This window comes from Hydra vulgaris, chromosome 02 (genome assembly GCF_038396675.1).
Source record: "Hydra vulgaris chromosome 02, alternate assembly HydraT2T_AEP".
NCBI classification, from domain to species: domain Eukaryota; kingdom Metazoa; phylum Cnidaria; class Hydrozoa; order Anthoathecata; family Hydridae; genus Hydra; species Hydra vulgaris.
The window spans coordinates 36,936,996-37,009,084 of record NC_088921.1 but is presented as its reverse complement, the minus strand read 5'-3'; the positions used below and the strand labels follow the sequence as shown (position 1 = coordinate 37,009,084).

At 28.9% G+C, this 72,089-nt stretch overlaps 3 protein-coding genes across 3 annotated transcripts; 1 reads left to right on the top strand and 2 right to left on the bottom strand.

Moving 5' to 3' along the window:
• Positions 1-27,850: 27,850 nt before the first annotated feature.
• LOC136076041 (uncharacterized) lies at positions 27,851-28,922 on the bottom strand. The gene is made up of 2 exons (XM_065789505.1): positions 28,866-28,922; positions 27,851-28,810 (listed from the first exon to the last, which is right to left on the bottom strand). The coding sequence occupies exons 1-2, from the start codon at positions 28,920-28,922 to the stop codon at positions 27,851-27,853; spliced, it is 1,017 nt and encodes a 338-aa protein (XP_065645577.1).
• Positions 28,923-33,845: 4,923 nt separating this feature from the next.
• Positions 33,846-34,280, top strand: LOC136076040 (52 kDa repressor of the inhibitor of the protein kinase-like). Its single transcript, XM_065789504.1, has one exon. The coding sequence runs from the start codon at positions 33,846-33,848 to the stop codon at positions 34,278-34,280; it is 435 nt and encodes a 144-aa protein (XP_065645576.1).
• A 10,469-nt stretch (positions 34,281-44,749) lies between these two features.
• LOC105849905 (uncharacterized) lies at positions 44,750-54,882 on the bottom strand. Its single transcript, XM_065790774.1, has 4 exons — positions 54,584-54,882; positions 49,593-49,772; positions 47,958-48,137; positions 44,750-45,394 (listed from the first exon to the last, which is right to left on the bottom strand). Exons 1-4 carry the CDS (start codon positions 54,711-54,713, stop codon positions 45,345-45,347), a joined length of 540 nt encoding a protein of 179 aa, XP_065646846.1. The 5' UTR covers positions 54,714-54,882; the 3' UTR covers positions 44,750-45,344.
• Positions 54,883-72,089: the final 17,207 nt, after the last annotated feature.

The following is a 72,089-nucleotide window of genomic DNA, read 5'->3' as shown; positions in this document are numbered from 1 at the left end:
GTAGCAGAATTGGTACTTATGTGCTGTTAGAATGTGTTATTTTGTAGGGTTTTGAACCAAAGTATATACTTTTAGAAAAGTTGAAAAGTTAGACATTTTTATGTAGTTCTTTTTAGTAGTTACCATCGCTATCATTAAATTTACTGTTCTGAAAAAATTCGTTGTTGATTCAGATGTAAAATTTATATTAAAGGAACTTTTTTAAATCTATTTTTCCCTGTACAGAAACCTATTTTTTATGTGCATGCCAAAATTCATTAAAAAATATTATGTAGCAGACACCTTATTATTTGTTGCAGCATAGGTACTTAAGTTTAACTTTTGCTGGAGAAAAAAGGTAGGCAGAGGGGGGCTAACAACAAACTTTTTCAAAGGTCGTTGTTAGCCCCCCTCCCCCTAAAATTATATAATAATATATAATAACAATAATAGTATATATATATATATATATATATATATATATATATATATATATATATATATATATATATATACATTGCATTTCTTTATCAACAGTTTTACTGATTTTACAGTTGCCTCTGCTAAACCATTCCATTGTGCATAGTGTGGACTACTTGTTATGTGCTTAAATTGCCATTGTTGAGAGAATTGACAAAACACTTTCGAACTATATTGTAGGCAGAGGGGGGCTAACAACAAACTTTTTCAAAGGTCGTTGTTAGCCCCCCTCCCCCTAAAATTATATAATAATATATAATAACAATAATAGTATATATATATATATATATATATATATATATATATATATATATATATATATATATATATATATATATATATATATATATATATATATATATACATTGCATTTCTTTATCAACAGTTTTACTGATTTTACAGTTGCCTCTGCTAAACCATTCCATTGTGCATAGTGTGGACTACTTGTTATGTGCTTAAATTGCCATTGTTGAGAGAATTGACAAAACACTTTCGAACTATATTGTGTACTATTATCTGACACCAACTCCTCAGGGATACCATTTCTAGAAAAAGATTCTTTGCATGCTTGTATAACATTTGCTGATCCAGTACTTGAAAGGAGAAACACCTCAGTCCACAAGCTATAATAATCGACAATAATTAGTTTTTATTAGCCCACTGAAACAAATCAGTTCTAAGTTTTTGCCATGGTCGTGTTGGGACATCAGGATTTAGGAGAGGTTCTTTTGACTTTGAGAGGAGATACTTCATACATGCCTCACATTTTCGAATTAACTGTTCAATTTGGTTATTTAAACCTGGCCAAAAAATACTCTGACGTGCACGTTTGCATTTCTCCATTCCCAAGTGACCTTCATGCAATTTTGAAAGAATTTCTTTTCGCATACTAACTGGGATTATTATTATTTTGATATAATAAGAGTCCATCAATTTTAACTATTTCATCTTTAATATCCCAATAAGGTTGGAGATTCGCCGGACAGTATTTTTTGGAATTTGGCCATCCAGAAATGATACTTTCTTGCAATTGGTTTAAAAGTTCATCTTCTGCAGTTTTTTGCTTAATTTCTTCTAAACAACTCTCTGTAGCAGGCATTTTTTATTATTGAATTTACATACACATTAAGATCATTTTCTGCAATCTCATTTTCTTTTGTAGGATTAGATACAGGTGCACGAGACATTGCATCTGTATCAGTAATATATTTGCCTGCAACATGTTCTGCAGTATATGAAAATCTTAATAACTTCATGCTTAAACGTTGAATTCTTGGAAATATATCAATAAGTGAACGATAATTTAATATTGGAATTAATGGTTTGTGATCTGTTTCTAATATAAAATTTGGCAAACCATACAAATGTTTTGACATGCGTGTACAGGTTTTTTAACATCGTAGTGTGCCAAAATGGGTAGATTGGCTAAACTATTTTTTACCTCATTGAATGCTCTAGTATGATTTTTAGTCCAAAACCATGCTGATCTTGAACTCAAAAGATCTCGCAAGGGTTCAGCTACTTTAGCAAGCGATGGGTTGAATTTTGCTAATTGCTGGGCCATGCCAAGCAAACTACTTAAGACGTGATATGTGTTGGTTTTGGAAAATTTTTTATTGCTTCAACTTTTTTGGTCAATGGTTTTACTCCTTCCGCTGAAATTTTGTGACCTAAAAACTCCACTTCTGTTTGATCAAATAAACATTTCTCTACATTAAGGGTAACTCCATTTTCAGCAAATCTATTTAACAATGCTACAAGGTTTTCGTTATATTCCATTTCTGTATTTCCAAAAACTAAAAAATCATCCAGACTTTTAACCACTCCTTTTAGACCATCAATAACTTTATCCATTTTTATACTTAAAATTTCAGGGAGTGACGTTAATTCAAATGGACCCCTCGTTGGGCAGAATCGCCCAAAAGATGTCGTAAATGTACATTTTAACTGACTTTCAATATCCATTGGTAACTGCCAATATCCTGAGTTAGCATCTAATTTTGCCATATATTTACATCTATTTCCAAGTTGGGCCAATAAATCGTCTACACTTGGCAGTTTATAGAATTCACGCTTGGTGTCTTTGTTTAATTGTGTTTAATCGATACAGATACGAAGTAGTCCATTTGGTTTTTTTACAATTACTATTGGATGACACCAGTCTGTAGGTTGATCTACTATTTTGATAACACCCATCTCTTTCATACGCTCTAGCTCTAGCTTCAACGGCTCTAGTAGTGAAAACGCTACTTGTCGTGGAGCTCCAATGTGGTATGGTGTTGAATTTTCTTGTGTTGTTATATGTTCAGGGTCACCTTTAATAGTTCCTAACCCTTTAAATACTGAAGGAAACTGTTCTACAATGTTACTTTTTGATTTTGAAATCATAACACACATGAATCGTTCAGGAATATCTAATTTAACTAGGTTAAACTTTTGTAAGGCAGGTCTTCCTAATAAAGCAGTTTGCACATTATCACAAACATATATAGTAATTAATTTACTGTTCTGACCGTTTATAGAGAATGATTTTTTAAAGTATATGAGACAATTGAGTTGCTTATAATCAGGACGAATTAGTCGTTTATTAGTAGTGTATAAATGTTCAATTTTAATTCCAAACTTTTTTAAATGTTTAGTTTCTATAACTGTGACCTCAGCACCTTTGTCAATTTTAAATGTTATTTTTCCATATTTTACTTTTAATTGAATTTGCCAAGGTCTGTTTACACAATCTGCTCCAACTCTTCCTAAAAACAACGCACCTAGATGCTGCATAGTTGATGAATTTTTACTTTCATTCTGTTGATCAACATCTCTATCTGGAATATTCAGTTTTGCTTTTAGGCAAACTGAACTATTTGAAAAGTGGTTCATAATGCTACAGTCTCTGCACTTTTTACCCCATACTGGACATGATCACGAATAACTGGATGCTTTTTTAAACAGAATTTACATACCAATGAATTAAATTTAACATCTCTATTATCACTGGTCTGTGTGGGTGAATTAAATTTATTTTTACTGTACAATTGTTTTCCAATACGATCTACACTTTTACTTGTATTATTTCGAAAATCAGATAAACCATCTTGTGCTTTTTTTGAAGAACGACAAATTTCTACTGCTTTATCGAGTGTTAAAGTCTTTTCAAAAAGTAATTTCTCTCGTACTTTGTCACACCGTATTCCATATACAATTTTATCTCTTAATAAACTGCCAAAACAATCTTCAGTATTACAAAAATTGCAATTTTTACTTAATAATTTAACTTCGGTTAAGAAATCATCAAAGCATTCACCATCTTCTTGACAACGTTTAAAATATTTATGTCTTTCCAAAGTCTCATTAATAATACCTTTAGCAAACACTTCCATTTTCTCCAATATAATAGCTGGATCTATTTTTTCATTTTCGGTTAGGTTTAATGATATGTAAATGTTTCAAGTTTCTGAAGAAAACGTATACCTTAACAAAGCAGCTTGATATGCAAGTGGTTTTTTCTCTAAATCCGACAACAAAACATAATCATGCCATTTCTCAATCCAGGAGCAAAATGCAGCATACCTATCTGCAACTAAATCTAACATTGGATGAGAAACACCAACTTAACCACTTTCTGCCATTTTTTATAAATAGGTTCTCAAGATTAAATAAGATAATTAGAAAATACTACAAAACTTTACTTTCGCACGTTTATTTATATACTCGCAGCGCCATGTTGTGTTCATAATATATTCTCTTTAAGACCGGCACCAATATATAAGATAGGGCCGTATATATATAAATATATACATGTATAATAATATGACACACAAATGATATCAATTCAATGTTTTTGCTTAAAACAGATACAAGTAACCAGTTTTCACTTGAAATTCTTTTTTTAGTTTAGAAATAACTCTACTTGTCATTGTATGGTATTATGTGTCCCAAAAAGAATATGTGTGTGATTTGTGGAAAACTATTTAGAATCAAACTTTGCATTGCCTTTGCAGGTAGACAACGATTGTAAAAATGGGCTTATTCTGTTTGTATTCATTAACAATAATGAATCACATCAATTAATTATTGAGCAAGTCAATAAACTTTATGGCTTCAATATTTGTTATAGTCAGATTAAACTTCTTGTTAATGTATCAAAAAAATGGGCTTGCAATTTTTTAAAAGATTCAAACCATTTTGTTGACTTCTGCAATGAGCCTTTCATTTGTCAAGCAACAGCATTGCCAGCAACACAATCATTTCAGTTAACCCCAAATTCATGTAAAATTGTTTCGGCTGAATAAGCTTCAAATTCCAAATTGTCGTTTAAAAAAAGAGCTGTAATCCACCCAAACAAAGCTGTCTGCTAAAGAAGTTATCTTGCGTCAACAACTTGCTGACAAGAATGTAGAGATTAGTGTCCTGCACAATGATATGCTTATTTTACAGGAAAAGATAGAGCAAATGCAGCAGTAAGTACAAAGCACCAGATGTAAAAAAATTTATTCATTTGATATTAGGGCACTAATGCTGGAATGTCAAGTTCCAACTCACAGTATACCCCAACTTCATTATAAAGTAGGAGAATATTTTGGGTATAGATTTAGTGACATTCCGCATCGCAAAACCGTGGAGCAGATGATACGCGAGCTGGGTATTATTTCAGAACTCCAGGATGCTGAGATTTGGGGCTGTTGAGAACAAAAAATTTGACTCTTGGTTTTGATGCCACAACCCAGGAAGGTGTTCATGTTAAAGTCGTGCACTTAACAACTGAATTTTCATGCATGGTTGTAGCCATTGATCAGCTTGCTGGTAGTACAGCTTATGACTAAGAGCCATATTACAAAGTCTGTGGATAATCTTGCTAAGTTTTATAGTGAGTTTTACCAGGAACAATACACTGATGTACGAAGCACCATTATCATCAACATAACTAACACAATGAGGGACAGAACAGCAGTGAACCAAACAACTATAACAAAGTTAAACACTTTTTGGCAGAAATCTCTCAATGAACTGAACTGTACCCTTCACCCATTGGATACAATCACTTCTGCTTGCAAGTCATCACTTAAAGCTTAGGAAACTTTAAAAGGGAAGCTTTTTGGTAGATATTGTCTTGCAGATATTTTTATTGGAAAGTTAGTGACTGTTCCCTGGATGAAAAAATTCTATGTTGCACCAGGACTTGACTACTTGTCTGGCATCCAAGTGATCAAAAATGTTTGCAATGCACTTGTCAAAACCAGCACAAAGGCTCTTTCCTTTATTTACCGAAAAACAGACTTTTTTGGAGGCGATCTCAATGATCCAGTTTTTCAATCACTTATAGACTTTTGCTCAAGGACTGACAAAATGAAAGACGCATTAACCAGCTGTCTAAATGCTGTCATTAGTGTTATGAAGCGTCAGTATGAGCGACAGTTTATTATGACCTTAACTGACCAACTCAAGTCCCAGACATTATCAGCACATCCACATAATACTGACTGTGAAGAACTTGTGGGTATGTTTAGTGCTGCAAAGCAAAAAGCTCCTAATGCCACACTTTGTTATTTGTCATCAATAATTTATGCATGCAAGAATAAGATAACTGATTTTCTTTCTAAAAAACCAACTAATATACAAAATAAATTGATAGCCTGGTCTATCTCCTCCGTCGGTAAAAAGCGCTTAGCAAACATACAATGTCATGAAGAAATAAAGCCAGAATTGATTAAACGCATGGCTAAAAAGATTCAAAATAAGGAAGAAAAAGAAAGAAGAAAAGTGGAGAAAATATTTAACAATGCGTACCTTGGCAGGTAAAACAATTCTTCCCTGATCTGTAAAATAATGAAGCTGCAGGTATTGAAGACATTTTCAATGGTGATGCTGTTGGAAGAAGTATAGCCACATGTGGTAATATGCTGACACTAAAACCCAAAATATGTACTATGGCAGGCTTCTTAGCGTTAAAAAAAAAATATTGCTTTATATAAAGTTTCCTATTGGAAACCAAATGAAAACGAGGATGATAATGCTGTTGAATACGATTTGAGAAATTATCAATTATCTGCATACATCATAAGCGGTGATTTGATGTTATATACAAATTGTGTGCAAATAGGTAGTAAAAAGGTATATCTTATTGTAAATAATAACATAGTTTATATTCTTGCATTAATAGATTTCATTTACATATGTAGATCTTTTTACTAGATCTATTTTACTCTTTCATCCCCCCCTAACTACCCTCAGGTAGTTGGGTAGTTACCAATATCTAATAATGTTGATATGGTTGCAAATTGAGCACTATTTACATGAACACCCTCCTGGAAAACAGGAAAGCTCACTAAAAGTTAAACTTAACTATTTACTTGACTTGTCACAAACATGTTGATGATGATGATGGTGATACATAGATGCTAATGCATTTACAAGACAAAACGTTAGTGTTAAGTCATTTTATTTAACCAACATACCTTATACATATTTAATATTATAACCTATGTTAATGTATTTTGTTTCAAGTATAATGGTGAGTAGTTGCTTAAGAAAACATTATACCTGAAATAAAAAAGATGTGGCATGTAAAAATATAAGTTAAAAAAAAATGATCTTATTATAACCAAACCATAAAGGAATTAATTAAAACAATTAAATCAATATAAGAAGAACAGGTGTTCATTACTTTTTTCAGTTGTTTTTTTTATTAAGTCAATATAAAAAACATAAATTTAGCTAGAACAGGTGTGACTAAAAAAAGTGGAGAGAATTAAATAAAGCAAACATTGAGGGATCAACTTGCTTCTATTGATGTTTCTATTTTAATGGTAAATTATGTTATGCATTTAGTTGTATTGATTTATTTTTACCCTAGTGCATACCAGATATATTTTATTTATCATTGCAAGGTTTAAACTAAGAGCATGTAGAAGGATAGAATTTTGTTTCTATGAATGTTGATGCCTTAATAAGACAAGATAATAGTTAGACTATATTTACAGTTAGATTATTTTTATTAGTGCACTAATAATAGGTATTCATTAATCAGGATATTTGACTTCTTTTGCCTTGGTGATTGTGCATTATATTAACATCTATTTTATTTTAGATACCGTTTAATAGTTTTTATTCTATGGACTAAAGAATCGACTTTTTATATCAATGCTCAATGGTAAAAGGAAAATTTGCACTTTGTTCGCATTATGACGTCAAAATCTTCACACAAAAAATATGGCTATTTTCATAGCCACGATTCTGTTAAAGACATTATTTAGCAAATGGAAAAATAATTCTTTAAGTGTAATTTTTTTGTCTACTAATTATATTTACAAACAAATAACTATTTACATTTGATTGGCGTACTTATTTTATTTGAGTAGAATAGTAATCTATTATAGAAGTGGGGTATACATATTATAGAAGTGGGGTATACATATTATAAAAGTGGGGTATACATATTATAGAAGTGGGGTATACATATTATAGAAGTGGGGTATACATATTATAGAAGTGGGGTATACATATTATAGAAGTGGGGTATACATATTATAGAAGTGTGGTATACATATTATAGAAGTGGGGTATACATATTATAGAAGTGGGGTATACATATTATAGAAGTGGGGTATACATATTATAGAAGTGGGGTATACATATTATAGAAGTGGGGTATACATATTATAGAAGTGGGGTATACATATTATAGAAGTGGGGTATACATATTATAGAAGTGGGGTATACATATTATAGAAGTGGGGTATACATATTATAGAAGTGGGGTATACATATTATAGAAGTGGGGTATACATATTATAGAAGTGGGGTATACATATTATAGAAGTGGGGTATACATATTATAGAAGTGGGGTATACATATTATAGAAGTGGGGTATACATATTATAGAAGTGGGGTATACATATTATAGAAGTGGGGTATACATATTATAGAAGTGGGGTATACATATTATAGAAGTGGGGTATACATATTATAGAAGTGGGGTATACATATTATAGAAGTGGGGTATATATCAGAAGAGATGTGGAAACTACTTATTATACTATTTTATATAAAATATAGAAATAGAAATATCAGTCCAGTGACACTTTTTTGATACTTGATAGGATAAGGCGTTTTACTGGTAAATATTTTTGTTTTCAAAATGTACGCATTTTTATTATATTAGTTTTTATATGATGTTCGCAATATTTGTTATATACCTGTGTAAATTAATTTTTTTTTATTATATAAGAAATATTATTTTAGTTAACAAAATTATTATTACCGCTACTTCAGTGTTTGGCTCAATAAAAATTCAAACCCGAAGAAAAATATTACGCGAGTTAGCAATAAAGTTCTATTACAAAACTACCGTTAGAAACGGTAAATTATGAAGATGGTCGCAGTTTTCTTAATCCTTGTAGTTAAATTTTGATACTTAAACGTGCTTATGCACGTTTAAGTATCAAAATTTTTTATAGAATCATTCTTTTTTTATGAAATTTTTGCCATTTTAATACTAGTTTTTATGAAATTTTTGCCATTTTAATACTTGTATCCCTTTCCAATGATATACTATAGTCTTATATATAAATAGTTTAAAATTTTTATGTACGTACCTACACAAAGCACATTATTTACAAGCGAAAGATCAATGAAAACTCCATACAACAATTTCGCAGCCTTTTAGTTGTCTTCGTTAATTGGGAGCTTGTTCTCCAATCACGTGATGCTAACAATGCTTATGAACTTTTCCAAATATATAAAAACTATAAAAATATATTTGAAAAAATCAAAAAATACTCTAAAAATTATATCATTCGAAATTGCTAGAAAATGCAAATGGAAATACTCAACAAACTTGGAATGCTATTAAAGAAATAATTGGACAAAACAAATATAAAAATAACGCTCTGCCAAAAAAACTTTTAATTGACGGTGAATCAATTTATGATAAAGCACTAATAGCTGAGAATTTAACAGTTTCTTTATTAATGTTAGCTCTAATTTAGCACAAAGTATTCCTTTAACTTCTTCAACATTTGATTCTTATCTAACAAACTCTAATAAAAAAATGAATGAGTCAAAGCTAGATATACGTGAGTTGCGGATTACTAAGCTTAAAAAATAAAAAAAGTGCAGGATCGGATAAAGTTAGTGTTAATTTATTAAAATTAGTTTATGATACAAATGAACCATCTGTGTTTCATATCTTCAATCAGCCATTTAAATCAGGTAAAGTTTCAGATTATTTACAAATTGCTTGAGTAACTCCAGTATTTAAGTCGGGAGATGAGTCAGAACCATCTAACTACAGGCCTATACCTGTTTTATCTTGTTTCTCGAAATTGCTTGAACGTATAGTGTACAATAGGCTGTATAATGATTTAACTGAAAACAACATGTTACACAGTAAGCAATATGGTTTCAAAAAACAACATTCAACAGATCACGCAATAGTAGAGTTAGTTAATCACTTATCTAATGCTTTTACAAAAGACTGTTTTACGTTAGGAGTTTTCATTGATCTGTCGAAAGCTTTTGATACGGTAAATCATTCCATTCTAATAAAAAAACTGGAATATTACGGAATAAAGGAGACAAATTTACTCTGTTTTGAAAACTACCTTTCAAATAGAAAACAATATGTACAATTCGAAAATTTAAAAACGACCAAAAAAACTGTAAATTGTGGAGTCCCACAGGGTTCTATACTTGGACCCTTACTTTTTTTACTATACATAAATGATTTGTCTTCAACATCAAACCTATTAAGTTTTATTTTATTCGCAGATGTCGAATCTTTTTTATTCTCACAAAAATATTGAAACACTTTTTAAAGTAGTTAATGAAAAATTAAATAAAGTAAATGAATGGTTTGTATACAACAAATTGTCTTTGAATGTTCAAAAAACTAAATTTTCTCATTTCCACAAACCAAGCAAAACAAAAGAAATACCACTTATTCTTCCCAATCTTTTGATGAATAAAACTAACATCAAAAGGCAAATATCTATAAATTTTTTAGGTGTGAACTTTGATGAAAATCTCTTGGAAAGTTCGTATAAATTCTATAGAAAAAAAAATCTCAAAAAACATTGGCATGATCTATAGAGTTAAGCCACTCTTAAATTTTAAGTCCTTAAAATGTTTATACTTTTCCTTTATATAGTTACTAAACTTACGGCAACATCATGGGGGCAAGTACTATTCACACTTAGCTAAAAAAAAATTTATAGCAAGCAAAAATATGCTGTTAGAATCATATTTGGAGCTGGAAGAGCAATTCAATGTGAACCTCCTTTATGTATCATTGCTGCCCTGAAGATTTTCAAACTTAATATCCATCTTGTTCTTCAGTTCATGTATAAAACAAAATATGGACTCTCCCCAAAAATATTTGAAACTTATTTTAATGAAATACACCATAAATATGCTACAAAATTTTCTGCAAACAACTTTGTTATACCAAAATCTGATTCTAAACAAAATTTTTATTTAATTCAGCATCGCGGACCACTTTATTATATATAATGACCAAGTCATTATATATTTACTTTTTTATTTTTAGCCGATCTATTTATGATATTATGTATTTAACGATATCTTACTTTATCTTTTATATATTTTTACATAAAGTTTATTAAACTTATATAAAGTTTTATATATTTACTCTTACTTTTGCCCAATCTATTTATGATACTATGTATCGCCGGTGCTCAGCGATAAGGCAAATCAATGCCTTCTTCTTTCTCCGGCCATTAACTTAATTGTAAATTTATGGAAACTGTTATATTTATTAAACGGCAAAATATAATGTTAAATAAATAAAATAATGAAATGTTTGCAGTTGCTACGCTTATGGGTAATGTCAAATATACATAAGTCCTGCTATTAATTTTTAAATGAGAAACTTAAAACATAAAATGTTTTTGTGGTAGGGTAAAAAGCAAAAATACGGAAATTTTAAATGTGTAAAATGCGGGTAAAACGTGCGGACAATTTCGCTTAGCCCTAAGCTTATCGCTGCTCCAACCAAAACACTTAGTCAATGATGGTAGATTCAATATTTTTAGTCTTTTGCAGTATTAAAGATATATTAAGCTGAAAGTCTATTTTGTTGCTTTGCGTTGAAGAGATTTAACCAAGGTTTTATCAGTTGTTAAATAAAAAGCCCAAATAGACACTGTATATTTATATTGTAATCTAATAAACACTATGTATAACTTGAGAGCCGTTTTTTCATCAATGAATGTGAATGTCTTTTTGCATAACAAGATTTTGTAAGGACTTTGAGACAAATGTTTGAAAATGTGTGCTCCACCTGGCGTTTCATGAAATAATGACTCCTAAATTTCGCATTTAAGTAGAACATATTAGAGATTGATTTATTATAGCTTTTTATTTTGTTTCCTATTTATTCCAAAATATTCTAATTTTAACATAAGTCTTTTTTGAGGTAGAGAATCAACGCTTAGGCGAAACGGAGATTACATTAATAAACTGGTGAAATGCTATAAAAGATGAAATAATATCAAAAGTCTCTATTAGATTAGTCATGCATAATTTATGGTGAAGAAAGCCATGTTGATTTGCTGAAGGTATTTTATTTTCTTTAATGTGCCTATAGACTTTGTTCTTAAAAAGAATTTTGCCTATTTTGCAGGCAACAGATTTTAGTGAAATAGGTTGATAGTTTTCAGCAAGTAATTTATCTTCCATTTTTTTTTATACCAAACGAGGGATGGTGGAAGGAAATGAAAAAATGTGGGTAGGGGGGGCGGAAGAGATTCTAAAAATATTTTGCAAATTTTTATAAAATTAATAATAATTCTCAGTTAACCTTAAAGAAAACCACATGCATCCATTTTCAATAAAGTATAATATCAACTTCAAACGTATTTCACTAAAATTTAAAATCAAAAGAATATGTTACAATCTAAAAAAAATAATTTAACGTTTTTTAAAGTAAGAAATTCTGGTCTTAACTTTTTCCATTTATAAAATCTTTTGCTATAGCTTTTGCATCTATTTCCGGTGTTCAATTTATAAAATTGATGAAGTAGAAAATGATTCAATTGCTTTTGAGTCGAGGTCAACCGACTATATGGCTTCATCGTTCTTAGAAAAATGAAAGATCTATTGGCTGTGTAGGTTGTCAATGGTGTCGCCAAATAAATTTTTAGAAGTTTTGATATTTCAGAAAACATTATTGACTCCTTTCGTTTAACATATCAATTATAGTTGAGATTGTTGTTACCTATTTAATGTTCGTTTTATAAGTAATGCTATAAGTTTCCTTATTGGATTTAAATAATAAGAGTTCAGCTTTTAATTTTTCATAAACTATATCATTTATATAGATTACTTTATATTATCTAAAGCTTTTATGTCCGTATCACCGTTTTCACTGGACAATAATATTCTTTCTAAAGCAATTATTGATTCTATTGAAATCTGGGAACCGCTGATTTAATTGAATTTCTATAACATTAACTACCTCGTAATACTGAGCTCGGTAAAATTTCATCGTGTCCCATTTGTGAATGTTCAAAGTATTATCATCAAAGCGAGTAGGAGTTAAAAGTTGACAAGGAAAAAAAGCATGAGGTGAATTGCAACCAAATTTCTTAACTCCTTCATTTTCTGATCTCATAGATGATATATGAATTTTTAATAACATTATTGGTGAAGCAATTGTTACAGCATCTACTTCAGCATATTGCATACGCTGAGAGACTTGCTCTACAGTTCCAAACACATCATAAGATAGGCGAAGCCCAAAATATAATTAAAATGATAATAATTTATCAAGTAAATCTTCTGCTTTAGCTCTTTTAGAATCATTTGATTCAGAAAATTCTTGAAGCTCTTAAACAATAACTTAAAAACTTATCAGAGTTGAACCATATGATTTGGTCCTCGCGGTAAAACGAGTTGAATAAGGAGCACTTAAATTGATTTGATTGACATCCACGTCAAGTATAAATCTTTGGAGCTAAACAAATGAAATTATACATCTGCTGGCACAATTTCTGTCCCTCGTTTATTCAACTGACTTCTTTACAAGCATCTTGAAGAAGGTTGAGCTAATGTGCGTAACAAATTATAAAAATCGCTTCATTGACGTCATCTTAAAATAGTTTAGCAACACACTTAAGTTGCCCTGACATTGAATTTTGCCCCCGCACCATTTTCTTGTCTTGTAGACATATTAATAAAACATCATATATGGCATAAAAAAGCGACTTACTGTTGGTAGCATCAACTGTTTTGTGAGACCAAGAAAATCTTTGTATATTGTAAAATTCAGAAACTGATCGAACACATTTGAAATTTGGTCAATACCAAAAATTTCTCGAGTTTCATTGCATATTATAGAGAAAAAAGTCTCAATTTAATAGCACTAAGTACATTTCTTAGCACGTATTTTGCCATTAGTTGTATCACCTGGTTAACAAAATCAAGAGACATGTACTTATTGTTTGACAGCCAGCTCGATAGAGGTGAATAATCTTCACTCCTCATTAAAAGTAACTAAATAAGATTGCCTTCAATTTCATCATTCTGTCGAATAGCTTAGCCTAGTTGAGTAACACATTTTAATATATAGATTACACGAATTAGCACTCGTGATGCTCATCGCATTGCTTATTATGCTTTTCACTTATCAGTTGACGTATGGTTTTTAAACCTGCTGCACGTATTGTAAATAATTTTTCTTGTTCTTCCTAATGAAATGATGATAGATTAAGTTTTCTAAGTTTTTTTACAGCTTTTTCTACAGCTTTTTTCCAATTGTCATAACCAATTGTCAAAAAATTTTGTTCACCGCATTTTGAAAAAGAAAACCAGATTTTTCTTCACAGCACCAATGCAAATATATCAAAATATTTTCATTTTGGAATGACATAAATGAATCCAAGGGTAATCTATAATCCAATTTTCATTAAAAAAGTTGTTTGCCATACATCTTTTTAGTTACTTCAATATTGGCAGGATTTATTTCTGTTTTTTCGGCATTCCACTCACAGCAGGAACAAGCAGGAAAAGATTTTTAACTGTCGTTTCCTTCTTGAATAATTTCTTCCGTTGGTACCGTTGCTTTTGAAGAATGCTTGTCATATACAAAGTAAGAAATTAGTGTCCGTTGTTTTCTTATGAGTCGTTTCGGTCATGACTCTTCGCAGTTGTATGGAAATACTTGTCGCAAGATTAGGAATTGTGAATTTTGTTTTATATATAGATTTATATAATATTCACAACCGTTAATGGCTTTCTTGTGGATTGTAAAAGATTGTTCAAAGCAAACACATAAAGTTATTATTTCAAATACAAAACGCTAATTGCTCCCTTGAAGCATGTAAAATGTGATTCGAAGTAAACACTTTAAGTTTGTATTTCAAATACAAAATACTAATTGCCCTCTAGCGGCTTGAAGTTGTGATTTAAAACAAGATAAGAACTTTTCAAACATTAATTTTACAGACTTAAAAAGTGGGGGGGGGGGGGGCTACAAAACCAAAAGCCCCTCACACTTTTAAAAGTGAGGGGCCGAAGCCTCTAAAGCCCCCACTGTTCCGCCACCCTGTATAGAACTAAAATTTGCTGTTTTTAAAAAAATGAGTAGTATTCTAGATTTAAAGAATTTTTTGAAATAGAAAAAATATTTAAATTGGTAAGTTAATAATGTCTGAAACAGAAAAACACAAGTTGTCATTATAAGTTCACTCAGGTTAGTATTAATTTCTTAACGATGCTAATTATTCAGAGGCATATTAGTATTATTTCTTTTTTGGGTGCTTTTTTTGTTTAAAATATTTCAGCTTTTACGGAACAATTAAGAAGGTACAGTTTGTTTTAAGTTTCTTATACTTCCATTTAGTTGAGCAGTTGATATACAAAGCTGACCTTTTTGCTCAGAAAATGTTTTTGATTTGTGGAGTAAACCAAGGATCATACTTTTATCTTTGCTTTATTAACCTCGGGGATAAAATACTCGCAATCAGTACAATTGTTAGAAATTAACAAACTAAACTTTTGATCCGCGGTTTTATGCATAAAAATGATATTCCAATTAATTGATGCAATAACGTTTATTATTGAATCGCTATCATCTTTGCTAAACAACTAAAACTAAACTACTAAGATTCACTTTCGGAAAACGGTTTTGAAGCTAAAATTCCTCAAGTGATACTAAAGAGGTCGTTAGAATTATTACCTAATATAGCATTGGAAACATTTTTTAAAGTAAAATAGCTGCCTTAGGTAAATAAGTCTAGCATATGGTTTGAGCAACCATATGACGACTGGAAGTAGGAACTGTGATATATTAAAACTACCGACAATGAAGCAGCCATCACAAATAAAAATGTAAAAAATTTAATGAAATCATGATTCAAAATGGCTTCATTCCAACAATAAATAAACCAATACAAATTACTAGGAATAGCGAAATATCAATTGATGAAATAACAATTAACGAATAATCAAAAAACGAAATAAAAAATGGAATTATAATATATGATATTTTGGATCATTTCCCAATATTTATAATCACACATAAAGTTGTCGAACACACCCCTCAAAAAAAAAAAAATTACAAATTGAATATATAATGACATTTCTATGGAACTTTTTAATAATTCAACTATCATCATCAATATTTCTAAAGAATCTATAGTTGCTAAAACATTTAATAAGGTGTTTTTCAATGCAGGTTTAAATTTAGCATCAAAATTAAAACAGTGAGTTTAACAAGGAGAAATACTTGACTCCTAGCAAATCAATAATTTAAAATGCTGAGTTAACTAAAAAAGATTTATCAGATGCTGTGCATTTATTAAAATTAAACAAAGCACAGAGACTTGATTATGTTAGTAGAAATGATGCAATAAAGTATTTTCTATATTAAAAACGTTCTTCAGCATATATTTAATCTTTCGTTTAAACAAGGAATCTTTCCATAAAAACGTAAAATTGCAAAGGTAATACTAGTTTTTAAATCTGGAGACGATTCTAATAATTCTAACTATAGGCCTATTTCCATTCTTCCTTGCTTCTCGAAAATACTAGAACGCATTATGTATAACAAATTATACTCATTTTTAGAAAAAAATAATATTCTTTATAACAAACAACTTGGCTTCAAAACAGGGCACTCTACTGATCATGCAATTCTTCATCCCATTAAGATTGTTTTTCAAGGTTTTGATTTTAATCTATATTTATGATTTAAGCAAAGCCTCTAATATTATAGATTCTATCTTATTTGCTGATGACACAATTTTATTTTATAGTGATATAACAACATTATTTAAAACGGTCAACATTCAACTTCTAAAACTAACCAATTTGTTCAATATGAATGAACTTTCAATTAGTTTTACTAAAACTAAGTATGATATTTTTCATCGCCTCCATAAAAAAGATAAAAACTACTCTTGCACATCCAGAACTTATTGTTGGAGAATACTTCGTAAAAATACATTATGTTCAAGTGTAATTCTTGATAAACATAAAACTAGAAAGACCTCATAAACGTGATTGAAAATAAAAATTCATAAAATATCGGAATACTTTATAAAGCAAAATCATAGTTAGATCAATCAGGTTTGAAGTACATATATCACTCCATTATTTAATCCTTTCTTAATAATGCAAACATTGCTTGGTGCAGCACCAATTAAACAAAGACGAAAAAGCTATTTAGCAAACAAAAACATCCAATTAGATTATTACCAAATGCACACCGTCTTTCACATTCTAGACTAATGTTTAACAATCTAGAAATATTAAATTTATACCAAATAAATTTATACCTTCTGCTAATTTTTATGTATAAAACCAGTAGGGGAGAACGGGGCTAGTTGCAACAGGGGTAAGTTGCAACAATGCGGTTTAAAGAATGGTTTTTGTATATTTTTCCTAAATTTTTCTTAAATAATATAACTATAACTTTAACGCGTCAGCTGTAAAAAACTTACAGTTATTCAATAAAAATTTCAAAAGTTATTGATGTTTTTTTTTTTTCGATATAAAATTCTAAATTTCGTTTTTGAATTTTTTTTCTGTTTTACTTTAAACTTAGAGTTATATGACCATAATAAAGTTATGGTAAGTTAAAAAAATCTTTTCCAAACACGATAAGTCAAAATAAAATTTTTTTTTCAATAAAAATAATTATATACAATGATTAGAGTGATAATGATGCCTATGGGGTAAGTTGCATCAAATTGCTTGGGGTAAGTTGAATCATAAATTAGCTGCAGGGTTTTGTTGATTTTACGCACTTTTCTAAAATAATGGACGCTTTTTTTATGTAACAGCGCAAACAAATATAAACGAAAACAAAAATTTTATGATGAAGATAAGTTTAAATAAATTGTAAGTGTATATAATATATATAAAGCATATGTATATATATGTATATATGTTTATGTATTACATATTATGTATATATACATGTATTTTATATGCATATTATGTTTAATATACATATTGCATACATGTATATACATAATATATAATACATGATTATATATATATATATATATATATATAAATTTATACATAATATACATATAGCATATATGTATATATATATATAATATATAATACATAAATACGCTTCATATATATTATATACGCGTACAACTTATATAAACTGTTTTTTTTTTTTTTTTTTTTTTTAATTTTTGTAAACTTATCTTTATCATAAAATTTTGTTTTAAATATATATATATATATATATATATATATATATATATATATATATATATATATATATAATATATATATATATATATATATATACATATATATATATATATACACACATATATATATATATATATATATATATATATATATATATATATATATATATATATATATATATATATATATATATATATATATATATATATGTTACACAGTGTTATAAAATGGGTTCTAACCTTGACTTTCTGACCCGAGAAAACCCTTTTGTGGAATGATAGCCCACACTATGGGGATCACTTGGATATAAGTATTAAAATCAGATTACAACGTCCTGGCAAGTTATTAACAGGGCCGTACCGAACGACAAAGACGTGGGGGGGGGGGGGGGGGGAAAATGAAAAAAAAATTTTACCGACAAGATTTTTTTTTTTTTTTTTTTTGGAGGCCAAATTTCAGTTTTAACCGACATAAACCATAATTTTCGAGTTTTCCGTCAAAAACCGACAGAATATAGTACAAAATATAGGTTATTCCAATAAATATGAACTAGGGAAACAAAAAGACAAATTCTGAGAGTTTATCGTGTATCTAAAATGAAAATTATGCTTTAAAATACATATTCTAATACAAGAAAAAATCATTCTAAAATGGCTCTTTTCACAAGCAATGTTTACTATTAAAGTCCACAAGGCAGCATTGCAACTTTTTACTGTATTCAGGATGATGGTTAGGTCGTTTGTACCTTTGCCAATACACTTGAAAGTTGTGATGCATTGCCTCTGTTGCTTGTTCTGAGTAAAGTCCGAGAGCTTGGCCGTGTTTGTCAATGAAATCTTTCACATGAAAAAATACAGCATGAACCTTGGGTGTCACAGAAACATTTTGCAGTGCCACATAAGCCACTCTGAAAGCTTCAATTTTTTGTACATAACTTGGATCAAGAACGCATCCAAAACAGGCAGACACTACTGCATTGAATTTTCGAAATACATCAACTAATGGTATTGCAGCATAGCATGAGTGTTTCTCGACAATAGATTGAAGAAGATCAATATTTTTTAGCAGCTTCCTGCACTCATTTCCTGCAAAATGCCCTCCATGATAAGGCTGTTGTTTAATGTGCAGTGAATCAGTCCAAAGAGTTCCTTGAGAAAAAACTTTTAGTAGGGCAGCAAAGAGATGATTGAAAACACCAATAAGGAGATGCAACTCCATTGGCGGTATGAAGTCCAAAACTAATGTGCCACCAGCAAGATCAAATACAGGAGAATGAACAACATTCATGTAATCACGAGCTCTTTTGATGTTTGATCCTGCTGCATTGAAAAGTGAGACATTCTGATCAAGAGATTGGAAAGTTCTTAATTTTTCTTGATTTAAAAGGTCCTTTGCACTTGACTCACACCAGGTGCAGGGGTGTGCACTTGAGTGTGCTTGGAGACCACAAATTATATTTGCCAGTTTTAGGTCACAGGACAAAATAAAATCTTGGTCTCTCATATTGATCAATTCGAAAAATTGAGACACATTTGAGTAGTTTTCTTGCAGGTCCTCAGAGACAGCAATAATAAGTTGCCGCTTAACTCCAGTGTCCTTGAAAAACTTGTTTGTACAATTGAGTTTTGCTAGGGGAGTGTTAGGTTCACGATTTAATTCAATAATTCCAAGGCTTACTTTCAGTAATCCTCCCCCACCGTCAATTCCAACTTTCACAATATGATTGTTTGATGTGCTTCTCATCTAAATAAGTTCATTTTTAAGCTCTTTGAAGTCCTTGCAATGAATGACAGTCCTTCCACATCCAGCATGATCTTTAATCAATGAACTCGTGAAATGGTGAGAAAGCTGCTTACTAACTGCATCAAATTTTACAGCATAGTTTTTCTCAACAATAGGTTGTGAAGTTGACTGATTAATTGTAGCAGCTAGTCTCTTGATGCCATTGTTTGAAAGCCCTGTGTTTGCCTGAACTTGAACAAGTTCTTTTATACTAATTGACGGGTTTGGAGGAAATAGTTTTCTAGCTGATGAGGAACCTAAAATAAATGCAGATATTGTTTAATTTCGAAATTTCTAAAATATCTTTTCATGAAAGTTAAACTTTTACCTGGCATTATTGGAAGCATTCTTCCACCTTGTGGTTGACTCAATCGAACAGTGCCATGTGGAGAAGAATCCTTACTTGAAACAACAAGAGCAGCAACTCGTTCAGATGCAACAGGATCCTTGGTTGCAACAGCAACAAGGTTATTTCGCAAAGTGCCCTTTGTGCAATAATGAGGTAATCCTCTTCCAATAATTGAAAAACAGTCAGAGCATCGTTTTTGGACAGTTGAAGATGGAGTATTTTGTGCTGAGCTCTGCAAAAGCTGAGTTTTCTGTTGACCATTATTTCTCAGTTTTCCAACAGAAAAAATCAAACAGTCACATTGTGAGTCTCTAGTTTGAGGTCGAATTTTTATAGTCTCAAAATTGTAAAGTGATGGGAGATTGATGTGTTCTCCAGAATCCTTTCTTCTTAAACAAGAACGACACTTTTCACAAATTCCAAGTGGAACTTTGTCATTACTAAAATCAATCCTCTCATTGAGTATTGTTTGGCATTTTTCTTATAGAAAAGATGTCAGTTCCCTCTGACATTTACTGAAGCAAAGAAAACAGACAGTTTTCCTGCAGTCTTGGTGGTTTTTTGCTGTATTCGGCATTTTTTTGTAAAATTAGATGTGCGCAGTTTTGCTCTCGTGAATAAAGTAAATAAATCATGCCTTTTCCCGAAATTTTTATTTTCCCGAAATTCAAAAACTGTCTTATTTTCACAGTTAAAAAAAATTTTTATGAAAAGTTAAACAGAAACACAGAAGAATAAAAAAATATTATATTTGTTTGGTAATAAAGGAAGCTTATCTTCTTGATATCTTTTAATTTTTCAACTTTTTTTTATGTTTTCATAAAACATAATGCTCTTTATGCTACAGTATGTTTGTTTACTTGAATTTAAAATTATATCTTACTGTAAAAATGCAAAACAAGCTGTCATTTCGAATGTGTGTGTAATCAATAAATTCAGAAAATTTAAACATCAATAACTTGCCAGGACGTTGTAATCTGATTTTAATACTTATATCCAAGTGATCCCCATAGTGTGGGCTATCATTCCACAAAAGGGTTTTCTCGGGTCAAAAAGTCAAGGTTAGAACCCATTTTATAACACTGTGGTTAGCGATTCCACGGCTTAACAAAAAACATTTATCGTTTGACCATAAACACGTAATTTTCATAAACTTTGCTCTCTAATATCTTTTTGTATGGTTAAGCCAGCGCCTTGAGGTTTTTTGCATCAGTTAGTGTTACACAATCTCTTTCCAACCCTATATAGAAAGTACTAAGCTTTGTATGGCTTCATTTGTATATTACCCATATCTTGAGACCACTTTTCGTAAAAAAACTTGCCGCGGAAACGTTTTTTTAAAACAAAGCTTATGAAGGTAAGGATTCCTAAGAACTTGAACACATTTAATTTTTATGAAACTTTCCATATTTATTAAGAAAAGGACGATGAAGCTAATGGAATCTGGACGTTTTTTAACATTTATACAAAAAGTTTTAGTTCTCAGCGTTTAAAAACTTCAAGGTTGATTTATATAGAAAAAAAAAGTGTTTTTGAAAAACGTCCAGGTGGAAATTGCAAGTTTAGCCTTTCCTCTATTTAAAACAAGTATTTATTTAAGTTTACCTAAAGAATTGGTACTTAGGATTTGCATATATAAATTATGTGTATATATATGCTTTTGTTCGCGTATTTAATGACGTTATCTGTTTTGATTTTTGTGTTTGTTTTGGTTAAATTATGAAAATTAAATTGAAAATGAAAGTATAGTTCTTAAAATTTTAATCAAATGAAAATACATCTTTTACTTTTTCCCAGGTAAAAGGTCTGCATTTTTCAAGAAAGTTAAAATCTTGATTTTAACTATTTTAACTACAGGTTGCTCTTATTTAAACTGTTTTTTTCAAAACAAAAACCTAAAAATAGTATTCAACAGAAGCTTATGAAAATTGTGTAAGAAATTCTTTATTTCTTTTTATATTTATTTGCCTCTATTTGTTTGTTGATTAAATACTATAAACTGTTGTAATAATTATTTTAATTCTTTTTTTTTAGGTGTTAACATTAACAAAAGTCTTACCAAAATGGTTGCTCCATCTATTAGTCAAGAAAGTAAGTCAAAATTATAAATTAGGAATACCGTTGCACAAACTTTTTTCATTTTAATAATTCTATTTATTGAAACCAAAATAATTCACCCCTTATTTTTCTTCATGTCACTAAAATTAAGTTTACTTTTAATTTTAGTATCTGACACTATTATGGATTATCTAAATATTAATGGAAAGATTGTATCCCTCAAAAATCCAGATTTGGTTTTGACGAATCCCCATTTTTTACACATTTGTAAAAAAAAAGATGGCAGAAGTGAGAACCTTTTTAAGCTCAAATGCCCCTTCAAGCAATCAGAGAGTGTTGCGTTCTTATCATAGCAGGAATAAATGGTAGTATCAGCTGTAAAACGAGGCGATTGAAATCCATGGTGATGATCAAAAAGTAAGTTATTAGATTCGAGAGGAGAGCATAAGTGTTTGTTAATTAAAGACTCAAAACTCTTGCTTATAATTAGACCATTAGATATATCTACCTTCTTCAAAAACGTCGATTACATGTTACAAATTAAAATTTCTTTATTTGATAGGTGAAATCACCAGATAATATAGGTAGTATCCAAGTTAGAAACTGTGAGGTTCTCTTGATTAAATTGCGTTTTAATAAGAAAGTTTTTAGAACCATTTCCTAAAGGGATGTATGCAATAAAAGTTGGGGTAACATTAGCAATTTTCAAAATTAAATCAGAAGGTACAAAATTAGTAATTTGATTGGGAACAATTTCACTATTGTGGATTGAAGTAGGGGTAGAGCAAGCATCAGAAAGTTCCAACTTTTAAAGTTGGAAGTTACTGGAAGAGCCAAGACGAAGTTTATGTAGGTAGATAACAATTAACAGACGACTTAAAAAATTGCAAAAAGATGGGTAAGTCCATTATGCTAGACTTTATCGAAAGCCTTTGATATCCAGAGCAGTAGAATTTACCTAACCACTTCTATGTAATGCTATGTAGTACCATTCTGTAACAACAGTTTGCAAGTCAGTTCTAAAACAAGATGATTGAAATCCATGTTTCTTATGTCCTCTGCAAATAGAGCAACTTTTAAGCTTTTCAGGATGATTACTAGTTTGGGTTAAAAGTTAACCCATGACTTAGTGACTCTAGTGTGATTTATGAGCGTTTAGAGCCACAGGGTCTGTGTGTTTTGTGATTGTACTGTTATTGTTGTGATGTTTTGTTGATAGACAACTTGGCTTACCTTCTTGATGGTGTCTATTGTTAAAAATGATTATTAGTTTGTTTCGTTACTGAAACTTGCTACTTCCAATCATTCACTATCAGCCAAGAAATAAGTTTTAGAACAAAAACATTTTTCTATGTTATTTTCATTTTTTTTATTTTAGGCGTTTTTATAGGTTCACATAAGCAATCTTAAAGAGTAAGTTTCTTATTTTATACTTATTTAGTTTTAAATGTTTTTAATTTATATATTTTTAAAATAAATAAACAAAATATTTTTAACACGTTATTGAGTATCTGTGTTTCTAATAATAATATTTTTACATTTTTAGATATAATTTCTGCTGTTATACCTGCATATTGCAGAAGTAAGTACTCCAAATTTCAGAAAGTTCGTTTGTTGTAAGTTGTTTTCATTAAAAATTTAATTTTAACTTTATTGAAGAATCTTCTGTCTGTTAAATAGGCTATTCTAAATAATTTCGACAGATTTTAATGCCCTTTTGCAGTAATTTACTGACCGGTCTGAAAATTATACAATAATTTTAAAATGATGTATGATTTGGATTCCATGATTCCTTTATGCATATTTGTATGGTGTAAATATAATATAACCCCAAATTTTATTTTCCAAAACTAAGTAAATAAGTGAAAACCATCAGTCTGTAAAATAGATGATTCTGGTTAATGTCGTCAGATGAATAAAAATGGGACCATTATGAAAAATTTCGAATTAAATTTAATAACAATTGAAAAATATCAAATATATTCAAAGTCGGTATACCCAGTTGGTTTGTGCAGCCCTTTTGCAGTAATTTACAGACCGGTCTGTAAATTATGCAATAATTTCAAAATGATGTACTATTTGATTCCATGGTTCCTTTATGCACATTTGTATGGTTTTATTATAATATAACCCAAAATTTTATTTTCTAAAACTAAGTAAATAAGTGAAAACCCTCAGCCTGTAAAATAGATGATTCTGGTAAATCTCGTCAGTTGAACAAAAAAATTTTGGGGTATTTTATTTTATTATATATATATATATATATATATATATGTAAATTATGTTAGTGTATTTTACAAATAGAGTGCTCAATTTTCTTAAAGAACAGAGCAATAATTAATTAGTAAAAAACACTTATCTAACTTTTATCTTCGGACTCGGAGTAAAAATCTGCCCCTGCCTATAATAACATTTCCAAAAAATGTATGCTATGTTTGCAAGAAAAATTTGAAATAATTACTCATTTGAATCAAGAAAATTTATTAAATAAAAAATCTGAATTAATTTCTAAATGTAGGCACGAAAATAAATACCTCTTAAAAAATTATAAAAACAAATGACCAAATTAAACTATCCCCATTCCAAAGAAAATTATTTCATAATTACTTTCTGTAACTTCCCGTTAACAAAAAAATATAGTAATTAAAAATTTTTTTATAATAATTTATAACTTCCTGTAAAATATTTTTTTCTATAAATTGAATTTTTTTTGAGATTTAGTAACTCTTCCTGATGATCCAGCGATGGTGAAACTCCGAGTCGAAGATAAAAGTTAGATAAGTGTTTTTTACTAATTATATATATATATATATATATATATATATATATATATATATATATATATATATATATATATATATATATATATACATGCATACATATATGCAAAGATACATTAATCATTCATTTATAAATAAATGATGATGTAGGTTAAGTTGTGTAAAATGACTTTAATGTTTTTTTATTTTATTGTTATTTGATTAAACTGTTATTTTGTGCTTAAGTAAAAATTGTAAATGAGAACTTATAAGAGAAAAACTGAAAAAAAGACTTTATCCAACAGCAGTGGTAATAGAGGCAGCAAACCATGTTATTGATGGAAAAGAAATATCGATTAGAGCATCAGCAAAAAAATATGGAATCCACTACTCAACTCTTTTTATTAATATGGGAATGCCGCTCCCTATTCCTGGTTATAAAAAGTCACACCAAGTTTTCAATTTAGAACAAGAAAAAGCTATTGCTTCATATATATCAGCAGCTTCTGATATTTATTTTGGATTATCACTTTATGAAGCACGAAAACTTGCATTTGAATGTGCTATAAAGTATAACCTTAATTTCCCAAAATCTTGGTTAAAATTTTCAATGGCTGGTCCTGACTGGATGAGAGGGTTTTTAAATCGACGTTCAGGATTGTCTATCAGAACTCTAGAAGCAACAAGTCTTGCACAAGCAACTAGTTTTAATCGTGCTAATGTAGGTGTATTTTTTCAAAAATTATCAGATGTTTTAGATAGAAATCATTTTTCTGCATCTAATATTTACAATGTTGATGAGACAGGTATCACCACTGTGCAAAAACCAAACAAGGTAATTGCTCGTAAAGGTATTAAGCAAGTTGGAGCATTAACATCTCAAGAACGGGGGACACTAGTGACAATGGTGTTAGCTGTAAATGCATATGGCAATAGTGTGCCTTCAATGTTTCTATTTCCGAGAAAGAAATTTTTTGATCACTTTATTTGTGATGAACCAAATGAATGCATTGGTGCTTTGAATGGGTTAGGGTGGATGAATGAAGAGTGCTTTGTTACTTACTTAAACCACTTTATTCAGCATGTCAAGCCTACAAAAGAAAGTCCTGTGCTATTAGTTTTAGACAACCGTTAGTCTCATTTATCTGTTCAATTAATAACATTGTGTAAAGATAATGGTATAGTTTTGCTTTCCTTCCCTCCTCATTACTCACATAAGTTGCAACCTCTAGATAGATCTGTATTCGGACCATTCAAAAAATGCGTAGCTAATGCACAAGACTCATGGATGAAACAATAGCCAGGAATTGCAAAAATAGCCTCACAGCATTCTCTTACACAACAAAACATAACATCTGGTTTTATTGTGGCAGGAATATTCCCATATGATAAGGATATATTCTCAGATGCAGATTTTGCTCCATCATTTGTTACTGATCGTCCAGCAACTCAATCTAAAGCAGGTATTGATATTAGTATATCAACTTCAATCTCAGATGCAATTCCATCTCTGACATTATTAGAATTTTCCCCAGAGAATGTAAGACCTCTGCCAAAAGCACAACCTAGGAAAGAAATACTCACTAGATCGAAGAGAAAGTATGCAGAAATTCTTACAGATACTCCAGTAAAACAGCGACTTATGGCTGAAAAAGAAGTTAGTTCTAAAAACAGAAAGCCTAATACTTCCACATCAACAATGAAAACGAAAAACATTAAAGGTGAATTAAAATGGAAATAATGTAATTTTTTGCATTAAAAAAATTGTTTTTTAAACAAAATGTTATTGTGTTTTTATATCCTAAAAACAGAAAAAAACAGAACTTAAATATCCTAAATACTCCTCTTCTCTTTTTTTAAACTAAATTGTTGCTTATTTGACCAAGAGAACCTTTATTTTTTCAAAAACAGTTTTTAGTTTACTAAACAAGTCAGGTATATGTGAAGTCTAGCATAATAAATGTATTGCAACTCAAGGAAAATACTACTTTCTTTTATTGTAGTTATAAAATTTTTGTTGCCAAATAGAAATTACAGATTGACTAGTAATTTTTCTGTGAACTCTACAAGGCTTATTCTTTTAAAGTAATGTGTTGCAACTTGCCCCGTTCACTGTTGCAACTTGCCCCGACGCGGGGTAAGTTGCAACATTTTTTTTTCATTTTTGCTTCACTATTGCGGAATAACTAAGTTTTATATTATATTTATTAATGTTGGATTAACATGTCACTAAGATCTATTTTATAACCCTGAAAAAAAAATTTCAAAAATATTAAAGTTTAAGGAGATAAATGCAGTTTTTTTAATTTTGTTGCAACTAGCCCCGGTCTCCCCTAATAATACAATACCAAATACATGACTAAATAATCAAATAACAACTTTGTTCAACCCAAAACTATATATAAATCCGCCAAATTCTCAATAACTATTACAGGACTTAATGTATAGAATAAGATAATTAGAAATGATATAAAATACTAAAAATTCTTGAACAGTTTAAACAAAAGCTAAAGTTATTACTTTTAAATAATAAACAAACAGAGAATTATTTTTAAATCTATCTATAAAAGTATTTTGTTTAAAAATTATCTATAAGAGCGTACTTTGTTTGTCTGGAAAGGTCTAAAGTCTCTAATTATATACATTATAGTCAATTATACAATGAAAAAGTAATTATATAGATTTACAGCATTTAACGGGTGATGCGAAAGTTATCGGACAAAATAAAAACGTCAATAAAGCATTTATCTTTTAATAAAAATATATTATTTCTTTATATGAAAAAACATCACCATCTGCAATTGATCTCAATTTTGCTCTGACGCCTTTAATATGCGACTGTAAATATTTTAAATCAATTTCTTGTAGTTTTAGTTTAATGCGATCAATCAAAACTTGCTCTGTTGAAGCTTGCCAATCTCCTTCGTAAACCTTCTGTGCCAAATGTCCCCAAAAATTTTCAATTGGTTGTGCTTGAGGCACATTTGGGGGATTGGATTCTTTATCAACGTAATAGACATATTGGTCCATCCAATTTAGAGATTCTTTAGAATAATGAGAACTTGCTAAATCTGGCCAAAATAAATAGTTAAAGTCTCCATGATACTTGTGAATAAATGGAAGAAGTCGTTTTTCTAAACATTTATTAATATAGATTGATGAATTGATCGCTACAGCCTTGGAAGTGCGAAACAATGGCTCGGACAATCCACGGTCAGATATGGCTATCCGCATTAATAATTTTTTTGGAAATTTCTCTTTTCCTATAAAATGAACACTTTCTGGGCATGTCTTTTTGTTGTTTGTGTAGTATCCAGAATTTCCAGGCATGTTGTCCCCTGCAAAACAAAAGTATTTTTCGTTATCGATGACTAGAAGCGATTTTGTGTCATGGAGTTGGTTAACTAGTTTCCTGCTTCTTTTCTTTGCTTTTATTTGTTGTTGTATAGTGTATTTTGGAGTCTTTTCACGTTTTCTATATTTAATATTCATTTTTTTTAACTGACGACCAATTGTCGATTGATATACACCGAATTTAATACCTATTTTTCTCTGACTGACCCCTTTTCGATTGTTGACAATTCTCGTTAATTCGGCTTTCTTTTCTCTAGTCCACGGTGTCGGACGACCAGTGTGCTTTCTATCAGAAAACGATTGAACAGTTTCAAGTCTTTTTAGGTTATCATATATTGTACTTCGAGCAAATCCTTCCTTTTCAAAATGATTTACGATTTTTTTTTTTTTTTTTAATATTAGGTTTATTTACAAAAAACAATTTTTGTCGCTTTCGAAAAGATTCTCGTTCAGCTGCATTTAACCTCATTTTAAATAATTGTGTTTCAAATAATAAAGTTTATATTTTATAGAACGTTTATGCCTACGCATAAAACCACAAAAACTAATTATTATGTTCAAATAATGAAATTAGGATTTGTCCGATAACTTCCGCATCACCCGTTATGTACACATGCATGTATATATGTATATATATACACGCACATGTTTGTATATGTATGCATATATACATACGTGTGTAGGTGCATGTATGTATGAGTGTATGTATATACGTATATACATATATATATATATATATATATATATATATATATATATATATATATATATATATATATATATATATATATATATATATATATATATATGTATGTATGTATGTATGTATGTATGTATGTATGTATGTATGTATATTTGTATGTGTATGTATATATAAATATATATATGTGTATATATATATATATATATATATATATATATATATATATATATATATATATATATATATATATATATATATATATATATATATATATATATATATATATATATATATATATATATATGAAGACCTCAGTGGAAAAACCGGCGTTGTCACATTTAAAAAGTATTGAGAAAGTATTTGTTGATCATTAATAAATGTCTTTATTTAAAGCAAAGAAAAAAATTTTTTGTATAAAAAATTATAAAATGTTTTGTTTTGAATAAATTTTAAATAAAATAATTATAATATAAATTTTTTTAAATTGCTTTGTTTCATTTGCTTTAAATAAAGACTTTTATTAATGATAAATAAATAGTTTCTTAATACTTTTTAAATGTGACAACGCCGGTTTTTCCACTGAGGTCTATATATATATATATATATATATATATATATATATATATATATATATATATATATATATATATATATATATATATATATATATATATATATATATATATATATATATATATATATATATATATATATATATATATATATATATATATATATATCAGGGGCGTGTCTAGGGGATGTCTGCTACGTCGCTGGACATACCCAAAATATGTATATATATATATATATATATATATATATATATATATATATATATATATGTATATATATATATATATATATATGTATATATATATATATATATATATATATACATATATATATATATATATATATATATATATATATATATATATATATATATATATATATATATATATATATATATATATATATATATATATATTTCACAACTTCAATATTTTGTTGAATAAATGTGATGCGTCGGTAGATAAAAGCAAACAGAGAGAATAATTATAAGAAACTAAAGCAATAATTAAGCAAACTATACAAGGTTAATTGTTCGAACGGATGGTAAGAAGTTATTAATCCGGGATAAGATTTAGATTTACGGTTTGGTATTTTATTATAGTGCTTGTCAAATTGAGAACGGTCTAAAGTTTTTTTAAAAATACGATTTATATAATTAAAAGGAGGTTGTTTTAATTTTTGACTTAAACAAATTAATAAGAAGCTTGAATGGACATATACTTTTTTTATTAAGTTATAAAGTGCTTCAATTTTTAAATATTTTCTTTTATTAATTTAAAAAAAAACAAAAGTTATTATTTCTTAGAGAACGAATTCCGGACTTCAATTATCAATTGCACCCTGAGTAAAGTTTTAGTCAAATTGTATTGATATTTATCATCAGGAGGAGAAGGCTATAATTAACAACAACCATATATTAAAATATATCAATGGATATCCCCAATAATTTTATACAAAGCTATGTATCTACTTGCATTTTGAACAAGATAAAAAGCAAGAAAGGATTTTAAACATTAAAAATTAAATTCGGACTTCATACACCCTGTTTGGTATATATTTATTAAACATTTCTTAAAGATAAAATATAGACAGATTAATTATTTGCTTAAAATGTCGACTAATTCTCAAGTTCAAATAGCTCTCCAAACACAATGTCAATCGGAGTTAGTTCATTGGAAAGAAAAATTGGAAAAAAATATAACTTGTTTTAAAGACAAGTATCCAAATATGAATCTTGTAAAAAATATTAGAGGTTTAGACACCTTTTTACCAAAGACTTTTTCAGATAAACATCGTGGCAATTTTATTTGTTTAAGGTAAAAACATTTATTTCGTTTTTGTGATTTTTTTTATTGTTAATCTTTCTTTTATTATTTTTAACCTTTCTAATTATTATTGTTAAGCTTTTTTTATTAAACGTTTATAAATTTATTTTTATATTAAATCCAATGTAGCAATAACAATACTGATCTAGTTTTCTTATAAAAATATTTTTTTATTGAAAATATGGCATTTGAAAAATATAATTGTATGACAATGTTTTTATGTTCACAGGTCTCAATCAACTAGAAACTGCCTGTACAGTTCTATCTCATTAGTCTTCACTGGGAATAATTCTGTATTAAATGATTTAAGATTATTGACATCAATCGAGCTTTTCTTAAATGCAGACTTCTACTAAAACCATCTAATTTTTCAAACTGTTTTTTGTAACAATAGAAATGTTTTTCCTTGTTTGAAAAACATTCTGCCGTTGTCAGTATCAAAAAGTTCTCTAGATACAAGAAAGGAAGGCAAAGAGTTAGTACAAGAAGAAGCTGTTCATAATTGCAATGATAAGAACTGGTCCTCTTTCCTTTGTGCTCCTGGATTATCAAGCATATGTGGAAAAAAAAATAGAATGTCTTTACCCAGATAATGGCCTTACTAAGTACAAACTATTATTTAGCCAAATTATTTATCCCCGTATGGCCTCTTTTGAAAATTGCGAGTCTATATATCTTCTTTTTTGTTGTGAAAGTTTTTCAAATGATTTTTCTGTTCCTTTTCAACGAAATCATTATGCTCCATTAGTACTAAAAAACAATTTGAAACGTAAAGCTTCCAATGAAAGTAGCAGGATGATACAGACTAAAATTACTTTTTTATAGCAAATCCAAAGATCATGATGACCTTAAGAAATCTATTTTAAAAAATAAATCTTCGCATCTTTGCAACCAATTACCAATGCCTAGTTTTAGTAAAGTAACTCAATGTATACCATTTTCCCTTCCTATAATTATGATATTGGTTATTTGGTTTTTAATTATGCTAGTTATTCCAGTGTTGCTAAAACTTTAATTAATTCTGACTTTCAACATTTAGTTCAATCTGTGCTTGTACCTTGTAAAACATTTACTTTTCCTAAAAATTCAAATGGACGTAGCTTTCAACTTGCATGGATAGATAAATTTCCATGGCTTACTTATTCAAAGATATTTGATGGCGCTTTCTGTTTACCATGTGTACTTTTTGGTCACAGTTTTCCTTCAGAATGTACTATAGTAGAAAGGCTGTTCAGTAAACCATTCAACTACTGGAACGATGCTTCTGCTCACTTTAAGAAACATGTATTTGGAAAAAATAATAGTAATCTAACCTGCAGAAACAAAGGATTGCATGTTAAAACTGCTGAAGTTTTGTTTTCTTTATCATCATTTTGGTCTTTTAAAACAAAGCCAATTGATATAACCTCTCAAAAAATAATTCAATCACAGATTTCTGAAAATTGTAGATTGTTGTTACCAATTATTGAAACAATTATTCTATGTGGGCACCTTGGTCTTCCTTTAAGATGTCATCGAGATAACTTTAAATTCCATCCTGGTAGAAGTGAATCTCCTAGTCCTACTGCAGGAAATTTCATAGAACTGCTTCATTTTCGTGTCAAAGCTGGCGATAAAGTTTTTGAAAACCATTTAAAATATCATCAAAAAAATGCATCTTATATATCAAATACATCTCAAAATGAGCTGATAAATTGTTGCGGAGAAGTAGTTACCGATAAAATAATAGAAGAAATCAAAAAGTCTCAATATTTTTCTATTAATGCTGATGAAGCTTCAGACAGTTCAAATAAAGAGCAGCTTTCTTTGGTTATTAGATTTGTTGATTCTAATTTAGACATAAAAGAAGAATTTGTTAAACTTATACATTGTTCAAATGGTGTTACTGGCGAAGGTTTATTTAGTTTATGTCTGTTCTTTGCTTGGATATTATAAATTGTAGGGGACAATCTTATGATGGTGCTGGAGCAATGGCTGGACATACTAAAGGGTTGCTGCTCGTATTTTAAATTTGAATGAAAAAGCTATTTTTAGTCATTGTTACAGACACAGACTTAATTTAGCTATATGTGCATCGTGCAATGTGCAGTCTATCAGGAATCTTTTAGCTCATGTAAAAGAGGTGTCATACTTTTTTAATCTTTCTCCAGCCAGGCAACAAAAATTAGAAGAGCATATTGATAAAATTACTCCATTAGCTTCCAAAAAGAAGTTAAAAGATGTTTGTAGAACACGTTGGATTGATAAAGTACATGGCATGGATACCTTTCATGAGCTTTTTATACCTGTGGTCTCCTGTCTTGAAGAAATGTCCTTAAATATCAATAAAACATTTAATCATACAACATCTACTTCTGCTTCCTCTTTACTGAAGTTATTAACAGGTTTTGATTTTATTGTTGCACTTTGTATAACAAGAAATGTTTTTGATATAACTCTTCCAATTACACGATTGTTGCAGGCAAAAAGTAATGACATTTATAATGGTTTGAATCTTATCCAGGCATTAAAAGATGCTGTGTCTTCTCTTAGAAATATAGTTGATGAACAACATCAAATATGCTATGAACAAGCATTAAAAATTGCATCAAAGATAAATGTTATAGAAGAAAAGCCTAGAACTTCATTTATTTAAAAAAACAGAGCTAATACTCCTTTTGAATCTGTCTCTCATTATTTTAAATTGGTTATCACTATTCCTTTGTTAGACCATCTGAGTACTGAGTTAGACACAAGGTTTAATGATACAACTTTAAAGTGTTATAAAGCACTTGCCTTAGTTCCTTCAAAAATGATTGCAGAAGATCAGTGTTCTAGTGACACTAATTGGAAAGATCATGTTATATCTTTCAGTGACTTTTATAAAATAGACTTACCAAATCCACTTGCTTTATTAGGTGAGCTTAAACTGTGGGAAGTATATTGGGTAAAGTTTAAAAATGAGCTTCCGTCTAATATTACTGAAACATTAAAAGCAATAAATTTTCCTGGATTTGAAAATATTAAAATTCGTCTGAAGTTACTTGCTACCTTACCCTTAACTTCATGTGAATGTGAGCGAACGTTTTCTTCACTTCGACGTCTAAAAGATTATAAAAGAAGCACAATGGTAGAGGACCGCCTAAATGGTTTAGCTTTAATGAATATTCACAAAGAGTTACCTAATGATGTTGAAAAAGTCATTAATAAGTTTGCTATAAATAATCGTTGGTTGTGTTTTAAATAAAATTTTAATAAAAGTATAATAATATAAAATAATTAAAAAAATATATAATAAAAATATAATATATTAAAAATATAAAAATAATATCTTAAAAAAAAATAACACTTTGTTTAACGGCTATTTTCATAGCCACACATCTTTGTAAAAACATTATTTGGTATTGAACAGTACAGTAAGTATAGCCGGCAGTTTATTTACTATTTGGTTTTCAAATTTTTTTTGGAGGGGGCGGAAGTTATAGCTTTGAAAAAAAAAGTTCATATTGCGTCAAACGTATTAAACAAAGCCTAATTTCGCAAACAGTAGATAAGGAATAGTGTCGCAAATATCCCAAACCAAGAGTAGTATACAAATCAACCAATATGCTGACTCGTTTACTCCATGCGTGCTCTCCCTAAATAAGTCGATGCGTGTATTACTTCATACGTGCTCTGCCTAAATCTAAAAAAATGCTATAGCAGGGATTTTTAAGAATTTTTTTGCGTCATATAAGAATAGGTCGTGTGTATTTGTTAAGCGTTGGTGCTGACCGGTTATCATCATTTTCTTCTAAAAATAGATAGCGTGCGAAGCGATAATGCTTGATAATGGTTAGCATCATGTGCAATAACATATCGGGCGATTGCTAAGCCGTCTACCTCATATATCCGTTTGTCAATGAGGAAAGGGGGGGGGGGGGCATGCTAAAATTTAACATTTTTGGGGTGGGGTTAAAATTGCGACTTACCCAAAACAATTTCTTTACACGCCCCTGTATATATATATATATATATATATATATATATATATATATATATATATATATATATATATATATATATATATATATATATATATATATATATATATATATATAATATATATATATATATATATATATATATATATATATACATATATACATATAGATATAGCATCAATCAGGTCCCTAATATTGTAGAAAAAACTTTTTTCAAAAGTATGTCATGTTGGGTCTTAAATGAAGCGAAATTTTATGAAAGTTTCAAAACTTATAGTTATGTTTTTTTTTTTAAATTAATTTTTTTAATTATGTTAAAAAATGGCCTTTTTTGCGCATTATACTGTTAACTAATAATCTAAATAAAATATTATTATTATTTTTGAAATTTTTATAAAATTTTGCCTCATTTGAGATCCAACATAACATACTTTTCAAGAATTTTTTTTCTTTTAATATTATTACCCTGTCTAATGTTTAAGGGTCAAAATGTGGTACTTCCAGTAAGGCATTTTTCTTTTTTAGAAATGCTTCTAGTTTCATACATGGATTGGTCAACAAGTATGGTTTGTTTTGATGAAATTCACTCTTTTGTTTATTTTGACCCCAGCCTAATATACATATATATAAATATATATATATATATATATATATATATATATATATATATATATATATATATATATATATATATATATATATATATTCTCCTCAAGGTTGTTTGTATTCCTTTATTACCTAGGATCATGTGTACCAAAAGTTAGACTAAAAGAAGCAATTTTAGGGGTTGCCATGTTTTATAAGATGAGTTAACCATCGGTAAAATTTTGTGATTTCCTCAAGTTTTGCAAATTTGTTTTTTTATTATATATATATATATATATATATATATATATATATATATATATATATATATATATATATATATATATATATATATATATATATATATATATATATATATATATATATATATATATATATATATATATATAGTATCGGACAAAACGAGTGCAACCAAATAATGCTAATTGAGTTTCTTTTATATAAAAGTGCTGCATTTTTTCAACTTAGAGAAATAACTATGTAACTGTTTAGAGACAAAGTTCTTCAAGTTTTATTCTTCAAAAAGTTCATTATTTGTACACGAAAATTAACAAATTAATCAAAACTATTTAAAAAAATTGATTTCCTTCTGGACAAACCAAGTGCAACTCGACAAAATGTTGACCAAGCTGTATTTCGCTATCAATATTTCGTGGCGAATCCTTTGTTGTCGATCACAGCATTGCATATTTAAAGCATAGATTCGATCAGGTGATCAATGAAACTTTGTGGAATCGCTGCCCAGGCCATTTGGATTTGTTCAAACAGTTGATCCTTATTACGAACACCTTCACGATTAATTCTGCGGTTGACAATCTCCCACAGGTTCTCGATAGGGTTGAGATCCGGAGATTGAGGCGGCCAATCCATCACCGATAGGTGGTTGTCTCGAAACCACTGCTTGACTTCTTTTGCAGTGTTTTTCGGATCGTTTTCTTGCTGAAAAACCCATTTTATTAGCATATTCCATTCAGCATGAGGTAACATAACATCTTTCAGGATATTTTTATACATGAAACGCTCCATTATTCCATCGTTTCGATGTATTGGACCTAAACCGTTAGCAGAAAAACACCCCTAGACCATTACGTTGCCTCCACCATGCTTCACGGTCATATGGCAGTAACGTAAATCTAGGCGTTTTCCGGCCGGTCTACGTACACGGCAAATGCCATCGCTCCCAATGATGTTTAACTTCGATTCATCACTGAACAGGACAGTTCGCCATTTCTGCACATTCCATTCAATATGAGACGAAGCAAACAGGAGTCTTTTCTTCTAGTTTTTTAGTGAAATCAGCGGTTTCTTTGCAGGGCGTCGAGAAAACTATCCGGCTTCAACAGAACGTCGTCTGATTGTTCGGTCCGATACAGGCAGCTCTAATTGCTTTTGTATCTCGACTGATGATATCTAGGGATCCTTCTTGACGGATCTGACGATCATAGAATCCTCTCTAGAAGTGGTGGAGCGCGGTCTTCCACGTTATCTTCTGTCAACTTCCCCGTAGAACGATAGTTGGAGCATAGTCTTGATACGGTCCATTTTTTCACGCGATATTTATCACAAATACTTTTTTGTGACATTCCACTTACGTAATCGCCAATAATTTTCTTTCTTAGTTCCAATCCAAGACTGTCGGGAGCCATTTTTGCACTTGAAGTCATAAAAATAATAAAAATAAATAATCACGCTTCTCAAGACTTACCGTGTTACATTTACCTTGTGATGATGATACAATAATGCTCTGTGGAACACAACGTCTTGGTTGGATGTGGACTGTATTGATGTAATGAAACACTTGTTGTATTTCACTTCTTGTATTGATGTTCTTCGATAAAACACTTTGATAAAACTCACTTCGATAAACTGTCTTGATAATACTGACTGATTGACTTCCATATACTGACATATACTACATGTCGATTTACATGTCTCTTATATAGTAAAATAAACTGTGTGAACCTGTTTTGGAAGATTCTAGATGCTTCTTTTCAATGCTTCTGGAAGCTTCTGGATGCGTCTGGATGCTTCTGAATGTTTCTCGATATTTCTGGATGCTACTGGATGCTTCCAAATGCTTCTTCTGGAAACTTCTGGATGCTTCTGCATGCTTCTGGAAGCTTCTGGGTACTTCCTTTAATTATTAAAAAACTTCCGTGACGTTGACACGGACCAGACTTAAGAAAATGAAACAAACCAAAAAAGTTGCACTTGTTTTGTCCGCTGCTAAATGGCACTTGTCAACGAATTTCTGCCTGTGTGCTGTCACCTGTCAGCTAATTGCTCATGTCATGGCATGCTATGACTCCAGACTCCTGAACTGTTTGCTGTGGTGGTACAGTTCGTTTCGTTTTTAAGAAATGTAAAATTAGGAACACTTTTTAGCATTGTTCAATGTTGGTTGCAAATGTTTTGTCCAATACAATATATATATATAACAAAATATTTTGAGTAGAAATTAATATGGCAATTAGTAGATCTTCTGCTGTGGTGTGGTTTGTTGGTAAACCTACACAAACTCTGTCGACTGCCAGACTTCCGTCAAGTGGGGATGTTCTTCAGAGGTTGCTCTTCCGTCGTATAGAAGAGAAATAAGAAGTGAGAAATAGTATTCGGGCAACAATTGAAGCAGTTTTTGTTATATGGGAGAGTGGAAGAAATTTAACTCAAAGAATTGACAATGCAGAAAGAAAGTTAAAAAACTTTATGACGAATATCTGTTGCTGAAAAAACACCGACGATCAAAATTAGACAGCTGTCAAATGAAAGAAGGACTTTTCCATGCTTACCTGGAAGAACTTTTTGATATATCCACCAAAAGTGCATCAGTAGTTATGAAAAACGTTGAAGATAAAGCATTTTTACATCAGTAGCAAGAAGATCCATTAAGTTGTAGCATGGCAGAAATTGATCGGAATTTAACAGCTAGGGAGGCACGGAAACGAGTCCGAGAAACTAAAATGGAATTGAGGCGTCAAAGCAGTAAAGTGGAAGTGATGGAAAAAACAGAACTCATTTCTTATTCATCAGCAACTGACATTGAAAAAAAAAATTGTGAGTGAGAGTAGCTCAAGTTCCTCGGATAATGGTGAATATAAGACTCCTTCCACTTCCAGCACAGTGAGCACAAGTGGTTCAACGAAAAAGAAGATGAAAGTTCTAACAAATAATGTCGTATCGTCTCTTGATTATGTTAATATTTCTGATCACCGTGCACTCTTCGTAGTTGGAACAGTTGCCCAGGCTCTTGGTCTCTCTCTAAAAGATTTATCATTGTCGTATTATCACAAACCTCAGAGAAATGCGATCTGTTCGTGAAGCGATGACTACAGCTAACAAGGTTGATTTCTCTCCAGATGATCCACTTCTTCAGCATTGGGATGGAAAGTTCTTACCTGATTTCACTGGTGCTCAAAAAAAAGGTTGACAGAATTGCCATCCTTGTGACTGGTGGTGGGGTGGAAAAACTGCTGGGCGTTCCAAAGATTGATCGAGGTACACGTGAGCAACAGGCTGATGCTTGTATGAAGGCTCTTAAAGTTTGGAAATTAAAAGAACTTGTTAAGGGACTGGTTTTTTACACTACTTCGTCCAACACTGAGTTTAACATTGGTGTCTGCACAATAATAGAGCAGAATCTTGACCGTAATCTTAAAAGGATAGCATTCAGACACCATGTCTTTAAAGTCATGCTTTCCACCATTTTCATGACTGAATTTGGAAGCATTGGAGGACTTGAAGTTGGAATTTTTACCCGTTTTCAGAAGCAATGGCCAGCAATCAACAAGGAGGTGTTCACTATAGGGAATAAAGAATTGTATAACTGTAATTTTTTTATCAAACTCTGTGAAGAAATGATAGTATACTATGGTAAAGCAATTAAAGGTCAACAACCCAGGGATAATTACTTAGAACTCTTGAATTTTGGCTTATTTTTCTTGGAGGATCAACAGCAACATCGGAGTTGAATGTAAAGTTTCGGGCACCAGGTGCAACACACAATGCACGTTGGATGGCAAAGGCTATATATTGTATGAAGATATATTTGTTTCAGGATCAAATTGTTATTACTGCAAAGGATAAGAAAGGAATAACAGACATAAGTCTTTTTGTTTACCAAATGTTAGATAGACTAAAAAATATAATTATATATCTATATATCTATATATATATATCTATATATCTATATATATATATATATATATATATATATATATATATATATATATATATATATATATATATATATATATTAATATATATATATATATATATATATATATATATATATATATATATATATATATATATATATATATATATATATATATATGTATATATATGTTATATATATATATATATATATATATATATATATATAAATATATATATATCTATATATATATATATCTATATATATATATATATATATATATATATATATATATATATATATATATATATATATATATATATATATATATATATATATATATATATATATATGAATATATATATATATATATATATATATTGTATTGGACAAAACATTTGCAACCAACATTGAACAATGCTAAAAAGTGTTCCTAATTTTACATTTCTTAAAAACGAAACGAACTGTACCACCACAGCAAACAGTTCAGGAGTCTGGAGTCATAGCATGCCATGACATGAGCAATTAGCTGACAGGTGACAGCACACAGGCAGAAATTCGTTGACAAGTGCCATTTAGCAGCGGACAAAACAAGTGCAACTTTTTTGGTTTGTTTCATTTTCTTAAGTCTGGTCCGTGTCAACGTCACGGAAGTTTTTTAATAATTAAAGGAAGTACCCAGAAGCTTCCAGAAGCATGCAGAAGCATCCAGAAGTTTCCAGAAGAAGCATTTGGAAGCATCCAGTAGCATCCAGAAATATCGAGAAACATTCAGAAGCATCCAGACGCATCCAGAAGCTTCCAGAAGCATTGAAAAGAAGCATCTAGAATCTTCCAAAACAGGTTCACACAGTTTATTTTACTATATAAGAGACATGTAAATCGACATGTAGTATATGTCAGTATATGGAAGTCAATCAGTCAGTATTATCAAGACAGTTTATCGAAGTGAGTTTTATCAAAGTGTTTTATCGAAGAACATCAATACAAGAAGTGAAATACAACAAGTGTTTCATTACATCAATACAGTCCACATCCAACCAAGACGTTGTGTTCCACAGAGCATTATTGTATCATCATCACAAGGTAAATGTAACACGGTAAGTCTTGAGAAGCGTGATTATTTATTTTTATTATTTTTATGACTTCAAGTGCAAAAATGGCTCCCGACAGTCTTGGATTGGAACTAAGAAAGAAAATTATTGGCGATTACGTAAGTGGAATGTCACAAAAAAGTATTTGTGATAAATATCGCGTGAAAAAATGGACCGTATCAAGACTATGCTCCAACTATCGTTCTACGGGGAAGTTGACAGAAGATAACGTGGAAGACCGCGCTCCACCACTTCTAGAGAGGATTCTATGATCGTCAGATCCGTCAAGAAGGATCCCTGGATATCATCAGTCGAGATACAAAAGCAATTAGAGCTGCCTGTATCGGACCGAACAATCAGACGACGTTCTGTTGAAGCCGGATAGTTTTCTCGACGCCCTGCAAAGAAACCGCTGATTTCACTAAAAAACTAGAAGAAAAGACTCCTGTTTGCTTCGTCTCATATTGAATGGAATGTGCAGAAATGGCGAACTGTCCTGTTCAGTGATGAATCGAAGTTAAACATCATTGGGAGCGATGGCATTTGCCGTGTACGTAGACCGGCCGGAAAACGCCTAGATTTACGTTACTGCCATATGACCGTGAAGCATGGTGGAGGCAACGTAATGGTCTGGGGGTGTTTTTCTGCTAACGGTTTAGGTCCAATAGATCGAAACGTTGGATTATAATAGGTTTGTAGTAAAAGCATTATAAAAAAATAAATATGTAGGGGAGACCGGGGCTAGTTGGCCGCAGGGGTAAGTTGACGAACTGCGTTTATCTTTAGAGCCTTTCATCAGAAAGTGACAAAAATTACTCAGAAACTTCCTAAATGACCATTTCATTATTCACTGTAGTATTGTCAGGATTCGCGCATGCGCATGGGAGATATTGAGATTTATGCGTTTTTTGGACAAAAACGTAACTTTTAGAACATCGCTTCTTTTTTACTTTACAAAGAAAATGTTTAGTCGAATGAAAAAAAAATTATAGTAAAAGCTCCAGTCACAATTGGTTTACAATATCCAGTCAGACTTTTTTTTCTAAGCTGCCGTTTTTCAGGATCTATAGACAGTTTATTAAAAAAAAAAGCTTTCGGGGTAAGTTGACAAATTTTTCACGGGGTAAGTTGGCTCATAGCATTTACTATGGAAAAAAATATTTATTTTTATAAAATTATTTTTTTTTTTTTTTTTTAATTTTTAACAATATTGAAAATATTTATTCTTACAAAAAAATTGAAAAAAAAATGTTTTTAGTTTTTTTTACCACAGATTAAAGGTGGGCTACTGTTAGGCTTTTATACGGAGTAATATTCGGTACCAACTAAAGGTAATATTAAATTTTATATTTATGTAAATGGCTCGGTTAAAAAAATTTCTATTAATTTTGCACTTAATAGTGCATTAAAAGTCATTTATATAGTTTGCGCCAACTTACCCCGTGATGGGGTAAGTTGGCGCAAATTTTTTTTTTTTTTTTGAGGGCCCGGAAAAGCCCTACAAATTTTTTTTTGTAAATAAATGCAAATTTTATAAGATACCCTTATTCATACTCTTTAAGACTACACTTTAATATTTTTAAAAAAATGTTCTGTTAGGGCTACAGAGCTCATAGAGTAAAAACCGAGCCAACTACCTCCGGTCTCCCCTATACTTTTTTTGTTGGACAAATGCAAACAAATCGGAATTTGCGACAATAATTTCGCTTAGATTTTTTAAGGTGACTTTTATTGCCTTCATTTTATTAATATATTTTTATATAATGAATACATAAATTTGGAACACGAATAGCCTGAGAACAAAATAATATAACGGATAAATATAACGGATGAATTTAAGGGAAGAATATAACGGATAAAGTTTATCATTTGAAAGGAATAGATCAAGCATACATAAGTTCAAGCTCATACATAGATCAAGCATACTTAAGTGCGGCCGTGGCGCACTTATACAAGTTATGTCGCAAACAAAAAAATATAACGCCAATATAACGGATAGCTTTTACTTATTTCATACTCATCCGTTATATTGGCGTTAGTTTTTTTAAAGTGTTCTGTTTTACTTTGATGTTTCCTTTGCTTTTTTACATAGTCATTAGCTATATTGTTATGCGCTTTCATGCATAACCAATATAGCTAAACATCTAGTTTTTTGCAATTTGGCAATATTGTGCAAAATTGTTCTTGTCAATCTGAAATATTCTGAGATGCCGAGGAAAACATTTCTGCCATTGTTAAGATATATTACAGATACCCTTTTTTATTTTTATATATATAGGTGCCTCTTTTATTGATTCTCTTTCAACAATTATAGATTTTGGTACATGAGACCAATGACTGCATTTATTTTTGCATCTTGGTTTTTCCATGCATACACTTTTCCAATAGTTTATCCACCATGTAAACATAAAAAATTGGAAAGATGAGATTTTTTATCCCTACAAAATTTTTATCATATAGAAGAATTAAATTTCCTTACTTATATGTCTTACTTTTTAAACATTTTAAACAGTTACTAAGAGCGTTGCTAGGAATATTTTAATAAATGGATAGCCTAAAAAGTTGATACTGACTAAAAAAGTATTGTAGGTGATTTGATTTTTTTTAGTAATGAAAGTTGTAGTAAACAAGATGTTGTTTTATTAAAAAGTGATTTAAAAAATTTTTAATTTTTTAAATCACTTTTTTATCATTTTTTATGTGACTACCATCTTAAGAACAATACTGGGCCAGCCATTAACTGTCAACTCGATGTACTTAAGGACAGATCTGTAAAATGCAAGATTGTTTTAGCGCGTTTAAAAATCAATAAGTAAAAATTTCTCATTATAAAAGAAAGTATTCCAAAATTTTAAATGAGTATTATCAAATCAACTCTTCTCAAAATAAATTCTGATGTTAAAAATTTAAAATTGAAATCTTTGAATATTTGAGGTAGTACAAGTTGTTTGTACTAATAATAGTTGTACAAATTGAGGTTATAAAAGTTGTTGTTAAAAGTGTTTTTTTTTTTAAATGTTTATTTTGCTTTTTAAACCTTTGCTTCGCTCAAAGGGAAACTTAACTTGGCATAATTTCCAATACTCGTGTTTGTATATATTAAATGTTTTACTTTTAGTGTTCGTGTTTGTATATATATAGTACATACATTAGAAACGAGAGACATGTCAATAAGTTCTATTTTGAAAATATCTTAAATTTTATGAACTTTTTTCTAATATTTTATGTAAATGGCTCGGTTAAAAATCAACTTTAAACTGTTTATTTGAAAGTTTTGAAGATCTCATTCATTGCAAATCAAAAATATTGTTTTAATTCTACAATTTAATGAAAGATACAACATATTTTGTTTAAAATTGAGATAGCGAAAAGAAATATGAATATAGAACTTTGAAGTCGACCACAAGTTACGCCATGCTCTAGGTAAGGGAGGAAGAGGGTTAGTGCTTTGTGACGACTGTAAGGTACTTGTTATGAGTTAAGTTGTGACGTGCGAGGGGGTCAAAAACGATCAAAAATTGCGTGACGTTAATTATGGACTCTTTTTTATTATCAATGTTATGTATCAATGTTTTTATTAAAAAAAAAATTCTGTTTTTTCGAGCGAAAACACTTATTTTTAAAAATATTCGATATTGTAAAGATTTAAAAATAATAACCTTTCCGTAAAAATCGTTCGTAGCTACATCGAGAACGGAGAGCGTTATAGAGAATTTTTATAAATTAAATCTCCTTAAATTATTAAATTAATTAAATCATTTATTAAATCTTTTTAAATCTAAAATTTTATTAAATAAAATTAAATCTTCTTAATTTACGATAAAAAGCATTTTTATTACAAAAATAAATTCAAAATTGTTAAAAAAGATGCTTCAAGAAGTGCAACAAATTAATTTTATTGTTATAAATTAAAGTTGTAAATATTTATTCCATATTATTGTTATAAATTAAAGATATAAATATTTATTCCATATTTGTAAAAATTACAATAAATAAATTCTTTAAATAAGATATAAGATTTATTAAATTTTTTTAAACAGAGACGATGATACCGGAAAAGGGGACAGCAGCAGGAGGTGCCAAATCACTTTTTTGCAATGACAGATTTTTCGTATCTACATAGTCGACTTTTAAATCTGAGATCACCTTTAAAGTACCGAGAAGTTTCTACTAATTTACAACGCTGAAAAAAAAATAAAAGTCTTCGACAATAGACGTCATTTTTAGATCCTCCATCACTATCAATAAACTTCAAAACACTGGTAAATAAGGAGAAAAAACTTTGGAAGATAAGGTCGCGTAAAAATTGACTTCAATACTAATGTTGTATGGCTCCGAGATCAATTACTTATCTGAAGCGCTCTAAAAATGCCGCAGTAATATATTAATTGACATATCTAAACAACTAAAATAGCTTTGAGAACAAAAGTGTAACTTTCGTGTACAAAACAATAGATTCTAAAACGCAGCAGTCGTCATAAACTTCCTTTATCGTCGCTATTGAGACTTTTAACGTTCCTTTTCCCTAAAAAAAACAACAACCAAATTGAATTTATCAATGGTGACAAAAACCATTAATTCTCATTTAAGAACCGATATTGTTTTTTTCTTTAAAGAATTATGAAGTTTAAACAAAAGCATTTGAGAACTTATATTGATTATTAATATTGATACTGATATTAAAATGTCAATATTAATAAAATTATTTCAATATGACATAAATTTAACTATTCGTTAATAAACAATTTCAACATGCCGCTTGCAGGTAAAATAAATGGCTAATCAAATGAATAATTAAACCACTCAAGTGTCACAACCATTTAATGGTGCTCTTCGAAATTTTTTTTCAAGGCCTCAAATTTTCAAATTTCAAATTTTTTTCAAATTTTTTTATGAGGTATGAGTTTTACCAACCCAAAGTAATTTTATCTAAGCATTGAGCAGAAATGAATAAAAATTTATTAAGAAATCTTAACAGAAGTTCTTAAATTATTTTAGTTTATAATTTAGTTTTTAATTTAAAATTGATACGAATGATTATTTGTAAACAAAATGTCACAAAAATTAGAAATTTTTAGAATAATTCTAAGAACTACTTTTTTTAATTTAAAATCTTGAAGTAAATGCCTGCCTTTGTTTACATCCATAAAATTTATTTATATTTATATTTACCATGTTGGAGGATAAAAAATAAAAAAAATAAAAGAAGAAAATGATAAAATACATTTAAAAAAAACTTCAAAGATTCTACAGACAGCATTTTATACATACAATATATATATATATATATATATATATATATATATATATATATATATATATATATATATATATATATATATATATATATAATATACATTATATACATTTTATACATACAATATATATGCTACATATTGCATATTAGTATGCATATTATATGGAATATTAGTATGCATTTTAACAGTTATTCATTTTATATGCATATGCATATTAGCAGTTATGCAAATGCATATTAGCAGTTATGCATATTAGTATGCTATATTAGTAATATGCAAATTATATGGTGTATTATTATACATCTTACTAATAGAGCATATTAGTATGCATATTGCTAATATAGCATATTAGTATGAATATTACTGATATAGCATATTAGTATATTACTAATATAGTATATTAGTATAAATATTACTAATATAGCATAGTAGTATGCATTAGTATACATATTATATAGATAGAACTGATATATACTAAAAAAATTAAAAGCATATATGGATGGCATTTTTAATTAGAAGAAATTAAAGTTAGAATTATTCTACAATTTTGTTTTACATTTTATTACTTTTGTTCAATAATAAAAATAATAATAATATTAGGGAAGAAAAGGTATTATGATAATAAGTTATTAGTTAAAAACCTGAACATGGTTCATTAAGAGTTACAACAGAAATAGTCCATGGTGCAACAAAAACATTTAAAAGTCAAAAAAATAAGAGTCAAACATACCTCATAATACATAACTGAAAATGTTCTTAGTATAACCATGCTTAAAAAATAATTCAAATTATTTTGACCTACTAAAGACAAGTTCAATAGTTCGTTCTTATTGTATTCATGTATATTTGTAAACCATTTAACTAATAATGTTATTGTATTCATGTATAATTGTAAACCATTTAACTAATAAGGTAATTATATTGATGTATAATTGTAAACCATTTGACTAATAATGTTTGTTTAATCTATTTTACTTAACTAAGAACACCAAACTTGAAAGTTTTTTAAAAATTTTTTATTAAAGATTTTTTACATTTTATTTTTGTCTCGAAATAAAATAATTGATAAAAATATATAATTATTATTTGAAAATTTAAAAAAAAAAAATTTGAAAATAAATCTTCAAAAAAAAAGCACATGATTACCAAAATTGATTTATGAAAACGGAAAAAATGAAATTAATTTTAAGACTGGAAGAAGCCAAGCACAGCAATAAGGAATATGTACATTTCTCCATTTAGCAAAAATGCTAAAAAAAACAATATATTATCAAGTATGACCATTAGCAATCATCCAGTAAAAACGATGATTTAATTAACTCTTTAATTTACTCGCTTTAAATTTAATTAACTCGCTTTAAAAGTCTTTTTATTCAAATAAAAACTGAAAATTGATCTAAAGAGTTGATAACATTTTTATTACTTATTTTTTGCTTCTACCTACAAAATTTTGATAATTATAATTAGTCCTTAAAAAACTGTTAATATTAGTTTTTACATATTTATTTGTTTACATCATATGCTAACTGTCATGACCACATGACAGTTAGCAAATGATTTAATCAAATTTTAAAAAATTTACATGCTTAAATGATTGATTATAAAATAACATAACCTCAATTAAATAAAGAAAAAACTCAAGTTAACATTTTCTTTTGATTTCATTTTTGCATTTGTTTTTTAATGTAAATGCTTTATTAGCACAAACAAGATTTAAATAATGTAAGACTTTTATACTAATATATATATATATATATATATATATATATATATATATATATATATATATATATATATATATATATATATATATATATATATATAATATACCTGAAGATGGCAAAAATGATTTTTGCCAGTATTGAACTTCTTGACTACCTTGTTCATCTGTAGCAACATCCACTACCTCATCCAAAATATTATTAGAAGAACATTTTGAAACTTTTTGACTATTTTGAAATCTATTTGGTTTCATCAGCCAATCAGTGTTTGAGACTGAAATTGCTTTATCTAAATATTATATATTTAAAACACTTTGAATTATTGAAGCAATAAAATTTTTAAAACATTCAACCTGAAAAAAGTTGCTCAATGTTAAAATCAAAATTTAAAAAAAAAAACTAATCAATAAATCAAAAAATATATATACATTAATGTAGATGAATAACTAATTAAGAAAGATGTCATTAACATATTACTATATTATTAAAAATAATCCAGCAATCAAAACTCAACTTTGTTGGTTTCAGCAATCAATTTACCAAGGGCTCAACTTTAAAACTACTATTACTAAAAAAATTTAGTGTTAAATGCTTTATATATTTTTTTTTAATTTTAAAAAATTAGTTATTTAAAAAAGAAGTTAAAAAACAAATAAAGTTATCAAAAAGGAAATATGAAATATAATTAATAAAAAACTTTAGGAATAAGCCAATCTCATTTTTAGTATTTTATTTAATTTGAATAGAATAGAAGTGAGCAATATTGGTTTGTTAGTAGCTGGATTTGTTCTGCTACTTTTCTATAAATAGGAGTAGCATTAGCTGCAAGCCAAGATGATGGAACCTTACTAGATTTTATTGAAAGTTAAAAAATGACACATGCTTTTAAAACAAATAGACTAATGTTATTATTACCCATTAAATTATTTCCATCAAGCATTTTTATGTGTTTGAAAGCAATATCTTGATCAATAGTTTTTTGATCAATGGATCAATATTTTGATAAATAGTTTTTTGATCAAAGGTTTTAGTAAAAAAACTGAAGAAATTGATTGTTAAGAATGTTTGATTTTGTTACTCCATTGTTGTTCATTTGAATTGAATCTGTACTGGTTAATTAACTAATTTTCTGGACCAGAAAGACACGCTCTTTTAGGTCCAGACAATTGCTAGGATGAGACTGGGGCCTAGGCCAAATATAAAATAATTTTATTACATAGTATGACAATATAAAAATATGACACCAATTCTGGCTAAATCAAAAACTAAATTTGCTTGACAGCATTGTAGTTTTCTGGAAGATTCTGAGGGACTGCAAGCAGGATATGGCACTTCACACTAAGCTGGCTTGAATGCTTAACAAAGGCAGATGTTTCTGGTGTGATACTTCTGGGGTGGTAAACAAACATAGGATTCTATGTAATGCCCAGGCAGAAATTTAAGAAATCTATCTGTTCCTAGTTTTATCAAACTATAGTCAGAAATTTCCCCACTATTTTATTATCATTATTATTTTATTATTATTATTATGAATAATAACTAATAATGCTAATAATTAAAATGGAATAAAAGTACAAAATAATAATAATAACCAAAAATTTTGTTTTTTTATTGAAAACAAAAAAGTCATCTGCTGATAAAACAAAACTAGTGCAAAATATGCATTTAGTATATATGATTTAACAATATAGAATAATAAAAATATCGTAATATAGTAAAACATAGAGAATTATAAAAAACTAACTTGAATCATTTTCTCGAATTTTACTATCTTCAAATTCATCAATCATTTTTATAAGATCATTTCTTCTAATAACATCAAATGACTTGCGCAGATAGCTTAAATCATTTTCGTGAATAATTCGATTTATCTTAAGTAATTCAATATAAGCATGTGCTTCAGGAACATTACCAATATCACCAACTATAAGTAGACATAAATATATAATATATACAAGCTTCAGCTGGAAAGGTAGGCATTTGCCTGCGGTTGGGTCTGCTCAATTACTAAATCAAGACAAAAAATAAAATGAAAGATACAAAATTATAATAAAATAAAAACTTTAAACAAAAAAAGTTATGCAAAATTTATTTACAAAAAAAAAATTGCATTAATTTTCAAAAATAATTGTTGTTATCATTTTAAAAATAAAATTAACAAATTTAACAAATTTAAAGCTTATTTGAATAAATAAAACTTTTCTTAGTATTTAATAATTTATAACAACTAATAAAACTTAATGCAACAAAGTCATTAAAAAAAAAAAATTAAAGTGGGCGAAAACTGCTTAAATGGCATATATTTGCCTTAATTCTTTTCTTTTGAGTAAAAATTGTCACAAGCATTTTATTTTAAACATGGTACTTTTTTTTTTGAGGTATCAAACTTTATTTAATTAGGCTTTTCTTGCTGATTTTAATACACTACAAAACATGTAAAACAAAGTTTAGAAATTCTATTCTTCTTAAGCTTTATCTTTTTTTTCATGTATTAAAAAACTTCTGCAAAAAATTGTAGCAAAACAAAATTTATATTATTTATAAATCAAAAATTAAAACAAAAAGTATGAAAGAAGTTTTTTAAATAATTAAGAATAAAGTAAAAGATTTAATATTTTAATAAAAATTTTAACACAGGCTACCATTGTCCTCTATGTAATAGGGTCAACTTAGAATTAATTAAAAAACCTAATTAGAATTTTAATTGCATCTTTATATAAAAAAAACTAGGAAAGTTGCAACCCTACTCCATGCATCAATAGTTGAAAATTTTCATCAATAATGCACCATGCATTAACTGTTTTAGTTCCAACATCAATACACCATGCATCAATAGATTGTACAAAAAAAAATTATGATAATACTATAGCTCTTGATAAGCTCTAAATGATTATACATTATTAAAAAATAATTGTTGCCTTTACTCTTTTTAATACCTTGTGATAGTAAGAGATAACATCACTGTTAATAACTAAATAAAACAGGTAACCCTGCTGACAAGCTTAACTTGAACACAGATTGTCTAAAAGTATGCTTTACAACTTTGCAAGTACTTATAAAGAGAGAGGCCCATATGAAATATAAATTAATAAGAAAAAACTATATGATTAAAATATTAATGATTAAAAGCCCACCAATTAGGGTAGATAACCTGTGCAGTTCTGCCAAACAGACATCGACTGTAAATGTGTCAACAACAAAATCTTTTAGCAGACCCACCTTTATTCTTTCAAAGTTTTCTTCATTAATTTCCGCTAACTGTTGGTAGACTGCAAATGCACAATCAATGAGATAGAGAGGAACCATGCTCACTAGATCGCTTACACCAACTAGCTTACAAAACAGCTCAATCTTTTTTCTGTTACTGAATGATTTTCGTTTACACATTCTGGAATTAATTTTAAATCAATTTTTTTTACATTTGGTCAAAATAGCTTGTAGTTACACATAAAAAACAACCGTTGTGCATTATATATCTTTTTGTGAAATTCAAGTGTTGATTAGAATCCAGCTAATATGTAAAACAATTTGTCAACAAACTGTGTTAAAGTTTTGTTTGTTAAGTTGAAAAATGTGTTCACCTGCTGAGAATTCACTGGGAGATGGAGTATGCACAATTATTGTCAAGCATCTTGTTTTTACTTTTCTAACAATTTGATACATTGGACTATTTGTCAATTTATCAACTTATAATTTGTTTCCAATTTTGTCAATCACAATAATAAGCAAAATATCATAAACTCATCAAATTTGTAAACTTAATCAGTTTAGAAAAACAAAATTTGATCAGTTTGTATATAAATTTTAGTTTTCCAGTCAATGTAGCTTTTGTGAGAGTAGACAACATCTTGACATCTTCAAATTCCATTTTAGTATCAACCCAGTCAAATCTTTTAACTTGACTGGGCTGACACTAAAATGCTCCTTTTTAATTTGAAGATGGCAGCACTCATAAATAAAACAAGTGAATTTTTTTTGTTCATATGTTGATAGTTATTCACCAAAGTTTCAGCCATTTTGAACGCGCAGTTGTTATGTAACAGTCATTTAAGTGAGTTGATGGGAGTAAATTTTGTGAAAATGGACAAAATCGAGTATCGAGCTGTCATTAAATATTTGTTTTTGAAAGGCAATACGCCTACGCAAATCAGAGATAAGATAGATTCTGTGTATGGGGACTCTGCACCATCATTTACCACAGTGAAATTTTGGGTAGCTGAATTCAAACGTGCCCGCCAAAGCTTTGGAGAAAATGAACATTCAGGACATCCAAAAACTGCAAATACTGATGAAAACATCGCCAAAGTTGACCAAATGATGCTAGATGATTGCTGAATTAAAGTGAGAGAGATAGCAAAGGTTATGAACATATCAAAAGAATCTGTTCAATATCAAAATTACAGTCCAAACAGTGGGTTGCAAATGAGAACTGGCTCCAAAAAAAGCAAAAACTGTTTTTTTAGCTGGAAAAGTGATGGCAACTGTTTTTTGGGATAGTAGTGGAGTTATTTTAATCGATTATCTTCAAAAAGGATAAACCATTAAAGGAGCACCCTACACATCATTGCTTGACAAGCTAAAAGATCAACTTGCGTAAAAATGGCCACATTTGCAGAAAAAGAAAATCCTGTTTCACCAAGACAACGCACCTTGTCTTACACCTCAGCGGTTGCCGTGGCAAAAATCCACGAATTACAGTTTGAACTGCTTGACCATCCGCCTTACTCACCAGATCTGGCCCAAAGCGACTTCTTTTTGTTCCCTCATTTAAAAATTGCGCTCGGAGGTCAGAGATTTTCATCAAATGAAGAGACAATCATCTTCGTGAACAATTATTTTGCAGAGAAAATCAGAGAGTACTATTTGGACGGGATACAGAGATGGGAGCATTGCTGGGAAAAGTGTGTAGAGTTACAAGCAGATTATGTTGAAAAATAAAATTTCAAAAAAATGTCTTTTATCTTTGTTAGGTTGGAAACTTTTCAGACCACCCTCATAGTCGAAAAATGACCATTAAGGTTTGAAAAATCTTGCTAAAAGATTTTTCAAACCTTAATGGTCATTTTAAAAAATGTCATTTTACAAATATTACAAGATGGAATATTCCTAATGTTCTGACGAATCTTTTTTCATAAGCTTGCAGACGTTTTCGACAGAGCAAAAATCAATTAGAAAGATATTTTTCTGCAAGATCAAACAAAAAATCATTACCCAGTTCATAGTTAGAACTTTGTCTGCAGATGTCAACTTTATTGAATCTCAACAAAATAGGAAAAATTTCTTCACCAAGATCCATTTATTCTAGAGATGAGATACTTTGTGCCAACTAATAATTTTAAATAATTTCAATAATTTTATTATTTAACAATCATTCTTCCTCCCCCCCCCCCTCCCAAAAAAAAAAAAATTATTATTCAGTAAGTTATTTATTGCACTAGGGAAACATTACCTTGAGCATAATTTCATTTTTGATGTTGTTACATATTAACTATTTATAGCAAGTTGTGTTACAATAACCTAAATCATCAACTATAGAATACAGCTTTAAGAATGCTTTGACAATCTTTAATTTATACTTTATGCTAAGTTATGATTTAAATAATAATGGACTATTATCACTTATATAATAACTTTAAAGCTATGATATTATTGCTCTTATATTATTATATATACAACCCTCGGAACTAAGAAAAACGAGTCTGGCAATAATTTGCTGACCTCAATTTTTTAGAGGTTGGCATCAGGTCGGCAAAAAAAATTTGATACAAAGGTCTTATCATAAAACATATAAACCAGGTCGGCAAACAATGCCGACCCTAATTCTGAGGACTTTAATTATGAGGAAATTTTGTTAATTATTTGCCAAAGAGTTACTAAAGTAATGTAACAATAAATTATTTCAAATACAACTTTTATTAATGTTTTGGTAATCCTACATTTAAGCAGCCTATTTTCACGCTCTTGTTTGTAGAGACTTTAAAAATATCGGAAAATATTTACTATAAAAATTTTTTATTTTTATTATATTTTTTTATGATTGATAGTAACTATTATTATTATAAATATACAAACAATCTCTATAAATAATTATTATCATTAACTATTATTACTTTTATATCTTATTTTAGGCCACTTAACTGTATACTTTCATTTTAGGCCACTTAACTGTATACTTAGTATTAACAGTATTAGTATTTAACAAGTAAAAACAGTTTATGCCATAAAATGTTTTTTCTTCCTTGTTTTTTATCTGTTAGTTTGTCCGTGTCAAAGATTATTTATGATCTCGTTTGATTGAGTTAGTTTCCTAATTAAAACTGAAGACACAATGGTCAAAATCAAGCCATTATTAAAGTTAAAAACCTTGCTTTAGAATCATGAACAGTGAAATAACTTAAAAATATACTAATACAATAATTATTTTTTTGTTTTTAATTTAAGCAATTTGACAATCGAAAAATTTCTCCATGCATCAATGTAACTTTAAGCTTGAACAATAAAATGTTACCATTTTTAATTTCTTTGCAATCTATAAAAAATGTATAAATACCAATACTGTATAAATACCAATATTATACAATTTATATTCATACGCTTTTCTTACTATGAAATTATGAATGTAAACAATAAAAGCATATAAATTGCCACTTCGTAAAAATATCTAATATAATTTATAAATTTAAAAACTTTTTAAAAATATTTATTTTTATATTTCAAATTAGTAAACATTCTTACCAAATAAAGTATCATGCAGAAGGAATTTTAAACTTCTAAGATTATCCACAGTTAACTCTTCCGCTATTTTTCTTAAAAAAATTTGGTAACGTTTAGAGTTTAAGTTCTCGAAGAAATACATTCCAGCCATATCTTGTCAAATAGTATTACGATTTATATTACTTACTCTGGTAATTATTTTTCGTACTTTAATTATCGTTTGAATTAGAGCGGAAACATTTCTTAAATTTCAAATGGCAACAACAAAAAAATTTTTCAGAACAATTCTACTAACTCTACTAACTTTTGTTTTGTTTTATTGAGATGCGGAGTTTTATAATATTTATGAGTATAAAGAAAAGCTTTAAAATGTATGATACTATGGTAAAGAAATGTATCCTCTTAAGGATAAAATTATAATTATTATTTAGTTTGCATTTTATGAATTAAAATAAATAATATATATATATATATATACATATATATATATATATATATATATATATATATATATATATATATATATATATATATATATATATATATATATATATATATATATATATATATATATATATATATATATATATATATATATATATATATATATATATATATATATATATATATATATATATATATATATATATATATATATATATATTATGTATAATAAAAACAGATTTATGCAAAAACCATGAAAACTTTAAATTATAATTTAAAAAATTTATACAGAAAAATATACGGAAGTATGCAAAAGACTTTCAAACCGCGACGATTTAAAATAAAATTTACATAAAAATTTTTTAATAAAAACAGTTACAACAACGACGACTTAAAAAATTATAATATTTAGTTATATATTTTACGTTCTCGTTACAGTTGGCGTCTTGATTTCGTAAAGCCCTTAATGCCACGAAGTGACGCGCGTATAATATAAATAAATATATTGACTAGCTTATTTTTTATTATACGTTTAGGTGATTGCAATATTATAATAAAGTATATTATTTTATTTTTGAAATGTAAATACCGTTACTTTTTGTTTTTTGGATTTAAAACGCATTAAAACGTATTGCATGGAATTGCTCTCTCGGAACTTTCGAATATCATCCTAGCTCATAATTAATACAAATACTAGTGTAAAAATTTATGACTATAAAAAAAATGTCCAGATTGCTGAAAACTTAGAAATCTAGTCTAATTTCTCTACTGCTAAATTTTGTTAATTTAAAAAAATCAACATTGAAAAGTAATTGTAAAGAAGCGTTGCATATATTATGTAACGAAATTTGTTATTAAGTTAATTTAAAAAACTGACTATTATAGACATAATCGACATTCCAATGACGTGATGTTTAGAGATGATGTAATGTACTCGGACAATGATTAATGAATAAAATATTTACATTTTATAATAATAAATAATTACATCATCTATAAACATTACGTTTTTGAAAATGCGGTATACGTCTATTGACTAGGGAAATTTATACGATATTCATTGTTGTTTTCTTTAAGATATTTTGATATTTTCAAGTAAACTAATTAAACTACAAAGAAACATATAGCTTTTCGTTTACAATTGAATGATCTTGTGATATCACAACTACTAAAAACTACTACTAAAAGAATTAGGCTAGCGTCTGTTTAATTAGCAGCATGTTCTCAGAATGAGTTTCGGAGAGAAGATTGAATGCAAGGTGAGTGAGATCTATCCAATAGTAAATTTTATAAGATTATATTGGAGAACGTCTTTTCATATCAATTGATAAAAAGGTTTTTAAATAAATTACTAAATAGATAAACATGTCTTTTAATATAAATATTAAAATAAGTATAATATATTGATATTACTGGCCACGTCAGGTTATCCTGCTTCTAGAAATATATGATCCAGTTCAACATGCTTCGCGTCCTGTTACCTTGTAGGATACGCTTTTATAGGCAAAGGCTAGGAGAAGCTAACTCCGACTTAAAACACACCCTGCCTCGGGGCTCTTGGTTGAGTAAAGGCTAGAGATGGTGTCTCGATAAGAATACTCATTTTGGGCAGACGTTAAATGCATCCAGCTACTGTCTTGTAAAAGGCCTTCTAGGCAAAGACTTAAGAGGTAAACAGATTCTAACGGTTGAAAAGCCTTGCACCCCTTCTTCATCTATTAGACTGGCCTAGATGTATTTATTATGCATTGTTTTTAGTTAAGGATGTTGAATGCTGGATCTTCTTGACTCAGTGCATGGGTTTTGCTCGTGTCCCTGTTTTTATGACTAGGCAACTTATTCTATTATCACGTATTGAGGGTATATCTCCAAAACTCAGTTTTATGGTTCCGAGGCCGGCTGGTAGTTAGGTTTCCCAAACTCTGTGGTTGCTCTCAGAGAGGCTGATTCCATCAACAGCTGTAAAATATCAGAGTACCAACAGTACTATGTTGCGCATGGATGGTATCCCTGTTCGTACTTTTTGTGTGCATTGTTGAGGCTACATTTGGAGCTCTTTGTTATGGCTTCGGGTTAATTAATAGTAATAAGACAATTACTTAGACTATTTAATAGTGTATTGAGTACTATCTGTGATTATCTTGTGATCTTAGTGTTGATAGTTATCTTGTGATCTTAGTGTTAACAGTAATCTTCCCTTAATTTGTAAAGACTCCAAAAGTCACATGCTTGGCCTGGGTATTTACATTCGTAAGAATTAACCCATTTGTCGGGAAACTAGGTTTGAATCCCCCGACTATTCTTTTATGTGCTTTTGTTTAGCACCACTTCATTCTATCGCCTTTCTCTTTGTTCTATATAGCTCTCCTTTATCTCAAAACTGCACTCTTTTTGATGTTATTTCTGATCAAACTGATCAAGTTCTTTCTCTTAATTCTTTAGCCTATATCGTTGTTGTTGGTTACTTTAATACTCATCACACTGAATGGTTTGGCTTTAGTGTCAGTGACTCTGCAGGTGTTAAGGCCTACACCTTTCGCCTTTCTCAACCTCTTACACAAATATTTAAATATTCAACTCATTTTCTAGACAATCTGAATCATTTACCTTTCTCTATTCGATTTGTGTCTTGTTTCTGATCTTAGTCAGTGCTTAGTTTCTCCACATTCCCCCTTAGGTGCTTCTGATTACGGTATGGTCTCTTTAAAACTTATATCTCATTCTGCTTCATCATCAGAATCCCCCTATCATCGTACCTCTTACAAGTACCTTAAAGCTAATTGAGACTTTTTCCGTGATTTTCTTCGTGACAGCCTTTGAGTAGAAATCTTTTGTCTTCCTGCTTATCAGAGTCTTACTTTCCAGACTGCTGGAAAGCGGCATTTGTTATCCCTATTTTCCAAAACTCTGGAGAGCGATCTGTTTAGTCTAACTACCGTCCCTTTAGTCTTCTTACAATCAAAAATAACGTTTTTGAGTCTTTAAATAATATTCACTTAATCTCTCGTCTTAAATATAACAACTTTCATTCTGATCATCAATATGGATTTCGATCTTCTCGTTCAACAGCCGATTTGCTTACATTAATAACCGATAGGTTTTTTAGTGCATTACACAGATGTGGATCTGTTAAGGCCATCGCTCTTAATATTTCTAAAGCTTTTGATAAGGTTTGACATGCTGGTCGTCTCTATAAGCTTTTTTCTGTAAGTATGAGGTAACATCTTTAAGTTTATTAAATCTTTCTTTACCAATTTTAGTATAAAAGTTGTCCTCGATGGACAGCACTTCATATCCTGTAACTTCAGGCGTTCCTCAAGGTTCTACCCTTGGCCCTATACTCTTTTTAATTTACATTAACAATCTTCCAGAAATTCTCACATTTAAGATGACATTGTTCGCTGATAATACTAACATTTGTTCTTGTCTTTATAGGAGGCCAACATTCTCTGATTGCTTGGAGGTGGTATTTGAGCTTGAAAGTTCAGCTACAACATGGGACTTCAGTGTATAGTGAACTTTAAACAAAGATAAACTTAAATTTTTCAGCTAATTGTTATTGAAATAATGTAAATCTTCCTATATTTATGAAAGGTAATGTACTCGATGAGTCATCTACCTTTCATCTTCTCGGATTAACTCATACTTTCTATCTTTCTAAGAAATCAAACACCATATCAATTGCAAAATTAGCATCTGCAAAGGTTGCTTTTTTTTATCGTACTTTCCACTTTCTTACTTCAGATTCTATTCTTTACCCTTCTGAATCTCAAAACTGTCCTCGTACGGAATACTGTTGCCATACCTGAAGCTGAGCTTTTAATGATGCCCTTTCTCTCTTAGACAATGTGAAAAAATGCATTGTAATTATAGTTGGACCTGCTCTTGCAGCCAATCTTCAGCCGTTATTACATCGTTGTAATGTTGTTTCTCTTTCTCTTTAATATAAATTTAATAATGGGCACAGCTCTAAAGAGCTAGCGTCTCTTGTGTCATCTACTAAAATTGATTTTAGTTGATGGCACAAGCGAGTTCAAAAGAACATCACTTCTTTGGAACTTGCTTCCTTCACTTTATTTTCCTGATTCATATAATTTGCAATCTTTTAAATTGTTTGTCAATCATTATCTTGCTCTACAAACTTTATTTTTTCTTTTCAAGTTACTTCCAACTCTAATAGTGGTTGCTTGCAGCCTAGTTGGAAAAAAAGATTTTATAAAAATTAAAAAAACTATTTCAATCAAGTTCTCTGGGATCCAGCTTTTTTTTGGTGTTTGAGATAGCTAACTTCCAAACATGGAGCAAACTCCAAACATTTGTATGACTCATCAAATGTTTTTCAACAATCTTTTAATGATTTTACGTATTATGGTTGTTAAAGATATTGCTCTATATTCAGATGATTCGTTTTGTTTACCGTTTTCTTTATATATTGGTATTACATTCGCTTCTTTCCGAATATTAGGCATACTTGTTTCATATCATTTCATATTTCATTTACCTGTTTCAAATGATGACACTGTCAGAAGGGAAATAGGCCAATCTAAACCAGTGACACACTCATGGAGAACATAAGGGCTTATGCCATCTGGGCAAATCGCTTTGTATTTCTTTAACTTACTCAACTCACTTTTTCATTAAGATCGAATTGATCAATCTTGCATACCTGATCAGTCCTGTTTAAGAATGTAAACCTGTTCTTGTGATCAACTTTAGTAAAAGCAAACTCAAACTGTTTATTGAGACATTTTGCTTTTTCAAGCGATTTTGTTAGCTACATGCCACTTTTTATCTAAGAGGGAACAGTAAACTGTGCTTTTTTTAGACTGAAAAAATAGTTGTATATCATTTGAATTAGATTTTAAAAGTAAGGCAAGTTTTGATGCATAACTTTTTTGTGCAACGAATATGTCTTTTTCTAACTCTACTTTTTTTAACTGCTTGCAAGTTGCGCTGTAGATTTGGCTGATAAATAGATGAATAGTGTGTGAGCTGGCTAGCATTTTCGACCAAAAGTTTAGTTTCTTTTTTGTTAGAACTTTATTATCTGTTGTGAACCATTTTGGTTTTGATCTCTGTTTTTGAGTTGATGTAGATTAGTTTGATACATATTTAGCTGAACCTTCCTTGTATCGAAACTCAATTAGTTAGTTTATCATTTTTTGAATTTTTCAAGTTGTTTTCTATACTCTGAATTTGCAAAAAATTTGTTTAGGTTTTTATAGCAGTCTCAACCAGAGTTTGGATTGGTTAACAATAACAGCCAAGGCCTGTCGACTCGCGAATCAACATGTAATATTTTTACCGAGGATTGTGGGATGTCCGGGTAGAATAACATAATAAACGGGTAGAATAACATAATAAACGGGTAGAATAACATAATAAACGGGTAGAATAACATAATAAACGGGTAGAATAACATAAACAAATAACAAACATAACTTTTTGATTAAAGATGCTTTTTGTTTTGAATGTTCTTAGTGATTGATTACTTTCAAATTTTTGTACGTAAAATTTATGAAATAGATTTTCGGTTCGACATTTATTACGAAATTCCCTATTAAAACTCTAAGTACCATTGTTTATAATATTACCAGTGGTATTAAATATTTCTTGAAACTTAATTTGAGGATCATCAAATTGGCTTACTATTGAATAAACGGTCTGAATAAACTTTTTTGACAACATATATTATATCATTGAGTAAATTTAAATCAAATAATGTATTTAAAAAAAAAAAAAGTTATCAGATTCAAACTGACAATATGAAACACAAACATAAATAAAACAAATAAAACAAAATAAATCACAATTATATATAATGAAAAGGAGTTAGCTGATTGTTAAAATAAAAAAATATTGAAAAACTTTAAAACCGTGAGAACTTTAAAACCAAAGATTTTTAAAACCATTAGAACTTTAAAGCCGAAAAACTTTAAAACCAAAGAACTTAACTATATAACTTCATATAATTTTTATAATTTTTCATACAATATTATAAAATAGAAATTATTTGTGTAGCAAACGTTTCATCTTCATGAAATGATCACGATTGTACAGTTTAATAAAATAAAAATTTTTCGTAATGACAAAGATATGAACTATTTTTTTTTTGTAAATAAAAAGCATGTTCAATATGATATTAAAATAAAAAGTCAAAAGTACAAGTTTCTTTTCTTTTAGAATATAATCTAAAAGCTAAGTATCAAGCCACTTTTCAATAAATTCCATGAATACTCAATATGATGAATATATCAATAATAATGAATAATCAATGATACTAATAATAAATTTGGTAAACAATTTTTGACTGTATATTTGTTTATTGACTTCCAAACTATGTTTACTAGCTATCGTAATATCTATCAGTTCATGACAAAGCACTACCTCACACTGTTGGCACAGACAAACTCTTTTTATTAACAAGTAAGCAAAATCCGTATGTGCTTGTACAATATTTTTTTCATAATAATTGTAACAGGAAATCTGTTCAAAGGATTATTAATATTTTTTTTGGAAACTCATTTTTAATCGACTTGCAAAAAACTTTTGTTGATCATTGGAAAGAAAGTTTCTAGATAAATCTAGAATATGATTAATTGAGACATTACATTTTTTTTTTGCTTTTTTTTTTCCAATAGTTTTATTTTTTTTGTAAGCCTGCTGATTGTAACACGAGGTGTACGCAATGAGTTTTGCACTTTTTTATACTTTGTAATGTCAACACTTTCGTGATTGTTTTGAATGTTGGGATTTTCAAATATACTAATATTTTTTTCAATTTGAATTTTTTTAGTTTTAGAAGGCAAAGGACTTCTTTTAGCAGGTGTTTTTCTTTTTTCACCCATAGATTGTGGTGGATTTGAAACATTAAATATAGTAGGAATGGCATTATAGAGAAGACGTTTTCCCACTTTGTTTGTTAAATAGTACATCGAACTTTCAAAATGAATACTACACAAACGATAATCTTTGTTCAAAGTTTCGACAGGTTTTCCATCAAAATCTGATCTTCTACAATTTATAACCCATTTCTTGCACGTGTAGAATAAGAATAGTATCAATAATATGTAATTTTTGTTGCCTAATATATTTGTGTAATGAGTTAATCATTTTAACGTCTATCGTCAAACTTTTATTGAATCATTCCCTATAAAAATTTCGTTGTACAATGTTTAATGTAAAATTGTGCAACGTTTAAAACAAAACTGATAAAATTACAAAAAAAAATAAAATACCGAGAATTATTTATTAAGAAATAAAATATTCTATTAGGCAATACAATTGACTACTTAGCACTTACCTATCTTTGTCTTTCGGAAAACAAAAAATTGAAACATTCTTGTCAGCTACTCCATTAGTATTTGTGCAGTTTATCGCTGCGCAATATGAAGGCATTTCTGAATAATAAAGATAACTATCTATTGCAGAAAAACGAAAGATAATACAGAAAACAGTTTCAACGAAGTTTGTTGTTGTTTAACTTCTACACTACCAGGGCATCCCATAATGCATTGTACCTACGATTACACTCTTAAGTATGTAAAAACGAAAGAGTCAATAGGCCTTGATAACAGCCTGGTAGGGAAGCTTAATGCTTCAAACAAGAAACTCCATATAAAAGGGCAAAAGAAATTATTTTTAATTTGAGCTATCTAGAGATGGAACAATATTGAGTTCTATAATTCTGGAATGGAAATCAGTCGGCACCAGGTCAAGGATATCATTGCCAAAAGTAAGTTTTGTGACATGCTGTGCAAAAGCTGTGTTGCCAGACTCCAAAAAGTCAGTGCTCAACATAGTTGCATTTTTTTAGTACTGCCACCAGCTGCCGTCCACTGTATTTTAGGTTGAATCAAATCAGCAATTATCTAACTCCATACTTTCTTTGTTTGCTATATTTGCTGCAGAAATTAGGCTACAATTATTCGTTCCGTTGAGTTTTATGTTTGCATATGGTTCTCAATAAATACATCCAAAATTTTTACTTTTGTGAGAAAATATACACCACAACTGGCCTGGCATTTTACTATGAAGCTCGATTGCATTACAGTAAAATGCTGTTATACCGTTTTGTATATATATTGCAACATCATCATATGAGTAAGGTCTGTTGTTGTTATTGTAATTTGGAAGCCGGAGTACTTGAAACTAGTTTTATAATTGTCACTTTCATAGGGGAATTTAATGTTGTAACAGTTGCAGCAAGAATGTCCATTTTATTACACAGTGATGAAACATTTATATAGAAACAGTTGGATGCACTTAGGCTGTATAATTGCTATTGCTGCTAGATTTTTTTTGATAGTTAAGAAGAGGGTGTTTTTGTTACAGATAGTTGGCTGGATACGCTTAGTATTAAACACTAAGTTGTTCATTAATTACTAACAACTCTGGATTTTATCTTGATGGTTCTGGTGTTGTTCAGGTTGTGGTACTAGTGGTACACTTTGTATCAAAAAGTAGTAGATTCAAACTCTTATATCTCTACTGTTACTTTTTTCAAAACTCCATTTCTTGCGACATTGAAAGACTTTTTTTCGTATAAGGTATATATAAAATGTATATTATATATACTATATATAAATGTGTGCATGTATATATTTACATATATATAAGTGTGTGTGTGTGACTCTCTCTCTCTCTCTCTCTCTCTCTCTCTCTCTCTCTCTCTCTCTATATATATATATATATATATATATATATATATATATATATATATATATATACATATATATGTGTATATATTTAAACAACTTTAAAATGTATTCTACAAAATAGAGTGCACAATGTTCTTAAAAGAACAGAGCAATTTTAAATTAGTAGAAAACCACTTAATAAAATTTTTTTTTTCATTTAACACTGTATTTCATCATAGTATTAGCAATGAAAAAATTTTACGAGACAATATTACTAGATCTTATAAGAAAGCCCCTAAAAGTTTGGAAAACGCAATTAAATTAGAAGCGCAAAGTATTGCTAAAAAAATAAACCTTGATAACAGAATCGAATCAAGTGCCTTTGCCCAAGCCTTCGTAACGCTAAAAGACCATAAACCAAATTTTCAAACCAAACTTTCTTGTTGGTTATTGGTTTCCTCAAAAAGTGAGATTGGACATGTAAGCAAAATTAAATTGGACAAAATTAATAATATTCTTAGAAATAAATTGAATTTGCAACAGTGGAAAAATACCACTGATGTTATAAATTGGTTCTCCATAATCGAAAATAAAAATGATTGTGCATTTATTCAATTTGACGTTAATGATTTTTACCTCTCAATAACTGCAGATATTTTAGATAAAACAATTGAATTTGCAAAAATCCACACAGTTATTCCTGATATAACAATCCATATAATAAAGCATTGTAGAAAAACCTTATTTTATTTTAATAAGAAAACTTGGAAAAAAAAAAGATACATGACCGCTATGATGTAACAATGAGCAGTTATAACAGAGCAGAAATTTGTGAATTTGTTGGACTATATATTTTAGATTTACTAAGTAAAATAATCAATATAAAAGATTTAGGTCTTTATCACGACGATGGTTTAATAATTATGTATAAATTTAAAAATTGTGAATTATCTTGATGTCACATTTAACCTCTCTGAAAATTTATATAAACCTTTCAAAAAACCAAACGATGAATTATTGTATATTAATATTAACTCAAATCATCTACCCAAAATTCTAAAACAAATCCCGATTTCAATCAATAACCGGCTAAACCAAAACTCCTCTAATGAAAACGTATTCAATTTCTCTAAACGAATATTTGAAGATGGCCTTTAAAAAGTGTTTTTCAAAATTTTGAAAACCACTTTTTAATATATATATATATATATATATATATATATATATATATATATATATATATATATATATATATATATATATATATATATATATATATATATATATATATATATATATATATATATATATATATATATATATATATATATATATATATATATATATATATATATATATATATATATATATATATATATATATATATATATATAGAGTACACGGGAAAAAACGGAATAGTCACATTTAAAAAGTTTTGAGAAAGTATTTATGAATCATTTATTCAAGTCTGTGTATTAAGTTAGGAAAAAAAAATATTTTAATAAAAGTTACAAATATTTTATTAAAAATATAAGCTTCAGATAAAATAATAATTTTTTCTAATTTACCTCCATGCTTTATGTGAAAACTTTTATAAATGATTAATATATATTTTCTCAAAACTTTTTAAATGTGACTATGCCGTTACTTTTTAAGTGTGACTATGTACATATATATATATATATATATATATATATATATATATATATATATATATATATATATATATATATATATATATATATATATATATATATATATATATATATATATATATATATATATATATATATATATATATATACAGTCGTGTGACAATTTGTTATGGCCACCCACAACTTTTTACATTTTCATGTTTCAAATTATTTTTATATTTTTTTGTGAACTTAGTTCTCTTAAGTAATTTTTATTTAAGAAATAGTTATTTTTTTGAGAAATAAAAAACATTTAACAAGTTGGTAATAAATTTTATTATTTAAATATTAATACAAATATATTCAAGATCTTTGGTGATTCCCCCGTTTGCCTCTATAATTGCAAGAACCCTTTTTGGCATACTTTTGATGCATTTCTCAGCCATTTTCTTCAATTTTTTATTATGGTTCCAATGTTGAATAATTCTTTCTATTAAACACTCTTTATTTGTAGTATTTTTTTAGATATTTGCTTCTTTAATAGCGCCCAAACATTTTCTATAGGATGTAGGTTGGGAGAGTTTCCTGGCCAATCAAGTAATGGAATATTCTGTTCTGATAGATATTTTAAATTTTTAAAAAAAACTGTCTGACATGGTGCCCCACCCAGCGTTCTTCCAATTGCAGCAACAACCTTTGTTTCAGGAATTTTTGAAATTGTGACTGATCATTATTCCTTTGAAAATATAGAGCCTCCCCATTCCACTTCCACATATCACTGACCAGATCATCACAGAGGTGGGGTGTTTAACAGTTTGAATGATGCAGTCCAATAAGTATTTATCTTCTTTTTTTCTTTTTACATATTTAGTCTTCTTTGTTAACACTTGAAAAGTACTCTCGTCGCTAAAGCATACCTTAAAATATTATACAAGGATTGTTAAGTGAATCTTTGAAGTTTGATGTAAGAAATTAGATGTTTTAAAATCATTTAAATTAATTTTACCAATTTCCAAACATCTTCTGTTAAGTTCCTGTAATTTAATTGCCCACTCCAGCCTTTTTTGCATAATTTTTGGTGCCAGTTTAGGCTTCTTAGCTGAAAGTTGTGAAATGTAACCAAGGTCGTGTAGGCGAGGTTGAACCGTTCTCTTTGACATTTTGACTCCAGATTGGTCCAGCCTTTTAGTTATTTCATTGATGGAGGCCTATCTATTTTTTTAAAACAATCTTAGTTAGAATTCTTTTCCTGCATGGTGTTAGGACTCTCTTCTTTCCATATTTAACAATCCTCTTTGGCGCCAGGCTCTCCATATTAGCCGTTTTTTGTGTGCATATTTTGTACAGAAACCCACGAAACACCACCTTTTCTGGCAATTTCTCGTTGAAAAAGATAAGTATTTATTAAAAGTGCTCTGATTTCAGCAATTTTTTATGGCAATAAGCCATTTTTTTTTCCCCGAACTAAAATAAAGTATCACATTTCAGTAATACAGTTAAGAATTTGATTTGGTACTCATAACTTTAAAAATATCAAATTAAATACAATTATTTTTACTTTAAAATAAAAAAAAATTCATGAAAAATTATTTTTACTGATGTAAATAAATATTTGAAAATAACCTAAATCTTGAAAAATTTGAAAATAAAATAAAATAAACGAAATCAATACTCTAGAAATAAAACTCAAGTGTACAGCAAAAAGACTATAATTAAGATGACATCATACAAAATGGCTTTCAACTGATTTTATGAGTTAAAACTTTATTATAAACATATTTATATATATATATATATATATATATATATATATATATATATATATATATATATATATATATATATATATATATATATATATATATATATATATATATATATATATATATATATATATATATACAAGCTTGCCAACACCTAAAAAAAGAAATGAAAAATAATTACTATTTTTAATTACAAAAGTATAATTTGCATTTTATTGTTAGTAGAATTAGGATTATAATATAACAGAAAATATAAAGAACTAAAAAAGTAGCTATAACAGCCCTCTATCAACACAAAACACAGAACAATAGCGCATAGCATAAGATATTTGTAAGCACACATTACAGACATTACTGTCTCTCCAAAATAATTAAAAAAGAAAAGATTATAAAAAGGCTAGACAACTTAACGTAAAAACTCGGTCAAATAATACCACAAACTAATAAGATATTTTATCAGTTAAAATTCTTGAACTAAAAAGATTTTATTAACTACAATATTGAACAATTATGGTTAAACTATTTAGACAATTATATCATAAAATAGCGAGCAACTCGTAAAATATTTTAAATACATGGTCATTATTAATTGTGGTATTAAGAAATACGTAAGACCTCAGTAATTACATGTTTTATTGATGCTCCCTGTACTAATTCTCTTTTAACTCTCATCTAAGAGAGAGAGGGAGAGAGAGAGGGAGAGAAAGAAAGTGTTTCCAAAGCAGCATACTAAAAAAAGTAAAAAATACACGCAATAAATAATATTAACTGGTTTTATTAAGTAACCAAAATACTTTACTGGTAATTTGGTTTTATTAAAAACCAAATTACCAGTAAACAAAATTATATTTACCTTAATTATTTGAAGTAGAGTAAATTAGTAGAGTAAATTTCATATCATTAAGTTTACAAAATTAAAACCATGTTTTAGCAGTAAGCAAACTAATCAAGTGATGACAAAGGCAACTAAAAAAAAAGAATATAATTATGTTTGAATTTAAAAGTTTTATCAACTGTTACTATAAATAGTAAAATTCATTCTTAGTATTATTCTAAAGTGTTTAAAATCAAACAAACAAACATTAATACTGCTTGACACTGAATTCCGACAGGTAAGTTTTTTGCTCACCGAGCAGCAATTTTTACATTTCAACAATGACTAATTTTATCTTGCCTAGCTCTATCTCTTTCAATTGGACAACAATTATTTTCGCCTATTAGAATTTAAACAAATAAATTCTTCGCCTATTATTAGCCATTTCAATTTCACTGTATTCTTTAAACATACTACCAGTAACATTATTATTGTTACAATTAAATAATAAATAAATGTAAAAGAATCTTACAAATTGTTTTTTAAATCTTTTCTAATCAAAGACTATATTTTGACTTAAATTAAAACGAAATCAATATCTTTTATATATGTGTGTGTGTGTATATATATATATATATATATATATATATATATATATATATATATATATATATATATATATATATATATATATATATATATATATATATATATATATATATATAGATATAGATATATATATATATATATATATATATATATATATATATATATATATATATATATATATATATATATATATATATATATATATATATATATATATATATATATTAGTTGTTTGTCAAAAATAAAACAATATTTATTTACATCAATAAATTGTAATTTAACAAAGAATCTAAACTACAATACTCAATTTAAAAGTGTAAAAAATGAAGCAATATCAGTCAGTATATTTTACTTTTAAGTGATAAAAATAAATAAAGGAATTCAAGAGTATATTATAACTTTATTAATTCGTTTTTCAAAAAGTTTTTTTGTCTTTGTAAGCATACGTTTTGTCTTTGTACATACTTAATTTCAATATTGCTTAACTTTTTTTTTATTGAACGCGTAATTATGGTAATGTTTTACTATATTGTCAGTTATATTTTTATTTTACTATTCGATGTTATTATGTGTCTAAAAATATTACTAAATACTGTTAAATTTTATCATTTCGTTTTGTATTTTATCTAAAATATGTAAAAATTACAAATGAACCAAAATGAGACGCCGCACAGTGGGACGAAATCCTGATTTTGTGGCTAAAATTCCCAAATTACCTACGTAAGGGTTTTCGAGGTCGCTAATTAGGAATCTGAGGTCAGATTTAAAAAATTTAAAATGGCGGCTCCAATATGGCGGCCAAAACTGTTCATACAATGAAAATATGAAATCTCATGTAGTTTGGTTTTCAAGGTCATTGCTAATGATTCAGGAGTTAAATTAGAGCAAAAGCATTGCAAAATTATTTTCAAATTTATACTATTAATAAAAAAATAGAAATTTGAAATTTTAATTTTATTGTTGTTTTTTTTAATTGGTAAAAGATTAACTCACATATATGTAAAAAAATTGTTTCTTTAATCCTAGTAACAAAAATCACGTATGTCATATTCATCAATGTTCGAAACATTCAACTCGGAATCTGATGTTGAACCACTTGTATCTAAATCCAAATCGTTCCTTGTCTTTTGTCTGGTGACTTCAGGTTGTTTTAACAATTGTATAGCTTCTTGATGTAGAGATTTTACCGGTCTCTGGGGCAATTTCCTGATGCTCGAGAGAAATGGATCTGATGTTAATAAGAGCCTATTAAAAATGTCTCTCATATTCGATTCTCTTGAGCATTTTCTTGAATGATGTAATCTGAAGTTTTTAATGTCCTTATTGCGTGACTCTTGGGCATCTTCAGAAAGTTGTCTAATCGGTAAAAGGGCTTACTTTACAATTTCTGCTCCATGGATCAGCAATTTATGTACAGATGTAGGTATGTAATACCACGGATATAGAGCAACAAATAAATGAGCGGTATTTACACAATAGTCTTTGAATTTTTCATCATCTATATCAAGCCCGCTCGAAATTACCTGCAAAATAACATGAAATCGGTGAATTAATTTTTCATCGACTCGCTGTATTTCCATCGTTAGAGCTTCCATATCCTGACTTTGGTCAATCAGCGATAAACTCCAGTTTTATCCTAAATTGAGTCTGTATTTCTTCCTTACGTATTTTCACATTCTTTTTATCCTAATCTTAAATTATCTGTTGTAATGTCCATTTTTATAATGTTGTTGGTGTCATTAAATTCTTTAGAGGAAGCTTTGCACAGGAAGCAGCGTTATGTAGAAGTGGTACCAGTTACTGCATTACAGACTTTACCGTCTATCATCGTAAATGACATACAATAAGTTACTGAAATGGATTTTCCATTTTGTTCATTAGCATATGGTGCAAGACCCTCAATCTGCAGTTCAATGTCGGTAACTTCTTTCAATGATAACTGTACATCTTCATGTACAAACTGCAATCGTATGGTCTGCAGAATCGCGGAGATGATGGTCTAGGATTTTTCCTCACCATAGTTGCTTCACCCGTCTCGTGGTTGTTGTGTATTAATTGGAAAGGTACGAGAGAAGTATAAAAAATGCTTTCATCAGATTTTCCAGTCTCAGTAAGTTTCTGTTTATAAACACTTTGACCGCTGCTTCCATCACATCCCCATTTACAGTAAAGTGCTAATTTTTGCAGAATTTCCGGATTTAGAGTATCAATAACATCAGCCTGAAGTTGTATAATTCTAGATGTGGTATGATCAAGTAAAGCCTGTAGTTCAATCTGTGCGCACAACTAACTAACAGTTGTGTACTTAACTGATGGATAACAACATTTTTTTGCTTTTCCTACTGCAAGGTATGATGGGTATAATTTGCATTTATGTGCTCTAGCTACATTTCTTGATAGTTGATAAGAGTGCTTTGATTCTCCTTTCTCGATCATTAAAGAAAGTGCTTCATCTGGGGTTAAAGGTACTTCATTTTGTGAACGAACAGCGAATATATATTTTGAGGCTCTTGTTGGGGTTGTTAATGTGACATCTTTAACAACTTGAGCAGCATGTACTTGACCAGAAGTCCTTAAACTCATTTGAGCAGCATATGCCAATTCTTCTGTAGAAAAAGTAGAACGTACTTCTTGAGTCTTTCGCCTCTTTGATCTTTCACTAGATGAAGCAAAGTATTGCGAAGGTCGCCCACATGTTCCTTTTTTATTATCACTCTTCACAATTTTCTCAGGTGTTGTGCATTCAGTATTGGATAATTTTGAAAATTGTACGGTGCCCTTCAACCATTCTTCATTTTTTTTTCAGAAAAAAATCTTCCCATCTTCTTGCTGCTCTCCATCTCGATCGAAAATTTGAAAATAACCGTGATAATGACATTTCATCCTCGCCTACTTGTATCACATGTTCCGTTTTTTTGAAAATTTCATCTGTCAAAACATCAATGATGAATTTATATTCATTTTTTAAACTGTCTTTCACCATAAAGAATATATCGTTTCTTGAAAATTCCATATTTGAAGATTTGGAAGTCTCTGCAAAAAAAAATACAGTAATAACTGCTAAAAGTTCTTTGAGGACTATTTTATAAAACTTTGAGATTATCATAAAACGGAATGAGAAGTAACTTTTAAACCATATATTTAAAATAAAAAATTATTGCATTAAAATGTAATTAGCGCTATTAAATAATTTTAATTCACTAGTTTCCATGACCATTAATGCGTGGTGCGACAATAATCTATTAACATAGTTTAATGTCGCACCACACATTCCTCCATAAAAACTAGTCTCATTATTAAAATGGCACTCAATGGCAGCCAGTTTTTTATTATGTTATATTTAACACTATACATGATCAGTTCCTTGTCAAAAGAAGGTGGATAACCGCGGTTAAATTTTTAAAACGACATTAGAAAATCGATTTCAGATAAAAAATTTACAATTTTTCATGTTTACTTGTCGCGCGATTTAATTATGAAAAAAATTAAAATTAGCAATAACAAAACATAACCATATATTCTACATGCCTCCAGAAAGTGATTCCATTTTGCCGAATTCCAATTGAAATAGTTTCTTCAGTTTAACACCACTTTAAAACAGGCAAGAATTTTTCGACGTGTCCA

Coding starts and splice junctions, on each gene's coding strand:
- LOC136076041 (XM_065789505.1), bottom strand. CDS start 28,922: ATGAGGTTAAATGCAGCTGAACGAGAATCTTTTCGAAAGCGACAAAAA. Junction 28,811..28,865: donor AGCGACAAAAATTGTTTTTT/GTAAATAAACCT, acceptor CATTTTGAAAAG/GAAGGATTTGCTCGAAGTAC.
- LOC136076040 (XM_065789504.1), top strand. CDS start 33,846: ATGATTGCAGAAGATCAGTGTTCTAGTGACACTAATTGGAAAGATCAT.
- LOC105849905 (XM_065790774.1), bottom strand. CDS start 54,713: ATGGCTGGAATGTATTTCTTCGAGAACTTAAACTCTAAACGTTACCAA. Junction 49,773..54,583: donor TCTGCATGATACTTTATTTG/GTAAGAATGTTT, acceptor GTCTACTTATAG/TTGGTGATATTGGTAATGTT. Junction 45,395..47,957: donor ATCATTTTTGCCATCTTCAG/GTATATTATATA, acceptor TGTTTTTTTTAG/GGAAAAGGAACGTTAAAAGT.